Source organism: Silurus meridionalis, chromosome 23 (genome assembly GCF_014805685.1).
Source record: "Silurus meridionalis isolate SWU-2019-XX chromosome 23, ASM1480568v1, whole genome shotgun sequence".
Classification (NCBI taxonomy): domain Eukaryota; kingdom Metazoa; phylum Chordata; class Actinopteri; order Siluriformes; family Siluridae; genus Silurus; species Silurus meridionalis.
In genome coordinates, this window is record NC_060906.1 from 24,881,346 (window position 1) to 24,953,434 (window position 72,089).

The 72,089-nt window shown below is 40.9% G+C and overlaps 2 protein-coding genes, 1 long non-coding RNA gene and 3 gene segments (V, D, J or C); 1 reads left to right on the forward strand and 5 right to left on the reverse strand.

Moving 5' to 3' along the window:
* Nucleotides 1–6,238: 6,238 nt before the first annotated feature.
* On the reverse strand, nt 6,239–6,883 carry LOC124376652. Its single transcript, XR_006923867.1, has 3 exons — nt 6,790–6,883; nt 6,640–6,677; nt 6,239–6,467 (listed from the first exon to the last, which is right to left on the reverse strand). It is a non-coding gene; the product is annotated as an uncharacterized LOC124376652 (long non-coding RNA).
* A 165-nt stretch (nt 6,884–7,048) lies between these two features.
* LOC124376713 lies at nt 7,049–8,061 on the reverse strand (the record flags this gene model as incomplete). The annotated part of the segment is given in 3 exon segments: nt 7,049–7,131; nt 7,283–7,624; nt 7,724–8,061. Coding segments are annotated over 3 exon segments (477 nt in total), but the record flags the coding sequence as incomplete, so codon positions are not given.
* Nucleotides 8,062–22,189: 14,128 nt separating this feature from the next.
* LOC124376641 lies at nt 22,190–23,413 on the reverse strand. The segment is given in 4 exon segments: nt 22,190–22,457; nt 22,619–22,705; nt 22,857–23,198; nt 23,298–23,413. Coding segments are annotated over 4 exon segments (606 nt in total).
* Nucleotides 23,414–37,952: 14,539 nt separating this feature from the next.
* Nucleotides 37,953–39,482, reverse strand: LOC124376650. The segment is given in 5 exon segments: nt 37,953–38,118; nt 38,291–38,328; nt 38,675–38,767; nt 38,919–39,260; nt 39,360–39,482. Coding segments are annotated over 5 exon segments (645 nt in total).
* Nucleotides 39,483–45,254: 5,772 nt separating this feature from the next.
* On the forward strand, nt 45,255–47,117 carry LOC124376628. The gene is given in 5 exon segments (XM_046835832.1): nt 45,255–45,821; nt 45,931–46,051; nt 46,053–46,252; nt 46,383–46,724; nt 46,761–47,117. Coding segments are annotated over 5 exon segments (816 nt in total). The 5' UTR covers nt 45,255–45,781; the 3' UTR covers nt 46,874–47,117.
* A 6,968-nt stretch (nt 47,118–54,085) lies between these two features.
* LOC124376714 lies at nt 54,086–55,712 on the reverse strand. The gene is made up of 6 exons (XM_046835928.1): nt 55,559–55,712; nt 55,118–55,459; nt 54,868–54,966; nt 54,646–54,747; nt 54,522–54,559; nt 54,086–54,349 (listed from the first exon to the last, which is right to left on the reverse strand). Exons 1-6 carry the CDS (start codon nt 55,608–55,610, stop codon nt 54,230–54,232), a joined length of 753 nt encoding a protein of 250 aa, XP_046691884.1. The 5' UTR covers nt 55,611–55,712; the 3' UTR covers nt 54,086–54,229.
* Nucleotides 55,713–72,089: the final 16,377 nt, after the last annotated feature.

A 72,089-nucleotide genomic window follows, 5' to 3' on the forward strand; every position in this document is an offset into this window, starting at 1 on the left:
TAACGTAAATACATTTGGACTGTTGACGTGTCCACAATACAGTTTTTATTAAACTGAAACTTGAGAGAGAGAGAGAGAGAGCTGCTGCAGCCACTTACACTTCTACAAATGTGTTAAAAAAGAGTTTCACACTTGACCTGAACTCTCATGAGTGCACACTAATGACTGTTTCTAGGTTTGTTTGTGGGCCACTAAACCAAGACCACTAAAAGTGCACATTCCAAATTGGGTAAATGTTTAAACAGCCTGCAGAAAAGTGGTGTAGGTGTGTTTTGGTCAGTTGCTTTCTATGTTAAACTTCTTGCAGTGGCTTGAATGTTTCCTTGTCCTTTTAGGGCCCATGTGGGGCCACTGCAGACAACCCACTGTGGAAATGTGTAGCACATGGAACCCCACACAATGACACACTATTTTTCCACACTATTTTTATCAAAGCTAAACAACATGTCAGTAAGATCCCATTCCAACTCATCTACTGAAGGAAGTGTTATATACAGCTGGTGAGCCTCTTCTCAATATTATTAACTCTTCACTATCGTTAGGTCACATCCCTGAATCCCTCAAGTTAGCATTTATTAAGCCGCTCATTAAAAAACCTAATCTGGATCCAAACACGCTATCGAATTTCAGACCAATTTCAAATCTCCCATTTATGTCTAAGATTTTAGAAAAGATTGTCGCTGCACAGTTATGTTCCCACCTGCAAGAGAACAATATCCATGAAGAGTTTCAGTCAGGTTTTAGGCCCCATCATAGCACAGAAACTGCTCTAGTTAAAATTACTAATGACCTGTTTTTGGCTTCAGACCAAGGCTTCATTTCGCTGTTAGTTTTACTAGATCTTAGTGCTGCATTCAACACTATAGACCATGATCTCCTCCTCGGCATTCAGGGACAGGCATTAAGCTGGTTTAAATCCTACCTGTCTGATCGTTACCATTTCGTAGACTTAAATGGAGAGTTATCCAGGCTAATGCTAGTAAATTATGGCATGCCACAAGGTTCAGTTCTAGGACCCCTGCTCTTCACAATTTACATGCTTCCGTTAGGAAATATTATTAGAAGGCATGGAATTAGCTTCCATTGTTATGCTGATGATACCCAGCTATATATCTCAACAAAACCAGGCGATACAGCTCAATAAACTTTCTACTACTAAATTCTGATAAGACAGAGATTTTGCTCATCGGCCCAAAAACCAGTATACAGAAGCTCCAGCATCTCAACCTGCATTTAGACGGATGTTCTGTAACCACTAGTTCAACATTAAATGACCTGGGAGTTATTTTAGACAGCAACTTGTCTTTTAAAAATCTTATCAATCAAGATACAAAAACAGCCTTCTTTCACCTTAGAAATATTTCTAAGTTAAGAAACATGTTATCTATATCCGATGCAGAGAAGCTCGTCCATGCGTTCATGACCTCCAGCATAGACTACTGTAATGCATTACTAGGTGGATGTCCTGCGTCATTAATAAACAAGCTTCAGTTAGTTCAGAATGCGGCAGCAAGAGTTCTCACAAGGTCGAGAAAATATGATCATATAACCCCGATCTTATCGTCCCTACATTGGCTTCCTGTTAAGTTTCGCATAGACTTCAAACTACTACTTCTCACTTATAAAGCACTAAATGGTTTGGCTCCCATGTATCTCTCCAGCAGAATAAAAACATATCTTTTTAGCGAGTTCTACACATAACACACATCACATATCATAACCTCGTGCTCCAGAACATCTGATCACATCACATTATCAACTTGTGCTGTTAATATCATGTACAGCAGCTATGCTAATTCCTCTCCACTGCTTCTCTCTCTCTCCCCATCCCGAGGCATCCTAAAGGTTGACCAGCTCCAGTCACCTCCCACCTCGTGTAAATTATGGACCCTTGAAGAAGTAGATGCCGAACTCGCAAACATCCCGAACCATCTAGAGACGTACCAGTGCCAATTGGATCCCACTACATGTGTGGAGTTTTGACATTGGACCTCCTGGAGTGTTTAAAGGCTCTGGCTGTCAGCGAGCACAGGTGCAATGGTAGGTGCAGAGTGACTGGATGGAAGGACCCAAATGCAGGATGCACACAAGGTTATGGGAAAAAGCTGAATTTAATATATGAAGCTAAGGGGCAAAGGCAAAAACAGAATCCAAAAACAGTCCAGGGTCTATGCACAGGCAATACAGGGAAGCAAAACCAAAAACAGTCCAGGAATGAAAATACCAGCAAACAGAGCAATACAGGGCAGAACAAAACACAAACCAAAAACAGTCCAAGTCCAAACCAGGAAACTAGGGTGGCAGAGAAGAACAGGAATCAGGGGTCAGGATCAGGATACAGCGCAGGCAAAATGGCAAGACTGATCTCAGGGGCTAGGAAACCGGTAAGATAATCTGGCCCGGAACTAAAGTCTTGATTGTCCTTATATACACCGGGAGGCGTGGGAAAAAACGGCAAGATGGCCGCCGACCCGGAAGTGCGTGCCGCGGAACCGGAAGTGCGTGCCGCGGAACCGGAAGTGCATGCCGCGAAACCGTAAGTGCGTACAGTGTGCCCGGGAGATCCTGACACTGGCATGGAGAAGCTGATGCTGGATCTGTGATGATCACAAATGTTGAGCTCATAAAACTAGGAGCTACTATCCATTTAGACTGTATAAGACTGCAGAAAGAACATCACTTATAATCTTATACTCCAGTACTCATGTTAGTTCTCACTCTCCAGTGTTCTGTATTGTTGAAAGATTTATGATCAAACTCTTGATGTCACCCAAATGAGGATGGGTTCTCCTTTTGAGTCTGGTTCCTCTCAAGGTTTCTTCCTCATAACATCTAAGGGAGTTTTTCCTTGCCACAGTCGCCACGGCTGCTCATCAGGGATAAACACACACCATTCACCTTAACTGTTGATTTCTGTAAAGCTGCTTTGAGACAATGTCTGTTGTGAAAAGCGCTATAGAAATAAACTTGACTTGACTTGACTATGGGGCCCAAGTGGGTTCTCAGCCCACATTGTGTTCTAAGATTTGACTGTCCGCATTTAGTACAGTGTACCCTTATCAGGACCCCCAGGGGCCTCCCACATGTCCATGCACTACTCTGTGCTGTTTGCTCCTTTTAACAGCAAAGAGCATCACTACAACAGAAACAGCACTGTGGTGTCTGAGTTTCTGTGACTTAGTGTTTTAACCAGCAGCTCACAATGATTATTTTCATGTCTCTTAAACAGTTCAAAAGACTTTATGATGAAAATCTCAGGCATAAATAAACTGGATTTCAAGTCTTGATACAGTATTTGATATTTCTGATCTCTACCCAAGTCTAGTTTATCCTGTATGTTGGTCACATGATCTGGTCCCTGTTTTTCAACTTTAAGCCTGATTCTGCTTTCTAAGTAATTTTATCTCATCAGTAACTCCGTGTCCACTTGTCTTTTTGGCAGTGATGGTCAACAGTTAAGGCTCTGGGTTACTGATGAGCAGATGCAGGCCGTGCATTTGGTACCTGGGCCTGCAGTGGGGACGTACCCAACTTAATCCACCTCTTAATACCACCACTATACAGGTCACATTTATAGAAACCATTAATTCTATACAAAAACACAATATAACAACACGTGCATTACAGAGAGAGACATTTCACATATGGAGGTGAAAACCATTTTACTAAAGCAACAAACCCAGTTAAGACTCCAAAACTCTACACTACAACCACAACTGTGCACCTACAACATCTGGAGCAGTTCAGAATCAATATTTGTCTAATAACATGACAAAAACATAAAAATGTAAATAAAATCCAACCAGAGATACAGAGTCATAATGTGCAACACCCCTTTAGACGCTGTAATCCAGTACTACCGCTCGTATTCACTGGTCTGGAAGTGGAGAACAAGCTAGCTAGCTTCAGGGGATGGCCGACTTCCTCACGATGTCCAGGTTTTCTTGAAAAGTCTGCCTTTAAAATGGATTTTTAAGTATTTTCGAGACCAAATAAAATTTTCCTCCTCTGTAGGCGTAAAAAACTTAGATGTATTAATGTGTGCAGAGCTACACACGTGTTTTGCGAGTTGAACTTGGCTGCAACAGTTTACCTCTGACCAACCAATCAGAAGACGGACAAATGCTGACGCTATTCTGGGCCAGCGAGCTGCCGTGTGAGGACAATCTGAAATCTGATTGGTTAAAGGAACAGATCCATTGCTAATATTCTTTGAGGTAAAAAGGCCAGCAGTACAGACTTTGAAGGCCCTGGGCAGATTGGATTGACATGGCAGCACATAGAGGCTGAAATCTGATTGGACAAAACAATCTAACATCCACATACACGTACTGGAAGCAGTGCAGCCGAGAGAAACGCTACGACATGAAGAGAATAAACTGTTGGGAATAAATTATCATAATTTTATGGAACAAATATTAGAATTAAGGTTGTAAATGTAGGTCAGTGCTTCTGATATTGATCGTGGACTTCAGCACGAAGCAGGAGCGGTCATACCAACCGCTAAACATCTGCGGGACTCCAGTGGAAAGAGTGGACAGTTTCCGGTACCTGGGTGTTCACATCACACAGGACCTGTCTTGGTCCTGTCACATCAACACCCTGGTGAAGAAGGCCCAGCAGCGTCTGTACCATCTGAGACACTTAAGGGACTTTAAACTACCCTCTCAGGTGCTTAAGACTTTTTACACTTGCACTATTGAGAGTGTTCTGACGGGTAGCATCACTTCCTGGTTTAGGAACAGCACCATGCAGGACAGACGAGCAATTTTCCTGGCTCTGGTCCTGCACCGCGTGCTGTAGATGTCCTGCAGGACAGACGAGCCCTCCAGAGGATGGTGCGTTCAGCTGAACGTACCATCCACACCAGCTCCTGACCTGCAGGACATCTACAGCACGTGGTGCAGGACCAGAGCCAGGAAAATTGTGAAGGACCTCAGCCATCCCAACAATGGACTCTTTTCTCTGTTGCGTTGGGAAACGCTTCCGCTCCTGAAGGCGAACACAGAGAGAATGAGGAGGAGCTTCTTCCGCAGGCCATTCGGTGTTTAAACCAGGAAACACCCAGGATCTAAAAACTGGCCCACTCTCCATCATCACCCTTTTTCCCCTGCACAATCACACTTTTCGTGCTACGGCACATTATACACTGGACTTGCACAGCACAGTGCACTTTACTTTCATATTTTCATTTTCTTTTCATATTTATTTCATATTTCTTATATTCTGTTCTTATACCACACCATTCCACACAAGGACACTTTACACCACACCTTACTGCACACGGACACTTATGGACAATCAAAACATGCCTAACTTGTTTACTGTTTACTGTTGTTTACTGGTTAACTGCACACTGCCATAAACATTTTCTGTGTATGTGTATATATATATGTATATATGTATATGTATGTATATATACATATATATTTAGATATCTTTATATCTTTATTTATCTGCCTTCTTTTTCTTACTATATTTTTCTTTAAATTTTGTTATTATATTTATATTTTTATTCCCCTTTTTACCCTATTTTATTCCCTCATGCTGGACCGTCGTTAAAAGCATTTCACTGCATGTCGTACCCTGTATGTATGTGTATGTGACAAATAAAATTTGATTTGATTTGATTTGATTTGATTTGATTTGATAGTGTTTAGGTCAGCAGAGAAGGCTTTGCCCTGACGGCCCACCACTGGTGATCAGAAGGTCAGGGGTTCAAATATTTTCAACATGGTCCTTAACCCTCTCTGCTCCAGGGGGACATAAAGCATGACTGCCCCTGTGCTCTGACCCTCACAAGCTGGGAAATGTGGAAAAACTATTTCACTCTGCTGTAATGTTCATGTGACCAACAAAAGCTTTTTCTCTAAATTTAGTCCTGAAGCACTTAAAGGCCCTTAGTATTTCTGAAGAAGTAGAAAATAGATGATGTTTACAGATGTGCAGGAGTCAATAATGTGCAACTAATTTAGAGTCTTTGCAGAATTCATGACATTTAGCATCTTTATCAAACTCCTAAACAAAATACATTCCAAAATAAAAGTTTAAGAAGGATTTTACAAAAAACATAAATTTTCATGATCTAGAAATCATGTGCACTATTTTAAGAGAAATGTTCAGAAAATACCTAAATATCAATCTAAAGCTTTTAGAAAGGAAATAAAATTCAGCAGGTTGTTTTACATAAAAGAAATCATGTAAAGGGAAATTTTTACATTAAACAATGGTGATAAATTACAGCAATAAAAATTTTGATTTCTGATTAAAATATGACACGTTTGTCTACAAACTGGGGAATAATTCAATTTCTATTGATTTTCAAGTCTGAACTCATTTCTTTGGATCTATTTGATTTGAACTTGTGCATAAACGTCTTCATGTCTCTGGTCTCTGGATGTTCTGGAGGATGAAGGTTTCTTAGCAAAACTCACAGCTGCATAGTTCAAGACATCTTCATCATCAGCCTGATAAAGAACAAGAGGTGTTTATACACCAGAGTGGATTAAAGACTAAAAAGAATGAGTCCATTGATATTTAGTAAATGGTTTAGTAAAATTCTCTGTACATTGTGGATTGTAGGTCAGATGTGGATTTCTTTATCAGAATAGAATCACAGTGAATAGAAGACTGGATTACCTGATTGCTGCTGATTTCAGGCTTTCGTGATGAAGCACCTGAACAATAATATAAAGAACAGAATTTTAAATATAGAAAGGATTCTTTCTTTTTTTTTTATACAGTAACTCAATAGATACTACTACTGATAAAGATGAAAAGTAAACAAACCTTTTCTATGATTTTTAAATAAAACTGCAACCAGAACCATGATTACAATAACAGATATTATACTGAAGGTCGTTAAGGCATAAAGAATCCAAGAATCATCTCCTGAAACTATAAAAATATAAAATTTGTATTAATATTAGATAATTTATCTTTTTTTATATTTAATCTAATTTATATTTACATCATCAATAATAAAAATGTTGCTATTTAAAATGAAAATAACATTTGATTCAAAACCTTGGATTGGTTGAACAAATGTCGTGTTGTTTGAACCCTGGTGTGTAACAGAACCTGTGACCTTGATTTCTGGTCCAGGTGAAGGACAGAGTTTCATCTCTTTATCTTTATAAATCAATTAGAAAAGCAGCAGATGAACAGAAATGATAGTAAATATGAATAAAGTGAAATCCTCAACATTTACTGCATATGTACACATAATACTGGTTAAAGTGTTGATCTGGAATTAGCAGCTTATCAGAGTCAAACTGTTTACCTTCAAATTGCAGACGTGCTCCAGATGTGAACTTCATTGTAGTTCCCTCCAAATCTCCACAGAAATATTCTCCTCCATCATCTTCTCTCAGGTTCGTAATGTTGAGATCAAACTGATGCTCATTTACAGTAAAACTGAAGCGATTATCATTAAATCCATCAGTAAATGTGTAGTTATTTGTCCCGTAATATTTTGCAAAAAACTGAGGCACTTTTCCAAAACTCTGTCTGTACCAGGCTGCTTTACTTTTGTCTGTGATCAGACTGATGTTACACGCTATAGTTACATCTTCTCCACTCTTTACTGTTCTCACGTGAAGCTCCTTGATGTCAGATGTTTTTACTGTAAAAAGTGTGTGATATTTAATGGTTAATGATGTCAGTAAATGAGGTAAATATGTAATATTACTATTTGAAATGAAAGATTTGAAAATGTTCTCACCAGCTGTGCAGAGACAAAGCAGAGAGTAAAGCGCCACAAAGAGTGAGATCATCGTTCCTGTTCAGACACAGTGATAGTGAGGAAATCAACTCGTGTGTTCAGTAGAAAAGCAGCTTTTACTCACACCTGATTGGATGATTTGAAGCTGTGGACTGATCTGATTGGTTCATTAGCTATAATGGGAAGCTCACATTGAATTCTTGTCTCTTCTACTGCTCTGATGAGTCACATGACTTTACAGATGTGATCTACTGGAGTCTATCAATCATCTGAGCCTGTATACACAGTTTTATAGTAACCATCAGACACTTTGGAGAAAATGCCAACAGTATTATTTAAAAACGAGACACTAGAAACGTTTACAGTAGACTGATTGTCTCCGGAACACGCATACTACAGACCAAATAGTTACAAGTTCACACACAGCCAGTTTTAGAAACCGTATCTATCCCTCGTGTAGTAAAACCAAGAATTAAATACACAAGATCCAGAAATAATCTCATTGCAGTTAAAACTGAAAAATGCCAGATAAACAAACACCAAAAAGTTCTAAAGTTTGGTCTTTTAAACATTAGATCACTTGCACCCAAAGCACTGATTGTAAATGAGATGATCACAGAGAATAATCTCTCAACACTCTGTCTCACTGAGACCTGGATTAAACGAGGTGATTATATGGGTCTAAACGAGTCGACACCGTCAGGATATGTTTATAAGCATGAGCCCCGTCAGTCTGGTCGTGGGGGAGGTGTAGCTACCATTTATAGTGCCTCTCTTAATGTTATTAAGAGATTAGGATTCAGCTTTAAATCATTTGAAGTGCTCGTTCTTAAAATTATACTTTCAGACATACATAGAAAACTCACTCTGGTCACCGTGTACAGACCCCCAGGACCCTACGCTGATTTTCTTCAAGAGTTTGCTTGTTTTCTATCAGACCTCTTGATCAATTTTGATAAAGTGCTGCTTGTAGGAGATTTTAATATTCATGTAGATGATGTAAACGATGCTCTAGGATTATCATTTGTTGACTTATTAAACTCTTTTGGGGTTAAAGAAAACGTCACCAGACCAACTCATTGCTTTAACCACACACTAGACTTAATAATATCCCACGGAGCAGACGTCACTGATATAGATATTTTACCTCAGAGTGATGACATCACAGACCATTATCTTATACTGTACACACTACTGGTAGAGCAGATTAGCCGTTTTGCACCACACTATCGACCTGGTAGGACTATTGTTCCAACCACTAAGGACAGATTCATAAATAACCTGCCTGATTTATCTCAATTTCACACTAAACCCATAACTACTAATAATCTTGATGAAATAACTAAGAACATAGACCTTATCCTCACTAGCACATTAGACACCGTTGCCCCGATCCGGTTAAAAAAGGTATAATAGTCATATTATAGTTGGTATAATAGTCATACGCATGAACTCAAGAGAACAGCCCGTAATCTGGAGAGAAAATGGAGGAAAACTAAATTGGAGGTATTTAGAATTGCGTATAAAGACAGTATGCTCAGCTACAGACAGGCGCTAAAAGCTGCTAGAGCTGAACACCTGAGCAAACTTATAGAAAACAACAAAAACAATCCCAGGTTCCTTTTCAGTACAGTAGCTAAACTAACTACAAATCAGGGCTCTGAAAATTGTGTTCCATCACAGTTTAGTAGTGAGGACTTTATGAATTTCTTCACTGAAAAAATAGATAACATTAGAAAAACAATTGTGGCAGTTCAACCTCTGACAGCATCTCCTGAGACAGTGTTACTTTCAACTCCACAACTCCACTGTTTTACATGTATAGGACAGGAAGAGCTGTATAATGTTATTGCCAAAGCTAAATCGACAACATGTCAGTTAGATCCCATTCCTACTAAATTACTGAAGGAAGTGTTATATACAACTGGTGAACCTCTTCTGAATATTATTAACTCTTCACTATCGTTAGGACATGTCCCTAAATCCCTCAAGTTAGCAGTTATTAAGCCCCTCATTAAAAAACCTAATCTGGATCCAAACACGTTATCAAATTACAGACCAATTTCAAATCTCCCATTTATGTCTAAGATTTTAGAAAAGATTGTCGCTGCACAGTTATGTTCCTACCTGCAAGAGAACAATATCTTTGAAGAGTTTCAGTCAGGTTTTAGGCCCCATCATAGCACAGAAACTGCTCTAGTTAAAATCACTAATGACCTGTTTTTTAGCTTCAGACCAAGGCTTCATTTCGCTGTTGGTTTTACTAGATCTTAGTGCTGCATTCGACACTATAGACCATGATCTCCTCCTAGATCGCTTACAAAATTACATCGGCATTCAGGGACAGGCATTAAGCAGGTTTAAATCCTACCTGTCCGATCGTTACCATTTCGTAGATTTTAATGGAGAGCTATCCAGGCTAATGCAAGTAAATTATGGCGTGCCGCAAGGTTCAGTTCTAGGGCCCATGCTCTTCACAATATACATGCTTCCGTTAGGAAATATTATTAGAAGGCATGGAATTAGCTTCCATTGTTATGCTGATGATACTCAGCTATATATCTCATCTAAACCAGGCGATACAGCTCAATTAGCTCGCATAACTGAGTGTGTTAAGGAAATAAGAGATTGGATGACCCATAACTTTCTACTTTTAAATTCTGATAAGACTGAGATTTTGCTCATCGGCCCAAAAACTAGTATACAGACGCTCCAGCATCTCAACCTGCATTTAGACGGATGTTCTGTATTACTAGGTGGATGTCCTGCGTCATTAATAAACAAGCTTCAGTTAGTCCAGAATGCAGCAGCCAGAGTTCTTACGAGGTCAAGAAAATATGATCATGTAACCGCAGTCCTATTGTCCCTACATTGGCTTCCTGTTAAGTTTCGAATAGACTACAAACTATTACTTCTCACTTATAAAGCACTAAATGGTTTGGCTCCCATGTATCTATCCAGTCTTTTAACACGCTACAATCCGCCACGCTCCCTGAGATCTCAAAACTCTGGGCTTCTAGTTGTTCGTAGAATAGCAAAGTCCACTAAAGGTGGTAGAGCATTTTCACATTTAGTTCCCAAACTCTCGAATAGTCTTCCTGACGGTGTTCGGGGCTCAGACACACTCACCCAGTTTAAGTGTAGATTAAAAACATATCTTTTTAGCAAAGCCTACACATAACACACATCACATCATAACCTTGTGCTCCAGAACATCTGATCACATGCACATTATCAACTTGTGCTGTTAATATCATGAACAGCAGCTACGCTAATTCCTCTCCACTGCTTCTCTTTCTCTCCCCATCCCGAGACACCCTGAGGTTTGGCCAGCTCCAGTCACCTCCCACCTCTTGATGATTACGGACCTTTGAAGAAGTAGATGCCGAACTCGCAAACATCCCGAACCATCTAGAGACGTACCAGTGCCAACTGGATCCCACTACATGTGTGGAGTTTTGACATTGGACCTCCTGGAGTGTTTAAAGGCTCTGGCATGGAGAAGCTGATGCTGGATCTGTGGTGATCACAAATGCTGAGCTCATAAAACTCGGAGCTACTAACCATATAGACTGTATAAGACTGCAGAAAGAACATCACTTATAATCTTATACTCCAGTAATCATGTTAGTTCTCACTCTCCAGTGTTCTGTATTGTTGAAAGATTTATGATCAAACTCTTGATGTCACCCAGATGAGGATGGGTTCCCCTTTTGAGTCTGGTTCCTCTCAAGGTTTCTTCCTCATAACATCTAAGGGAGTTTTTCCTTGCCACAGTCGCCATGGCTTGCTCATTAGGGACAAATTCACACCATTCACCTTAACTGTTGATTTGTGTAAAGCTGCTTTGAGACAATGTCTGTTGTGAAAAGCGCTATACAAATAAACTTGACTTCACTTGACTTGATTGTGCACCCAACAGCAGGTCAAAGGTCACTTCTCATATGTCTGTTCATTAGCAAAATGGACCAAATACAGTGGTCCCCCGGTTAGCGAACTTAATTCATCCCTTAAAACCGTTCGAAATCCGAAATGTTCGAAAACCGGACCTAATTATCCCATAAGAAATAATGGAAAACCAATTAATCCGTTCCTGAACTCCACCAATACCCAATAATTAAATTTTTTTTCCTGTTTTTAGCCGTATTAATACTGTCAGGAATCCCCCTGCCACGTCCCCTTCGGGGGCTGTCATACCTCGGTGCTTAAGGGAATGCCCTGTTCCCCCGCCCACATTGAGCTCATCGCAATCGGGTTTCCTCCGTAAAGCACCGTGGATATTATTTATGGACTGCCTTTTGCCGGATTATCCCGATCTCTGCGGGTATTTAGTGTTGGCTCGGTAAAAGTATAAATTAACAACTTTACAAGAGTAAGAAACAAAATGATTACTGTTCTTACCGCTAAATATCACTAATATTGTTCACAAACAGAAGTTGCGATAGATGCTTACTCAGCGATGGTTAAAGCGAAAGCAGTTTCTTTCCCTCGCGCTGGGTTGGGCAGCGTGGGTGGCGTTCGATAACTGGAACTTTGTTCGTTCACCGGACCCAAATTTCGTTCGGAAAACTGCTCGCTAACCGAAATGTTCGATATCCGAGCCGTTCGATAACCGGGGGACCACTGTACTTACATTGTTAGTGATGGAAAGAAATGGAATAGTTCATGGATCATTAATTTTTCACATGGATCTGAAGCTTTGCTGCTAAAGGAGCAGACTAAATGTCCATCCACACTCCCAGGAGGTAATGGAGCACTGGGAGAACCTGTGTTAAGGGTTGAATGTAAAAGATCTGGACACACTACAATTTGAAACATTGGATGAATTTGCTTTCAGATGTCCCCGGGGAGTCTGAAGTTTATATGCTCTTTGACCAGCTTTTTAAAGCTCTTCATCATGATGGATGTGAGTGCTACAGGGCAGTAGCATTGATGTGCTGGATGCCTCGTCTCAAGCTCCTGGGGTCTTGGTCAGTTTTGGTCAGTGAAGCGAATCTGTATTTTCTGTTCATAGGCAGATTTATGTGGTTTATGTGATCATTTACGCTTATGATGGTCCAGTTCTTACACAAGCATATCTAGAGTAGAAGTTCTGGGTGGTGTACAGGGTCAACATTGGCTCTCTGACTGCTATGCAGCTGCTATGCAGCTGTGCAGCTATATGTGTATATGTTGCTCCAGCTCCAGTCACGTCCCACCTCATGAAGATTGAGGACCTTTAAAGAAGTAGATGCCCACAAACAACCTGAACCATCTAGAGATGTACCAGTGCCATGTGGATCCCACTTCATGTGGAGTTTGGACACTGGACCTCCTTGGGAGTTTAAAAGTTCTGGCGAGGAGAGGCTGGTGTTGGATCTGATGATCGCAAATGTTGAGCTATTTTATGAGTTGCTCAGTAGCTCCTAGTTTTATAAACACAAATGACTGTAAAAGACTGTAGAACGATCATCACTCATAATCACACACTCCAGTGATCATGTTAGTTCTCACTCTCCAGTGTTCTGTAGTGTTTAAAGACTATAATCACACTCTTGATGTCACCCAAATGAGGATGGGTTCCTCTTTTAAGTCTGGTTCCTCTCAAGGTTTCTTCCTCATAACATCTAAGGGAGTTTTTCTTCAGCACAGTCACCATGGCTGCTCATCAGGGATAAATACACATCATTCACCTTCACTGTTGATTTCTGTAAAGCTGCTTTAAGACAAAGTCTGTTGTGAAAAGCGCTATACAAATAAACTTGACTTGACAAATTACAATAAATAATTTAGCAAAACAGTGCAATTTACACTTTTGTAATGAATCTACTTTACAGTATTTATGTATGTGTCAGTGACACCTGAAGAGTGGCAGCTCACGAGTGGAGGGCGGAGTGCACTGTGCGCTGTTTCAGTGTATATATATATATATATATATATATATATATATATATATATATATATATATATATATATATACAGTGTTGTTCAAAATTATTCAACCCCCAATGCTGTAAATGGTTTTAGGGAATTTAGTGTACATTTGTATTAGTATTCAGAATGAAATCCTACAAGGACTTCTTAAAGAACCATATGCAACTAAAATGACATCAATTAGTTTTGTAATACAGTAGTAAATGTTTCTTTTGTGAATTCTTCATTGACATAATTATTCAACCCCTTAAAGACTACCACTCTGAAGAACAGAGGTTCAATGAAGTGTGTTCAATCAGGTATTGAAAACACCTGTGGATATCAGGGAGCAGCAATAAAGCCTAATAAGCACCAATTAGGCAGCTTTAAAATGACTGTAATACTCAGCTCCTTCTAGACATTTACTGGTGTGGTTACAAACATGGTGAGGTCAAGAGAATGGTCCAGGAAGACAAGAGAACAGGTGATTACTCTTCACAGGAAGGGCAATGGCTATAAGAAGATTGCAAAGATGTTAAACATACCAAGAGACACCATAGGAAGCATCATTCGCAAATTCAAGGCAAAGGGCACTGTTGAAACGCTACCTGGTCGTGGCAGAAAGAAGATGCTGACTTGACTGCTGTGCGCTACCTGAAGCGTAGAGTGGAGAAAAGTCCCCGTGTGACTGCTGAGGAACTGAGAAAAGATTTGTCAGATGTGGGTACTGAAGTTTCTGCTCAGACAATACGGCGCACCTTGCGTAATGAAGGCCTCCATGCCAGAACTCCCAGGCGCACCTTGCTGTCCCCAAAGAATAAGAAGAGTCGACTGCAGTATGCCAAAAGTCATGTGGACAAACCACAGAAGTTTTGGGATAGTGTTCTGTGGACTGATGAAACAAAATTAGAACTGTTTGGGCCCATGGATCAACGCTATGTTTGGAGGAGGAAGAACAAGGCCTATGAAGAAAAGAACACCTTGCCTACTGTGAAGCATGGCGGGGGGTCAATCATGCTTTGGGGCTGTTTTGCTTCTGCAGGTACTGGGAAGCTTCAGCGTGTGCAAGGTACCATGAATTCTCTTCAGTACCAGGAGATATTGGATGACAATGTGATGCAGTCCGTCACAAACCTGAGGCTTGGAAGGCGTTGGACCTTTCAACAGGACAATGATCCCAAGCATACCTCCAAGTCCACTAGAGCATGGTTGCAGATTAAAGGCTGGAACATTTTGAAGTGGCCATCGCAGTCACCAGACTTAAATCCGATTGAGAACCTCTGGTGGGACTTAAAGAAAGCAGTTGCAGTGCGCAAGCCTAAGAATGTGACTGAACTGGAGGCTTTTGCCCATGATGAATGGGCGAAGATACCCGTAGATCGCTGCAAGACACTTGTGTCAAGCTATGCTTCACGTTTAAAAGCTGTTATAACTGTAAAAGGATGTTGTACTAAGTACTAAGATTGAATGTCACTTGGGGGTTGAATAAAACTGATAATGATGTGAGCTCAGAAAAGACATTTGTGGTTATTTCATTATAAATGTTATGTTATATTTGTCTGACCTACACGTGCCTCTTTGATTTAATTGTAAGCAGGATGACTGAATGATCATAATCAATGTCAAACCGACCAAAACAATCAATTTCAGTGGGGGTTGAATAATTTTGAACACAACTGTATAATGATACGCAGAAGACCAACAAATTAAACTGCGGTTCTTTTATTCCAATTAAAAATATTATATATATATCCTGCTTGTTAATTTTTTATGTGGAAGAAGATAAATGAGGAGTTAAATAAACAAAATTACAGGACAAATATTTTTAAACACAAAAAAAATGTCATAAAAATAAAATAAAGTACTACCTGATATACAGAATCAGTTTTTTTATGGTGTGCAATATAAAAAAACAATAAACCAATATTTATCCAGTAAACAAAATACGGCAGTGGCAATTTTTCCAAACTTAGCCTTCAGTACTACTCATGCTCCGATAGGTCGAACACACCAAGGGAACTCGTACGGCTTGCACGTGCTGTTGTGTTAGCTCACACTATGCTAACCGTCACACCTCGAAATGTGTGCATCCGCAAAATTACTGCAGACATACATCACCCTAATAAACAGTTCAAGTAAGGCCTATATCCCTCCCTGATTTCCACTCTTAGGTGCACCGCACCACATGCGATGATCTCTTAAAGAACCCCTGTGTTCATTCTCACCAGGCAGGCATAATCTGTAGCATAAAGAAATGAACACACCTTAAACTACCACCCGGTTACATATATATATATATATATATATATATATATATATATATATATATATATATATATATATATATATATATATATTACACACATACATACATACATACATACATACATACACACGTGTCCTAACATATTGTACTGGATATAATATTGTACTATTATAATTTGATGAAAAATCATAAATTAATCCATCGTAACTCTTGGATGACCTGCATTCTTCCATTGATGACATTATGCTTGAATGCTGCACTAATAAAAAAAAAAAGAAACATCTATTAAAACATAAACCTCCATTTTATGTGAGAAAGTAAACCTATGATTTTAAGCTCCGCCCCCAAACCAGTCTACAAGCAGTCATGAGTTTGGACTCGAGAGTTGAGGCCGAGTGTGAAAATGTTCTTAAGACATTAATAGAAGTGTTAGTGGCTGCAGCAGTGTCTCTCATATGCAGGTGTTTCAGTTTAATAAAAACAGCATTGTGGTTTCTGAGTTTCTGAGACGGAGTGTTTCAGCACCTCACACTGACCTGCTTCATGCAAACTTCATTAGTGACTATAATGAGAAGAATTTCAACTGCAGAATCCAGAATGAATACAGTTCATCACCTCCACACAATGAGTGTTAGCATTGGAATTTTCATTTCCTGTAACGAGTGTGTTGTAGTGACCTGCACATTCACACCAGTAGCAGAGATCTTTATCATACAATGGAAAATTTCATACACATGCACATAAACATGACCACAAACAACCCCCCACTCACATGTATGCTCACATACGCTCACATACACACACACACACACACACACACAACACATTTTTCACACTTTATATCTCTATAATTAGACATCATGAAGAACAAGCTAATATTATACCCACGTGACTGTTCCTTTAAGAGTTCATGCTCCGCAAACATCAACTCTCTAACCAATCAAGTTGAGTTAAATATGAGTTATGTAAAGCTGCTCAAACCAGAACACACACTTCCACTGAACATGGATCCAGAGGCAATGCAGTTTTGAAAACAGAAATATTTCTACCAGGTTGTGATAAATTGAGAGTTAAAGCACAGATGATCTCATGCACAAGTGCAGCTCAGCGTGCAGCAGCTTCTCTAACCAAGAGCTGAGATGTTGTGAGTGACAGATTGTGAATGATTTGAAAACCAGTAAACCAGTATAGCAGATACCAGAAACTATCTACATCCGCTACTTTCTTGAAGTGGCTGCTCCGGCTGCTAACACATAATACATTACCACTAAATTGAAACCCCCAAGCTAAAGGATTCATGTTTATTATAATATTTAAAAAATACCAGTTTTATGGGCGTATCTGTTATGCGTTGATATGGAGGCGGAAGCCGAAGTATAAGCAAACCGAGTTTATTGAAATACTAGGCAAAGCCAACAAAAATACCCGCTGTGAAGGTAATAATACAGTGGTGCGCTCCAGGAGCGCGGTCCATGAAGTCCCGAGCTGGCGAGAGGTAGTCCGTGTAGATAATCTACGAATGCACTTCGGGGAAGAGCAGAGCTGGGTAGCAAACGGAAGAACGTAGCATAAAGAAGCGTATGCATCTAAACAATAACGGACAAAGGGCAGGTGTGAGTGAGGGGTTTATATGGGTGCTTGTAACGAGAGTCAGGTGTGTGTAATCAGTATACCGGCGAGGAGCTCCGTGTGGGCGGGGCATGCACGGGAGAAGAAGCAGGGTGCTCCCTGACAGTATCATTTTATTTTGTTGTATTTATCCACCACACCTTAAAGGCCGGTCCGTGGCGCATGACCCTCAGTTCATTTAATCATTTTATTTTTGGTACCAGCACTCAAGCTGCACAACTTCGTGGATTTATACCTGCAAACATACATAATGCCATTCTCAAATATGATTTATATCTGTGTAGGCCAGCATGAGACATGCAGATTGTTTAATGTGATGGGGATTACAGTGATCTAGTCGTATGAAATTGCAGTTTCATATATCATGAATGATTTATGAAAACTCGGCTGTTCAGAACAACTCTTTCCAGACCATCATGAACAAGGAAACCGGAAGTAACATGTTGTGATGTCTGGATGCCCACAACCACACACACGCCCATGTTCACCACACCAAAAGATCTAGTGTGAGCACTACTCTGTTTCCATCTCCTTGTGTTCAGACTGATACAGCGACTGCATGGCCACACATGAACTCTTGGAGCCCCGAAAGCGAAGATTGATGATGTGAGTCGTTCTTACACATATCAAGAGCATCGTGACAGAGAAGAACTGGGCATAGAAGGAAAGGCCGCTTCAAAGAATTTGTTTGGGAACTGGTACCCCCCAAGGTATACCCTTTCCTTTACCCGTATCCAAATTTATATCTGATCTCTGCCAGCTGTTGTGGGTCACGGTGCAAACCCGGACATGTGGGTCGTGAAACCGGAACTGAGTGCCACAAGCCCAGAAGAACAGTTTTCATCTCCAGCCTGAGGTCAATAAGAAAGTCTCTCCAGCAGAGCTCACTCCAGATGCTGACATGGAGGCCTGCTCCTGCTGGAGGTGGTGCAGTAACCCACGCCTGTCTCTTGAATATAAAACACCTTACATGACAAATGGAATTATATAAATTGTTTATACATTGTATAGATAAAGAGTGAAATTATTCAGGTTCTATTCTTCTTTAAGGTTCTTCCTTTAGTGTTTATTTTTTCCTCAATGCCTCTTCCTCCTGTCAACTCAGAAAGATTCTCCTCACCACAGTCTCCTTTGGCTCATTCATAAGAGAAAAAAATATATATATTTTTCGAATATATCTGGATTTTATATTAAATATTTCTGTGAAACTTCTGGACTCCTAGACTGCAGCAGCACTTTGTCTAAATGTTCTGCATAAATAAGTTTGAATATATTTTATACAGGTGAGTCAATAAATGATTCATATCTACTAAAAGTTGTGATTCTACTGTAAATAAAACTAATTCTTTCTCTGTCATTATGTAGAGTGGAAACAGAACTCACACCGTTAGAACACAGTCTCTATCACAGTTCACATAAATACTGCTGTCAACATTCTACATAAAACTTTAAAGATATTTTTATTAATGAACTGCAGCTCTGTTTAATTTTAGACTGAGATTCTAACATAAAGACTTTTGGACTGTTGACGTGCCCTAAAATAATTTAGTGTGAGATGTTGCCTTTAACACGGAGTCTCAGAAACCACAGTGCTGTTTTTATTCAACTGAAACTTGTGTGTGAGAGAGAGAGAGAGAGAGAGAGAGAGAGAGAGAGAGAGCTGCTGCAGCCACTTACACTTCTACAAATGTGTTAAAGAGTTTCACACTTGACCTGAACTCTCATGAGTGCACACTAATGACTGTTTTTAGGTTTGTCACATACTACTTCCTGTTCTATGCTCGAAGCATTGAAGTGTAAACAATCATTGACACATACAGATCATCTCCACCGAACACACTGCAGTCCCAGAGTCCATACTAAACTCCACAGGAGATTATGACATCATTAAACCCCAGAGCCAATCATGGTCTTGTATGAAAATGAGGCCCACATAGCACTTGTGTGTCAGGGGAAAGGGGTGTGGCTTCTGTGATACTAGGGTGTGATTTTAGAGTTAGAGTTAAGCTCTTTTAACAGCAAAGAGCATCACTACAACAGAAACAGCACTGTGGTGTCTGAGTTTCTGTGACTTAGTGTTTTAACCAGCAGCTCACAATGATTATTTTCATGTCTCTTAAACAGTTCAAAAGACTTTATGATGAAAATCTCAGGCATAAATAAACTGGATTTCAAGTCTTGATACAGTATTTGATATTTCTGATCTCTACCCAAGTCTAGTTTATCCTGTATGTTGGTCACATGATTTTTCCCTATTTTTCAACTTTAAGCCTGATTCTGCTTTCTAAGTAATTTAATCTCATCAGTAACTCAGTGTCCACTTGTCTTTTTGGCAGTGATGGTCAACAGTTAAGGCTCTGGGGTACTGATCAGAAGGTCAGGGGTTCAAACCCCAGCACTGCTAAACTACATGTGACCAACAAATGCTTTTTCTCTAAATTTAGTCCTGAAGCACTTAAAGGCCCTTAGTTTTTCTGGAGAAGTAGAAAATGGATGATGTTTACAGATGTGCAGGAGTCAATAATGTGTAACTAATTTAAAGTCTTTACAATATTCATGATATTTAGTATTTTAAAAAAACTCACAAACAAAATACATTCCAAAACAAAAGTTTAAGAAGGATTTTACAAAAACATAATTTTTTTATGATCTAGAAATCATGTACAATGTTTCAAGAGAAAATGTTCAGGAAAACAACCGAATATAAATCTTTCATAAAGAAACAAAATAAAGCAGGTTGTTTTACCCAAATAAAAGAGAAATCATGCAAAATACATTATAACATTAAACAGGTTTGGAAATGGTGATAAATTTACAGCAATAAAAATGTTGTTTTCTGATTAAAATATGACACGTTTGTCTAAGTAGCGTGTGGAACTGGGCTCCTTATAAAGGGGAGAGTAGATTGGAAACAGGTGAAGGTGATTAGTAGGAGGGTGAGGCTGTGCGAGTGTGCTGAGTGTAGGAGGCAGGCGTGTCTGGTGGTTCCCTGACACCTTTACCCTAGTGTGTCTATACAGAGTAATACAATAAGAGGTAATGTAGATTTACACCCAAACTACCTGTCCATACAGCACATCTGGAAATGGTAAGGACAGCAGACATTGTCTCTCTTGGGGGAGTGTGACAGGATATTTGAACCTTTCATAAGTCATTCACTTATAAAGTAAAGTAAAAACACTGAGGCATCAAGTATAAATAGTCAGAGTTTATTGTTATTGTTAAATATTTATAAGAAATGATCTACTATTCTATGTTAAAGTAAACCTGTGATTATGAGCCCCACTCATAAACAAGTCTAGAAGCAACTCCAGGGTTCAGGCCCAGTATGAGAAGGTTCTTAACACGTTTGTAGAAGTGTTAGTGGCTGCAGCAGCGCTCTGTCACATGCAGGTGTTTCAGTCTAATAAAAATACACATTGTGGTTTTTGCTTTTCTGAGACTGAGTGTTTTAAAAATCAGATCCCACTAAATTATTGTCACTTCAACAGTCCAAGAATTGTTATTATTTAAAGTATAATCTCACACCTTTTGGTTGATATGATTCATTTAATGATGATCCTGTAGAAAACACGTCCAAACTTATTCATGCAGAACATTTAGACAAAGTGCTGCTGCAGTCTATGAGTCCAGCAGTTTCACACCTTTGATGTGGTAAAACCCTTAATGGCCTCACGCTGGTGTTTGGTTTGAGACGTGTATCTTCTAGTTTCCATCTCACACCAGTGTGTGTGTGTGTGTGTGTGTGTGTGTGTGTGTGTGTGTGTGTGTGTGTGTCACTGAAACATGACAGTTGTTACCTCTAGGTTGGATTATTGCTCGTACTGGTTGGATGTTCCAGTAGGTGAATGAACTAAACTCAGTTAGTATGCAGAATGCAGAAACTTGAGTGTTTAACAGAAAGAAAAGATATGAACACATCTCTCCATTCTTATTCACACTGGATTTTCTGCTAATTACAAATTGCATTGATTATAAAATATTACTTTTGACCTACAAACCCTGAATTGTCTCACACTGAGAACTTAAATGGACTTCTGATCTTTTATGATCTGTCATGCCTACTTTGATCAAGAAGTTGTAACACTGATGAGTCGGTTACTAAATGTTGTTTAGTGTGAAGTTCTCTTCACCATCATTATGCACTGGATCGGTCAGTGTATGGTAGAAACTGTGAAATTGGTCTACAGCATATTAGCAGGTTTTCATCATGTTCTTACGCTTCCTTTAATCACATCCTGGTTGATAAACTACAGTGTGCTGCTCAGGTGGAAGTACATTTAATTTACATTTTATTTCTATGTTGCACAAAAATGGTTTCTATATTAGTTATTGGTGTGAATTGATTGAGAAGGAGATTTGATTAATTGAGGTGGTTAATTAAGTCTGTACCAGGAATGATTCTGGGATTGTTTGGGGTTTGGGCTCGACTGGACTCGGGTTCAGGTGAAGCAAAACCCAGAGCAGTGATTACATTTATCCCAGTTATAGTCAGTAAATATGTGTGATATTATTAATACACCTCATTGGAGTCTCAAACTTGTGCATTATGTGATGTGGAAAATACAAAGTTACATTTTAAAGTATATACAATAAAATACAGAAATAAAGAGAAAAACTGCATTGTGCATTTACTTTATATTTAAATTGTATTTAATGCATATGTTATAATTTTTTTCTATTTACAGCTGTAAATATCTCCACATTGCAGTCAGACCAAAATCATTCCAGTAAATAACCAACATCATCAATTATCATGAACTGAATCCAACACATGGTTTTGTCCTTATTTCACTATTTCTTCTATTTCTATATTAAATTTCTAATTTGATCTGAATTTACAAACAATCAGGAGGATTGGAAAGATAATAATCATGAAGGCAAGAACTCCAACTCTAACAATAGAGAGCAAGAAGAGCACATGCATCTGATCAGTACAACTGGAATCTGGATGGAAAAATAACATTCTATTAAAACATTTCAGGAGCTGAAATATATAATGGAGTTCACTGAACACTAAACTTCTAAATATAAAAAAATCAATGTTAAACTCCAGAAGAAAATTGCTCTAGAAATCATAAAGAAAATAATTTGATTAAAACTCTTACCACTGGTGTTGCTTGAAAGCTGGTGTGGATCAGAACCTTTGATCTTGTTTTCTGGTCCAGGTGAAGGACAGAGTTTCATCTCTTTATCTTTATAAATCAATTAGAAAAGCAGCAGATGAACAGAAATGATAGTAAATATGAATAAAGTGAAATCCTCAACATTTACTGCATATGTACACATAATACTGGTTAAAGTGTTGATCTGGAATTAGCAGCTTATCAGAGTCAAACTGTTTACCTTCAAATTGCAGACGTGCTCCAGATGTGAACTTTATTGTAGTTCCCTCCATTTCTCCACAGAAATATTCTCCTCCATCATCTTCTCTCAGGTTCTTAATGTTGAGATCAAACTGATGCTCATTTACAGTAAAACTGAAGCGATTATCATTAAATCCATCAGTAAATGTGTAACTATTTGTCCCGTAACGTTTTGCAAAAAACTGAGGCACTTTTCCAAAACTCTGTCTGTACCAGACTACTTTACTTTTGTCTCTGATCAGACTGAGATCACACGCTATAGTTACATCTTCTCCACTCTTTACTGTTCTCACGTGAAGCTCCTTGATGTCAGATGTTTTTACTGTAAAAAGTGTGTGATATTTAATGGTTAATGATGTCAGTAAATGAGGTAAATATGTAATATTACTATTTGAAATGAAAGATTTGAAAATGTTCTCACCAGCTGTGCAGAGACAAAGCAGAGAGTAAAGCGCCACAAAGAGTGAGATCATCGTTCCTGTTCAGACACAGTGATAGTGAGGAAATCAACTCGTGTGTTCAGTAGAAAAGCAGCTCTCACTCACACCTGATTGGATGATTTGAAGCTGTGGACTGATCTGATTGGTCCATTCTAATGATATGTGAAACTCTCCTTGTGTTCTCGTCTCTTCTGTTGCTGTGACGAGTCACATGACTATGCGGATATGATCTACTACAGCTTTATCAATCGTTTGAGCACATATACAGGGTTTTAGGGTAAATATTAGACTTTTAGGGGGAAAAACGTCACCAGTATTATTTAAGATCGAAAAACTGAAAAGGTTTACAGTAGACTGATTGTGTACCCAAAGGCAGTTCAGAGGTCACTGATCTTGTCTCTGTTCATTAGCAAAATAAAAACTTAACCCTTAGTGATGGAAAGAAATTAAATGGGTCACAATTCGCTCATTTTCCAGATAGAATTAAAGCTTTTAAGATAAGATAAACCTTTATTCGTCCCACAGTGGGGAAATTTCTATGTTACAGCAGCAAGACAAAGAAATAAAAATAGATGCAAATATATATAAAAAAAGAAGAATATACAAAAAAATAAAAAAACAGAAATAAAAATAAATAATAACAATAATAATAATAATAATAACAAAGAAATAAAAATAAATGCAAATATCTAAAAAATAATATACATATACTACAATACCAGTATATATACAGTACAATGTAATAATACAAATAGGAAAAAAAAACAAAAGTACGCTTTTTAAGTCATGTTTTGAGGTAGTATTGCACGTAAATTGCTGGTAATATTGCACATAATATTGTACCTGATTTGTTTAATAATATTTCACACAGATAAAGTTATTGCACATCTTAAAAAGTAATAGCAGTGTTGTATGTTGGTGACTGGTTTTACTGGGAACAGCTTTGGTTGTATAGTCTAATAGCAGCAGGGAGAGAAGACCTTCTGTATCGCTCCTTCAGACACTTGGGATGTATCAGTCTGTTACTAAAAGAGCTGCTCAGCGATGTAACGGTTTCATACAGGGGGTGGGAGGCGTTCTCCAGCAATGATGATAGTTTTGTTACCATCCTCCTTTCTCCCACCTCCTGTACAGTGTCCAGGGGAATCCCCAGGACAGAGCTGGCCTTCCTGATCAGCTTGTCTAGTCTCTTCCTGTCTGCAGTAGATATGCTGCTGCCCCAGCAGACCACTTCATAGAATATGGCTGAGGCCACCACAGAACCAGAAAAAATGTAAAGTCACACTCTCAGGAGGTGAGGGAGCAGTGGGAGAACCTGGTTGATGAAACATAGAATAAAGTCTTAAAAACATTAATTATAAAATGTTGCAGGTGTTGAATGTAAAAATCTTTACACACTACAGTTTGAACAGTTGGATGAATTTGCATTAAAATGTTTTTGCCATCAACACTGATGTAGAGGAGGATGTTGTGTTCTGTATTATAAGTAGAGGGCGCTCTAAGGGATTGGATTCAGTTTTATAGTGCAATAACAGTGAGAAAGACACGGATGGAGAAGCAACATATGATGAGTTTGTGATTAATGATCATTAAAAGAAAAGTTATCAGTCTGCTCTATGCTGAGCTTCATGTCTACACTGTAGTCTTCCTCTACTACCACACATATTACAACTTTCAAGTTAATGGACACGGCCTGCGGCTTTCAGATCTCTTCAGATCCATGGCCCTCTTGAAAACTGTGGTCTGAGGTTTAGAAATAGTAAAGTAAAGCGCTGCACTTTAATGTTCAGTGATATTTTATGTTGTACTTCTGTATCTCCAAATATTTCCTTTGTATACACACAAATTAGCCATAACCTTAAATCCACACGCTAATATTGTGTAGTTTTTCCTTGTGCTGTCAAACAGTTCTGCCTCGTCAAAGCCTGGACTTGTTGGTTGTCCACACAATGGCCCAACGACGGAATCCTCTGGTGTGGGTGAAGGTTTGCTATGTGTTTTTCTCACGCTGCTGTAAAAGACACTAAAATCAATGCACTTTGTTACATGAATCCAATTTTAAACTCGAATCTGATTCGAATTTGTAATAAAGATTTATCTTGAATATTTCTAATTCAAGTTGAGCAACTTATTGGTTGTATTTCTTCTTTAATTAAAATAGATTATTTAAAGCATTCCATCTTTTCAATTAATCATTCATTATGGACTCTGAGTCACTTAGAGCCTTGTGATTGGCCAAATAAACCTGCTCACGGACACAAACTCACCAGTCTGAATCTTAGTCAGAGTATAAAACAGTAATATATAATTATAAAACTAATATTCTATAAAGGGGGAGTGGAGGCTCAGTGTTTAAGGCTCTGGGTTACTGACCCTAGTGTTGAAGCCATTTTTTTTGAAATGTAAAGAGTTCTAGTATAACAAAATTTGATTGGCTGTTAGATTTGGTATAAAAGAGATAGAACCCTGCAAAACAGTCAGAAGCCACTGGACTTTGGAGCAACAGTCTTTTGACCTACACAGAACTACACAGTTTATTTGTTTAGAAAGGTGAAGATCCTACTTTTTTTTATTTTTTTATTTGAAATTCATAATTAAACAGTAGAACAAACAACCTTGGATTCAAGACCTTTATTCACTGTCATTTTGTGCCGAGTACAAAGGAACTCTGAGGTCCTGGGCTAGTGAGTCAGTTTGTTGCACTCACATCCAAGTCAAAAGACTTGCTCGACATAGTCAAAAATCGTGTAAAGCCAAAAGACGAGTCGCGTGAGAAGATCGCTAAAGAAAAGACACTCGTGGTGACGGCGAGCTAACCGACATGGCGGCTCTGAGGGAAACCTGCTAGCGGCTGCTAACAAAGACAACAGACCAACACGGACGAAAACTGCGTTGCAGCAAAGGTACACATAAAGAAAGTCAGAAGAAGCCTACCTACAGAGAGAGAGAGTCTTCAGCTGAGTGAAATCTCCCCTGGAACAGTTATGACATTTTTTTTCATGACTCTATTAGCCTTCGTCTAAAAGTGACTAAGTGTTCACTGGCTATTTATTTTTTTATCCTGTAAGTCATAGAGCTTGACATAAATGAATCCTGCATGTCAGTGACTATAAACGAGTGTTTATAAGAAGATTAGAAGCTGTGTGGAAAATATTAAGAATTGTGACTTTTTTTTGTGAAGATTATAAAGTCACGTGACACGGCAGATGAAAGCGCAGCTGCGTGTCTTGACTAAAAGAGGATGCTAAAGCCCACAGAAAAGGCTGTAGAGGAGAAATTACACAGGCTGAAAGGAGAATGCAAGGGTAAGTTTGCACAAATAACCAAACAGAAGAATTATTTGTCCAAATTAATGGAAAACGAACACAATGCTAAGTTCATTAAAGATGAAGAATTGCTACGGTTCGAGAGATGCTTGGGACAGTATGAACGGATTAATAAGGAGTTGTTTGAGTTAATAGATGAAGATGATAAGAAATTGGATCAAGATGCTTATGAGAACAGATATTCTGAATCTCGGCGGTTTATAGGAGACACAAACAAATGGTTGGCAGATGTCCTAAAAGATGAGGAACATGATATTAGGCCACATGATAGTGTATCCAAAGCTAACTCCATGGTAAGCCACACTTCCAGTACTACTTCTGCAATGCTGAGAATTAAAGCTGAACGTGAAGCACTGTTGGCAAGAGCTGCAGCAATGAAAAAAGAGAGAAGCAATAGAGCAGGAAGAAATTCACTTAAGAACTAGAAAACAGCAATTAGAGTCCTGCCTTCTCCCGCAAACCTAAGCCAATGGTATGCTGAGGACCCCACGTGCCCTCTATGCCCAAGTCTAGCAACACTAAAGCACATCTTAGTGGGATGCAAGACCAGCCTCACCCAAGGGCGTTACACCTAGCGGCACAACCAGGTGCTGAAGTGTCTTGCTGCAGTGTTGGAAAATAGATGGACAAATGTGAATGCCCTTCCTTCCCCATCATCCCAGTGGCAGCCAACACCATTTGTTCGGGAGGGTGAGGGTCAAGCCAACCTCACCACCATAAGATCAGACTATGGTCAGCTGGGTAGAGCACGGGACTGGAGGCTGCTGGCAGACTTGAATAAGAAACTATGCTTCCCAGGTGAAATTGCAGCCACCAACCTGCGACCAGACCTTGTTCTGTGGTCAGCCTCGCTCAAACTTGTCTACATCATCGAGCTCACCGTTCCCTGGGAGGGTGCAGTGGAGGAAGCCTATGAACGGAAATGGCTGAGGTACGCTGAACTTGCAGCCGATGCACAACAACAAGGCTGGAATGTAAAGGTACGCCCAGTCGAAGTAGGTTGCAGAGGGTTCGTAGCCACCACAACATCCAGGCTACTCAGGGAGATGGGAGTACGAGTAAAGGCCCACCAGCAGGCGGTCAAAGACCTCTCTGCAGCTGTGGAAAAGGGAAGCCAGTGGCTGTGGGTAAAGAGAAAAGACTCTGACTGGGTCTTTAAGCAAGTTGATGGCATCTACTTGACAAACCAAAGGGTGCCATCAATCAGTGGACCTTTCCACAGAGTCTTAGTGGTGCCTCAGTAAAATGAGTTGAGAAGGAGCCACCTCAGGAGAAGAAAGGACTGAGGAGTAGTGTGGCAGAGGGTGCCACCACTGAATAGATCATCCCAGAGAGTCTCATCGGTGCCTCAAGTATGTATCAAGGGATATCAACATCAAGTCCTACACAACAGAACAGGCAAGCCTAAAGACAATCTGGCACTGTCTGGCGGATTCAGGCGTCCTTATAAGTGCCAGAAAATTAGATGCTGGTTGGGAGGGGGCGTTTCCTCGGTGATTGAGGCGGTAATGCCTGAAGTGCTCAAGCGGGCTGACAGTACCCCCCCTGTCTAGGGCGGCCCCGGACGCCCCAACAGGCTGCCCCGGGTGGGCCTGATAAAAGCCAGCTAACAGGTCAGGGTCCAGGATAAAGTGGGAGGGGACCCAGGAGTGTTCCTCAGGACCATAGCCCTCCCAATCCACAAGGTACTGAAGGCCCCTACCACGACGACGGGAGCAAAGCAAGCGGTGCACGGTGTAGGCAGGACCCCCATCAATGACCCGGGTGGGCGGAGGGGGCCTGGCGGAGGGCACAAGGGAGCAGGCCTGAACGGGTCGAACCCTAGACACATGAAATGTAGGGTGAACCCGGAGCGCCCTGGGGAGCCTGAGTCGGAGGGCCACAGGATTGATGACTTTGGAAATGGGGAAGGGGCCGATGAAGCGTGGGGCGAGCTTCCGACAGGTGGCCTTAAGGGGAATGTCCCGAATAGAGAGCCATACACTTTGCCCGGCACGGTAGTGGGGGGCTAGGCGCCACTTACGGTCGGCCCCCTGGCAAAGCCTTATGCCATTTTCGAGCAGGGCTGCTCGGGCCGTTCTCCAGCCTCGACGGGAGCGTCGGGAGAAAAGGGCGGCAGAAGGAACGGCGGACCGGGGTTCCTGGTTGGAGAAAGTTGCCGGCAAGAAACCGTGGACCACCTGGAAGGGCGCAAGTCCTGTGGCAGCAGTGGGAAGAGTGTTATGGGCATACTCAATCCACAAAAGTTTGTCCGACCAGGAGGAGGGTTCCCGACTGCAAAGGAGGCGGAGACCAGTTTCAAGATCCTGGTTGAGTCTCTTGGTCTGTCCGTTCGTCTGGGGGTGAAACCCAGATGAGAGGCTGGTTGAGATGCCCAGGAGGCGGCAGAACTCCCTTCAAAACTGCACGAGAATTGGGGTCCGCGGTCTGAGACGATATCTCTGGGAAAACCATGGAGGGGAAATATGTGCTGGAGGGCCAGCTTGGCGGTTTCCTTGGCAGATGGCAGCTTGGGTAGAGCGATGAAGTGGCCCATCTTAGAAAGCCGAATAATGACCGTCATGACGACAGTGTTGCCATTGGAAACGGGCAGCCCGGTAACAAAGTCCATGGCGATGTGCGACCACGGGCGTTTCGGGATAGCAAGGGGCCGAAGAAGACCTTGGGGTGGCTACAAGGGTTCTTGTGTTGGGCACAGTCTGGGCAGGCTGCGACAAAGTCCCGGGTGTCCTTTACCATGGAAGGCCACCAGAAGCGTGCCTTGACCAGAGACAAGGTGCGAGGCTGACCGGGATGACAGAAGAACAGGGAGTTGTGATACCACTGAAGAACTCCAGAGCGGAGACCCTTGGGGACAAACAGGAGACCAGTGGGGCAACCCTCGGGGAGAGGGCTCCTGTCTCGGGCATTCTTGTCCCGCTCCTTCAAGGCGAGACTAAGGGTGTGGACCAACACAGACTTGGCAAGTATAGTCTCTGGGCATGGCTCCTCCTCCTCCAGGGCATGAACTCTAGAAAGCACATCATGCTTGACATTTCGGCTCCCAGGCTGGTACGAAAGAGAGAACTGAAAGTGGCCAAAGAAAAGGCATTTAAAAGCGGTTATCCTCAGGGCAGACCTGGGAGAGCACCGCCCCTACTCCTACGCCAGAGGCGTCGACTTCAACAACGAACTGCCGAGCCGGGTCAGTAAAGATGAGGTTGGGCGCCTCCGTGAATCGCCGCTTAAGCTCCAGAAATGCCTCCTCAGCCTCGGGGCCCCAAAAGAACGAGTGGAGGGAAGACGTCAGGAGGTGGAGGGGTGCCGCCACCGAACTATAGCCCTTTACGAAGCGGCGATAAAAATCGGCGAAGCCCAGGAACCTTTGTAATTGGCAGCGGGAGGTGGGGGTCAGCCAGTCCCAGATTGCCTGGACCCTGGCAGGGTCCATCCGGATATTACCGGCTGAAAGCAGGTATCCCAGGAACGAGGTTTGAGAGGTGTGGAACTCACATTTCTCGGGTTTTACGTAGAGCCCATTCTTGAGAAGTCTCTCCAAGACCTGACGCACCTACCGGACGTGTTTGTCCATGGAATGGGAGAAGATCAGGATATCATCTAGGTAGACAAACACGAACATATTGAGCATGTCACGGAGGACCTTGTTGACTAGAGCCTGAAAGACGGCCGGGGCATTGGTTAGGCCGAACGGCATGACAAGGTACTCTTAATGACCGGTTGGGGTATTGAAGGCGGTCTTCCATTCATCCCCCTCCCTGATACGCACCAGGTGGTATGCGTTGCGTAGATCCAGCTTAGTGAAGATCGTGGCACCATGCAGGAGCTCGAACGCCGAGGCCATACGCGGCAAATGTTAACCGTTCCGGACAGTGATCACATTAAGACCCGGGTAGTCAATACATGGGCGTAGGGACTTATCTTGCTTTTCGACAAAGAAGAAACCTGCCCCAGCTAGGGAGGAGGATGGTCGGAGGGGGACTGGCTCCGGGAAGCAGTTCGATGGCACAGTCGAAGTGCCGGTGGGAAGGTAGGGAGGTAGCCAAGGCCTTACTGAACACGTACGCAAGGCCATGATAGATCTCAGGAACCGATGCTAAATCGGAGTGCTCGGGAGTGACAGCTGGCAGTGGTTTGGGTGGAGAGAGCAAGGCAGTGGCCGAAGCAATGCACACCCCAATCCAGAGTACGCCCTGTCATCCAATCAACACGTGGGTTGTGTTTCTGAAGCCAAGGGAACCCGAGCATAATGGGGGCTTGGGAAGAGGAGATGACCAGGAAGGAAAGCCACTCCTGATGTCGTTCCCCACTGACATGAGTAGGGGCTTAGTGCGGTGCGTGGCCCGGCCTAAAAGGCTGCCATCCAGGGCTCTGATCAGCAGAGCTTCAGGTAGGGGTTCCATGGGAACCAGCAGTTGCTGGGCAAGCTTGAGGTCGATGAATTCGGCATCAGCCCCAGAGTCGACAAAGGCAGCCAATTCCGTGCCTCCGGGGCCAACCTGAAGGTTGACCAAGATAGTGGGTTTGGAGGGAGCGGGGAAGGAGTGGCTCGTGGGCCCTCCCCCCTTTACCGACAAGCCTTGCCTTTTACTGGGCAGGATGCAGCCATGTGCCCTTTACCTCAGCAGTAGAGGCATAGACCTAGAGGCCGACGTTTCTCCTTCTCAGCGGGGTCAGGTGGTGGCGCCCTATCTCCATGGCCTGTGGCGGAGAGAAAGAACGGGTGCCAGAACCCGAAACACGAGGTGGGGAACTGCTCGCAGTTAAAGGACTGTGAGGATCTAGGCTTTGAGCGGGGTAACCACGCTCCCGGTGGCGTTGCTTTATGCACCGATCGATGCGTGTAGACAATGAGATCAGTGGATCACGAGCGCCAAGTTAGTCCTTAACGGCAGAGGAGAGACCCTGGAGGAAAGTATCGTAAAGTGCAATGCGATCCCATCCGCTGTCAGTGGCCTGAGTCCGGAACTCAGCCGCGAACTAGGGAGACCAGGGAGCCCAGGGAGCGGGCGGCATCTTGGCGTGGCGTAGATGTGCCGTAGACCTTCCGGAGTTCGGCAGAAAAGGCGGCGAACGATCTGCAGTTGGCTGATTGACTTTCCCACTCCGCAGTGGCCCACCTTAGGGCTCGGCCTGACAGGAGGGAAATGACGTAGGCCACCTTGGAGCGCTCTGTACCAAATTGGGAGGGCTGCATGCTAAAAATCAGGTCGCACTGCATAATAAACGAGCGGCAGGAGTCAGCGTAAGCCGAAAACCGGGCTGGCTGCGCGAGCTGAGGCTCACGCATAGCTGAAGGGGCGGTAGGTGGAGCAGGGCCCTGCCGGGCCGGGGCAGCAGGTGATGACGGCGGCAGAGCACCTGTGGTGAGTTGGTCACCAAAATGTGTGCGCAAAAATCCCATGATTTCCTGCACGCCTGTAGAGAGGTTTTGGATTTGTTGCTCCTGAGCCGCTTGACGGCGAGACAAGGCTGTAAAGTGGCGCTAGAGGCAGGTACATCCACGGGATCCATGTTGGCCAGATTGTTCTGTCAGAAAGTTCAGCTTATAGGATCCAAGGCAGATGCAAATAGAGCAGGGGAGAAAGGCTGTGCAGAGCTGAATCGGTAAACCGATTCAGGGAGCCGATTCAGGGAGCCGATGTGCGCGGAGGGTGAGGATGCCGAGCCGGAAGTCGGGGCGCGTTCAACGCGAGCCGTAAACCAAAACGCGCGTTCAGCGCGAGCATAGCAAAGCCGAACCGGAAACCGGAGCACGTTCAGCGCAAGCAGAGCAGAGCCAAGCCGAAAACCGGAGCGCGTTCAGTGCGAGCCGAGCCGGAAACCGGAGGACAGAATAATCAGGTCAGAAACAAAAGAACAAACAAAACAGGGAATACGCTGGAGAGTGATCAGGGCAAGCCTAAAGACAATTTGGCACTGTCTGGAAGATTCAGGCGTCCTTATAAGTGCCAGAAAATTAGACGCCATTTCCGTGCAGCTGGTTGGGAGGGGGTGTTTCCTTGGTGATTGAGGCGGTAATGCCTGAAGTGCTCAAGCGGGCTGACATTTCCTGCGAAAAGGAGTTGAGAAAGTGTTAAATGTAAGAGTATAAATGACTTTAATTTAAAATTAAGTTGATAATTGATATGTTAAGGCCTATTCAATTAGGGTCCGGGATATGTTAAAGCCATTTTTATGGAATGTAGAGTTCTAGTATAACGTAATTTGATTGGCTGTTGGATTTGGTATAAAAGAGATAGAACCTTGTAAAACAGTCAGAAGCCACTATACATACACGTAGTGGAAGCAGTGCAGCCGAGAGAAACGCTACAACATAAAGAGAAGAAACTGTTGGGAATAAATTAATATAATTTTATGGAACAAATATTAGAATTAAGGTTGTAAATGTAGGTCAGGGCTTCTGATAGTGTTCAGTCCAGCAGAGAAGGCTTTGCCCTGACGGCCCACCACTGGTGATCAGAAGGTCAGGGGTTCAAACCTTTTCAACATGGTCCTTAACCCTCTCTGCTCCAGGGGGACATAAAGCATGACTGACCCTGTGCTCTGACCATAACAAGCTGGGAAATGTGGAAAAACTATTTCACTCTTCTGTAATGTACATGTGACCAACAAAAGCTTTTTCTCTAAATTTAGTCCCAATATTTATCCAGTAAAAAAAAATACGGCAGTGGCACTTTTTCCAAACTTAGACTTCAGTACTACTTATGCTCCGATAGGTCAAACACACAGAACTCGTATAGCTTGCACGTGCTGTTGCGTTAGCTCACACTATGCTAACCGTCACACCTCGAAATTTTTGCATCCGCACAAATTACTGCATCACCCTAATAAACAGTACAAGTAAGGCCTATATCCCTCCCTGATTTCCACTCTCAGGTGCACCGCGCCACACGCATCTCTAAAAGAGCCCCTGTGTTCATTCTCACCAGGCAGGCATAATCTGTAGCATAAAGAAATGAATGCACCTTAAACTACCACCCGGTTACATATACATATATACATACATGTCCTAACGTATTGTACTGCATATAATATTGTACTATTATAATTTGATGAAAAATCATAAATTAATCCATCGTAACTCTTGGATGACCTGCATTCTTCCATTGATGACATGATGCTTGAATGCTGCACTAATAAAAAAACAAAGAAACATCTATTAAAACATAAACCTCCATTTTATGTGAGAAAGTAAACCTATGATTTTAAGCTCCGCCCCCAAACCAGTCTACAAGCAGTCATGAGTTTGGACTCGAGAGTTGAGGCCGAGTGTGAAAATGTTCTTAAGACATTAATAGAAGTGTTAGTGGCTGCAGCAGTGTCTCTCATATGCAGGTGTTTCAGTTTAATAAAAACAGCATTGTGGTTTCTGAGTTTCTGAGACGGAGTGTTTCAGCACCTCACACTGACCTGCTTCATGCAAACTTCATTAGTGACTATAATGAGAAGAATTTCAACTGCAGAATCCAGAATGAATACAGTTCATCACCTCGACACAATGAGTGTTAGCATTGGAATTTTCATTTCCTGTAACGAGTGTGTTGTAGTGACCTGCACATTCACACCAGTAGCAGAGAACTTTATAAAGCAATGGAAAATTTCATGCACAACATGACTACAAAGACACCCCCCCCCTCACAAGCATGCTCATACACACACCCACACACATATAGACACCACACATTTTTCACACTTTATATCTCTATAATTAGACATCAAGAAGAACAAGCTTATATTATACCCACGTTACTGTTCTTTTAAGAGTTCATGCTCCGCCCACATCAACTATCTAACCAATCAAGTTGAGTTAAATATGAATGATGTAAAGCTGCTCAAACCAGAACACACACTTCCACTGAACATGGATCCAGAGGCAATGCAGTTTTGAAAACAGAAATATTTCTACCAGGTTGTGATAAATTGAGAGTAAAAGCACAGATGATCTCATGCACAAGTGCAGCTCAGCGTGCAGCAGCTTCTCTAACCAAGAGCTGAGATGTTGTGAGTGACAGATTGTGAATGATTTGAAAACCAGTAAACCAGTATAGCAGATACCAGAAACTATCTACATCCGCTACTTTCTTGAAACCCCCAAGCTAAAGGATACATGTTTATTATTATATTTAAAAAATACCAGTTATTATGGGCGTATCTGTTATGCGTTGATATGGAAGCGGAAGCCGAAGTATAAGCAAACTGAGTTTATTGAAATACTAGGCAAAGCCAACAAAAATACCCGCTGTGAAGGGAATAATCCAGTGGTGCGCACCGGGAGCGCGGCCCATGAAGTCCCGAGAGGTAGTCCATGTAGATAATCCACGAACACACTTCGGGGAAGAGCAGAGCTGTGTATCAAACAGAAAGAACGTAGCATAAAGCAGCGTATGCATCGAAACAATAACGGACAAAGGGCAGGTGTGAGTGAAGGGTTTATATGGGTGCTTGTAACGAGAGTCAGGTGTGTGTAATCAGTATACTGGTGAGGAGTTCCTTGCGTGCCCCGCCCGCACGGGAGAAGAAGCAGGGTGCTCCCTGACAGTATCATTTTATTTTGTTGTATTTATCCACAACACCTTAAAGGCCGGTCCGTGGCGCATGACCCTCAGTTCATTTAATTATTTTATTTTTGGTACCAGCACTCAAGCTGCACAACTTCGTGGATTTATATTTATAAATGATTTCTGAAAACTCGGCTGCTTAGAACAACTCTTTCCAGACCATCATCAAAAAGGAAACCGGAAGTAACATGTTGTGATGTCTGGATGCCCACAACCACACACACGCCCATGTTCACCACATCAAAAGATCTAGTGTGAGCACTACTCTGTTTCCATCTCCTTGTGTTCAGACTGATACAGCGACTGCATTACCACACATGAACTTTTGGAGCCCCGAAAGCAAAGATAGATGATGTGGAGTCATTCTTACACATATCGAGAGCATCGTGACACAGAAGAACTGGGCATATAAAAAAAAAGGCCGCTCCAAAGAATTTGTTTGGGAACTGGTGCTCCTCTTTAGCTGAGGGGGATCCCGAAAGACTGACCAAAGTATACCCTTTGTATCCAAATTTATATCTGATCTCTGCTAGCTGTTGTGGGTCACGGTGCAAACCCGGACATGTGGGTCGTGAAACCGGAACTGAGTGCCACGAGCCCAGAAGAACAGTTTTCATCTCCAGCCTGAGGTCACTGAGAAAGTCTCCCCAGCAGAGCTCACTCCAGATGCTGACATGGAGGCCTGCTCCTGCTGGAGGTGGTGCAGTAACCCACGCCTGTCTCTTGAATATAAAACACCTTACATGACAAATGGAATTATATAAATTGTTTATACATTGTATAGATAAAGAGTGAAATTATTCAGGTTCTATTCTTCTTTAAGTTCCTTCCTTTAGTGTTTATTTTTTCCTCAATCCCTCTTCCTCCTGTCAACTCAGGAAGATTCTCCTCACCACAGTCTCCTTTGGCTCATTCATAAGAGAAAAAAATATATATATATTTTTAAATATATCTGGATTTTATATTGAATATTTCAGTAAAACTTCAGGACTCCTAGACTGCAGCAGCACTTTTTTTATGTTCTGCATGAATAAGTTTGAATATATTTTATACAGGTGAGTCATTAAATGATTCATATCTACTAAAAGTTGTGATTCTACTGTAAATAAAACGAATTCTTTCTCTGTCATTATGTAGAGTGGAAACAGAACTCACACCGTTAGAACACAGTCTCTATCACAGTTCACATAAATACTGCTGTCAACATTCTACATAAAACTTTAAAGATATTTTTATTAATGAACTTCTGCTCTGTTGAATTTTAGACGGAAATTCCAGCATAAAGACATTTGGACTGTTGACGTGTCCTAAAATAATTTAGTGTGAGTGTAATTTAGTGTGCCTTTAACACGGAGTCTCAGAAACTTGTGTGTGTGCGAGAAAGAGAGAGAGAGAGAGAGAGAGAGAGAGAGAGAGAGAGAGAGAGAGAGAGCTGCTGCAGCCACTTACACTTCTACAAATGTGTTAAAAAGAGTTTCACACTTGACCTGAACTCTCATGAGTGCACACTAATGACTGTTTCTAGGGTTGTTTGGGGGGCCACTAAACCAAGACCACTAAAAGTGCACATCCCAAATTGGGTAAATGTTTAAACAGCCTGCAGAAAAGTGGTGTAGGTGTGTTTTGGTCACTTGCTTTCTATATTAAAATTCTAGCCGTTTATTGCATGTTTCCTTGTCCTTTAAGGGTCCATGTGGGGCCACTGCAGACAACCCACTGTGGGCCTGTCAGGAAATGTGTAGCACATGTGAACCCCACACTATGGGGCCCAAGTGGGGTCTCAGAGGGGTCTCAGCCCACATTGTGTTCTAAAATTTGACTGTCCACATTAAGTGCAGTGGTATTAAGTACCTTATCGGGCCCCCCAGTAGCCTCCCACATGTCCATGCACTACTCTGTGCTGTTTGCTCCTTTTAACAGCAAAGAGCATCACTACAACAGAAACAGCACTGTGGTGTCTGAGTTTCTGTGACTTAGTGTTTTAACCAGCAGCTCACAATGATTATTTTCATGTCTCTTAAACAGTTCAAAAGACTTTATGATGAAAATCTCAGGCATAAATAAACTGGATTTCAAGTCTTGATACAGTATTTGATATTTCTGATCTCTACCCAACTCTAGTTTATCCTGTATGTTGGTCACATGATCTGGTCCCTGTTTTTCAACTTTAAGCCTGATTCTGCTTTCTAAGTAATTTAATCTCATCAGTAACTCAGTGTCCACTTGTCTTTTTAGCAGTGATGGTCAACAGTTAAGGCTCTGGGTTACTGATCAGAAGGTCAGGGGTTCAAACCCCAGCACTGCTAAACTACATGTGACCAACAAAAGCTTTTTCTCTATATTTAGTCCTGAAGCACTTAAAGGCCCTTAGTATTTCTGGAGAAGTAGAAAATGGATGATGCTTACAGATGTGCAGAATACAATAATGTGTAATTTAAAGTTTTTACAATATTCATGAGATTTAGTATTTTTAAAAAACTCCCGAACAAAATACATTCCAAAACAAAAGTTTAAGAAGGATTTTACAAAAACAATTTTTTAATAATCTAGAAATCATGTACATTGTTTCAAGAGAAAATGTTCAGGAAAACAACCGAATATAAATCTTTCATAAAGAAACAAAATAAAGCAGGTTGTTTTCCCCAAATAAAAGTAGAAATCATGTAAAAAAGGTTTGGAAATGGTGATAAATTACAGCAATAAAAATGTTTTCTGATTAAAATATGACACGTTTGTCTACAAACTGGGGAATAATTCAATTTCTATTGATTTTCAAGTCTGAACTCATTTCTTTGTATCTATTTAATTTGAACTTGTGCATAAACGTCTTCATGTCTCTGGTCTCTGGATGTTCTGGAGGATGAAGGTTTCTTAGCAAAACTCACAGCTGCATAGTTCAAGACATCTTCATCATCAGCCTGATAAAGAACAAGAGGTGTTTATACACCAGAGTGGATTAAAGACTAAAAAGAATGAGTCCATTGATATTTAGTAAATGGTTTAGTAAAATTCTCTGTACATTGTGGATTGTAGGTCAGATGTGGATTTCTTTATCAGAATAGAATCACAGTGAATAGAAGACTGGATTACCTGATTGCTGCTGATTTCAGGCTTTTGTGATGAAGCATCTAAACATTAATAATATGCATAAGGAAAGTTTAAATGTAGAAAGGACTCACAATTTAAAATCAATTGTATAGAGTAACTTTATGAATAATAATAATAATAATAATAATAATAATAATAATAATAAAAGTAAACAAACCTTTTCTTTGACTTATTAATACAACTCCAATTAGAACCAAGATAACAATAACAGATATTATATTAAAGGTCATTAAGGGAAAAATCATCCAATGCGTTTGAGCTGAAATAATAAACATGTAAAACTTGTATTAATATGGATAATTTAAACAGAAATAGAGAAACTTTATTATAGAACGTGAAAAAAAGATTATTGGATCAAATTTTTACAGTTTTTATCACTGCTGATTGAATCCTGGTGTGTAACAGAATCTGTGATCTTGTTTCCTGGTCCAGGTGAAGGACAGAGTTTCATCTCTTTATCTTTATAAATCAATTAGAAAAGCAGCAGATGAACAGAAATGATAGTAAATATGAATAAAGTGAAATCCTCAACATTTACTGCATATGTACACATAATACTGGTTAAAGTGTTGATCTGGAATTAGCAGCTTATCAGAGTCAAACTGTTTACCTTCAAATTGCAGACGTGCTCCAGATGTGAACTTTATTGTAGTTCCCTCCATTTCTCCACAGAAATATTCTCCTCCATCATCTTCTCTCAGGTTCTTAATAATGAGATCAAACTGATGCTCATTTACAGTAAAATTGAAGCGATTATCATTAAATCCATCAGTAAATGTGTAGTTATTTATCCTGTAATATTTTGCAAAAAACTGAGGCACTTTTCCAAAACTCTGTCTGTACCAGACTACTTTACTTTTGTCTCTGATCAGACTGAGATCACACGCTATAGTTACATCTTCTCCACTCTTTACTGTTCTCACGTGAAGCTCCTTGATGTCAGATGTTTTTACTGTAAAAAGTGTGTGATATTTAATGGTTAATGATGTCAGTAAATGAGGTAAATATGTAATATTACTATTTGAAATGAAAGATTTGAAAATGTTCTCACCAGCTGTGCAGAGACAAAGCAGAGAGTAAAGCGCCACAAAGAGTGAGATCATCGTTCCTGTTCAGACACAGTGATAGTGAGGAAATCAACTCGTGTGTTCAGTAGAAAAGCAGCTCTCACTCACACCTGATTGGATGATTTGAAGCTGTGGACTGATCTGATTGGTTCATTCGCTCTAATGATATGTGAATCTCTCCTTGTGTTCTCGTCTCTTCTGATGCTGTGACGAGTCACATGACTATGCAGATATGATCTACTACAGCTTTATTAATCGTGTAAGCACATATACAGGGTTTTAGGGTAAATATTAGACTTTTAGTGGGAAAATGTCACCAGTGTTATTTAAGGTAATTAGTATAGGTAATTATTTAAGATGAAGACACTAGAAAAGTTTACTGTAGACTGTTTGTGTACCCAAAGGCAGTTCAGAGGTCACTGATCTTGTGTCTGTTTATAAGCAAAATAAAAACTTAACCCTTAATGATGATAAATTAAATAGGTCACAATTCGCTCATTTTCCAGATAGAATTAAAGCTTTTCTGCTCTCAGGAGGTGAGGGAGCAGTGCGAGAAGCCGGTTGATGAAACAGAATAAAGTCTTGAAAACATTAATTATAAAATGTTGCAGGTGTTGAATATAAAAATCTTTACACTCTACAGTTTGAAGCAGTTTGATGAATTTGCATTAAAACATTTTTTTCCATCAACACTGATGTATGAGGAGGATGTTGTGTCCTGTATTATGGGTAGAGAACTTTGAACTTTAACTTTAAAATATTGTGTAGTTTCTTCTTGTGCTGCCAAACAGTTCTGCCCCGTCACAGTCTGGATTAAAATTAATTTTATATAAATGGTGAGTGGGAGCTCAGTGCTCAAGGCTCTGAGTTACTGACTGTATGGTCGAGGGTTCAAGCCTCAGTATCACCAAGCTGCCACTCTTGGGCCCTTGAGCAAGGCCCTTAACCCTTCGTGCTCCAGGTGTCGTATCATGGCTGAACCTGCACTCTGACACCAGCTTCTGAGCAAGCTGTGATGTGTGAGGAATGTATTTTACTGTGCTGTAATGTATATGTGATAAATACAGGCTCTTCTATTAAGTAGTCGCTCAATGCTGCTTATGTTTAAAGAATAGTTGATTTAGTCCAGACATGGGCAAACTACGGCCCGCAGGCCACACACGTCCCGTTGGGTTTATTAATCCGGCCCGCCAAGTGTGACCATCTTATGAGCCCTTCTGCAAAAATGAGCTCATCAAAGAAAAGAAAAGTGGATAGTGAGCGCCGAGTGTTTAATACGAAGTGGACAGCAAAATATTTTTCACTGAAGTCCGTTTAAAGGCTGTATGCCTAATATGCCAAGAAACTGTTGCAGCTTTCAAAGAGTACAATATCAGCTGTCACTTTGCTATGTAGCATGCCAACTACACTAGCAAGCAGTCAACACAGGAACTGGTGGCTGCGGCTCTGAGGTTTGCAGCCAATTTACAGATTTTTTTCTCTTGCAAACTGTGATTCAAGAGTCAAGTACCAAGGCAAGTTTTTTGCTGGCATTTAAATCAGCAAAGCTAGCAAGCCTTTCTCTGAAAGCGAGTTTTTAAAAGAATGCATGGTAGAGACGGCAGGTGTCTTGTGTCCGGAGAGCCAAGGCAAGTTTGAAAAAATCTGTTTGTCACGCAGAAATGTGACTCGCTGTTTGGAACTGATTGACAAAGATATAGCCAGCCAAATAAACAAATAAGCTGAGTCCTTCATTTATATTCACTAGCAACAAGTCGTTGATCTTTTGGCACTTGATGACACTGAATTTGTGTTTTTCTGCTGTTTGTGCAACTGTAATTTAATAAATTAATTATTGATTTAATTAATGCATTTGGAAAACAATTTGTACCATGAGCCTTGCATATTCATGCTTTCTAATGTAATATATATATATATATATATATATATATATATATATATATATATATATATATATATATATATATATCCTGGCCCGGCCCCTTTGTCAAATTTTAGAACCCATCGTGGCCCCTGAGTCAAAAGGTTTGCCCATCCCTGATTTAGTCTCTTTGTTATAACTTGTTAAGTCAGTGTTGGTCAGAAATGTGCTCTACTGTGCTCTATTTTAAATCACACTGAGACCTTGAAATGATACCAAACAGTAAAGGTAAAATTCATACACTCCTTCCTGAAATAATTACAGTATGCAGGTTGAACTTAATTTAAGTTTAGTAGATTAAACTTCAAAATCACCTTTCCATGACCCGGCCATATCCCCAGAATGGAAAGAGGGGCTTAAGGATGGATGAGAGGGCAGCTGAACAGATGGCTTTCTCTCCTCAGATTGAAGAGATCCTCTCCTCAGATTAGAACGTTTATAGTTTTGGTCTAGTGGTTAGGATGCAGCGCTCTCACCGCTGCGGCCTGGGTTCGATTCCCAGTCAGGGAACCCACCCCAGCCATTAGGGTTGCACAAGGCAGTGCACTCTGTGCTGGACCCAAGCCGGGATAAATGGGCAGGGTTGCATTAGGAAGGGCATTCATCGAAAAACATGTTCCAAATCGAACATGCTGATCACAATTACGGATGATCCGGTGTGGCGACCCCTAATGGGCGACGCCTAAAGAAAGTTATTGTTTTGTTGCATGGCAGTTCTCGGGATCTGACCTCATGGAGATATCTGACCATTATTACAGACTCCACAAGAACTCTGAAAGTGTGCTGTTGTATCTGACACCAAGATATGAGCTGCAGATGAAAGCTGTTACTTCCATGGATAAGGCTTTTTCTCCTGCATGTCCCAAAGCTGCTTGTGATTTGGGGAATTTAGAGGCTGATTCATCACCTTAAATATCTTTGTCATTGTCCCCAAACCGTCCCTGAGAAATGTGTTGAATTGTGAAAACTACAGTCAAAGTCTGTTAAGAACTCGTCTTTCATGTCGAGGATGACTACTGGTGACAAACCTTGTGTGTACGACTACGACCCTGAGATGAAGCAACAGTCATCAAAGTCTTCACACATCATCTCCACGACCAAAAAGGTGAGAGAGGTCTACAGCTTGACCAAGTGCATCTTCATCTTCTTTTTCCACATTCATGTATTGTGCATTTAGAATTCATCCCCAGGGACCAGACCATCAATAACAAGTTCTACTGCCAGATTTTCAGTTGTTTGATGGAGGACATTCTGCAATGCAACTGGATCTGTGGTGCACTGGTGTCAAAACTTTTGGATACCTCGTAGGTGGTACATGTGAAAGTAACATCCATATGAACAGCAGGACAAGTTTTCAAGCAGAATGTGAACCCACACACGTGACCATCCAAATTAAGCTTCTTAAGACCAGGCCACCTTCCTCCATTCCTCCATGGTCCAATTCTGACACTAACATGTCCATTGCAGGAGCTTTGTGTGGTGTTTGATGGTCAACATTGGGTCTCTGACCACTCAACTGTGTAGTCTGTGTGTTCTGGTCTCATTCTCTTAGACCCTGATACTTACAGCTGTATTCTGGAACACACCACAAAACCTGCTTTTTGGGAGATGATCTGACCCAGTTTTCAAGACATCACAAGCTGCCACCTGGTAAAGTTGCTCACATCCTTATGCTTATTCATCAACCTTTAAATTTGATGTAGGAATCTAAACACAGTAGAACATTTGGTCTCCTTATAATGGAATTCTTTAATGATGACATGACCCTTGAGTGCTGCACTAATAAAAATAAAGTAATACAAATCTATTAAAAGATAAACCTCCAGCATGTGAGATAGTAAACCTATGATTATAAGCTCCGCCCCCAAACCAGTCTACAAGCAGTCATGAGTTTGGACTCGAGAGTTGAGGCCGAGTGTGAAAATGTTCTTAAGACATTAATAGAAGTGTTAGTGGCTGCAGCAGTGTCTCTCATATGCAGGTGTTTCAGTTTAATAAAAACAGCATTGTGGTTTCTGAGTTTCTGAGACGGAGTGTTTCAGCACCTCACACTGACCTGCTTCATGCAAACTTCATTAGTGACTATAATGAGAAGAATTTCAACTGCAGAATCCAGAATGAATACAGTTCATCACCTCCACACAATGAGTGTTAGCATTGGAATTTTCATTTCCTGTAACGAGTGTGTTGTAGTGACCTGCACATTCACACCAGTAGCAGAGATCCTTATCATACAATGGAAAAGTTTATGCAGATGCACATAAACATGACCACAAACACCCCCCTCCCCACATGTATGCTCACATACACACACACACACACACACACACGCACACACACACACATATAGACACCACACATTTTTCACACTTTATATCTCTATAATTAGACATCAAGAAGAACAAGCTTATATTAACCCACGTTACTGTTCTTTAAGAGTTCATGCTCCGCCCACATCAACTATCTAACCAATCAAGTTGAGTTAAATTTGAGTGATGTAAAGCTGCTCAAACCAGAACACACACTTCCACTGAACATGGATCCAGAGGCAATGCAGTTTTGAAAACAGAAATATTTCTACCAGGTTGTGATCAATTGAGAGTTAAAGCACAGATGATCTCATGAAAATTGATTTCATTAATTATTTATGATTTTAATTTTGGTTATTATTAAGCAGCGTATCTTCATGGATTTATACCTGCAAACATGATGTCATTGTGATATGTGATTTATATCTGTGTAGGCCAGCATGAGACATGCATATTGTTTAATGTGATGGTGATTACAGTGATCCAGTCGTATGAAAGTGCAGTTTCATAAATCATGAAGGTTTTCTATAAACTCTGCTGGTCAGAACAACACTTTCCAGACCATCATAAAAATGGAAACTGGAAGTAACATGTGATGCCTGGATGGTGGCACACGCCCACTACAGGAAAAATGCTCTGAACACGACTGCAATGGTGCTGAATGGACAGCGGTGGTACATCACCAGTGTTGTAAAGAGACAAAAATCACATGTGAGAAGGGCGGGCTATGAAATGTGATTGGCGGCAGGCGGCTCAGCGAGGATGATGATGACTGCCAATCCCCAACATACCTTGGCCAAACTCCCTGAACCCACGACCGAGGATGCTGAACACACACATCTCTCACACACACACACTAAATGCACAACTACACACACGCCCAAGTTCACCACCAAAAAATCTTAATAAATACTGTTTCCATGTGCTTGTGTTCAGACTGATGCAGCAGCGAGGTGCTACACTGGTGGAGAATACGAGCATGAATACGGAACCCACCCTCAACCTCCCAAACCATGGACCCACTGTTGTAACACCTCCTAGAGACTAATCTCCAAGAAGATAACATGGAGTTGTTCTTACTCATAACGAGAGCATCAGGACATGGAAGAACTGGACAAAGAAAAAAAGGCCAATACAAAGAACACTGTTTGGGAACTGGTGCCACTCTTTAACTGAGGGGGATCCCGAAAGACAGACTAAGGTATAACCTTTGTATCCAAATGTATGTTTGGTCTCTCCAAGCTGTTGTGGTTTATGCTGCGAACCTGGAAATGATGGCCGTAAAACCAGAAGTGAGTGGAAGCTGGAGATGAAGATTGAGAGACAGCAAAAACTCCAGTTAAGCTCCAGCCTGAGCTCAGTAAAAAGTCCTGCTCCTAAACCAGCCTGAAATTGAGTTTTAAAATCACATACAATTGAATTAAATTGAGACATGTCACAGTCATAGAATGCACCGTTACCACAAATCAGTGTGAAATGTCTCTCTGTGAGATCTGCACTGGTCAGTTCTCAGGAATATTATTCTAAAATAGGAGCATCTCAGTGCTGATAACAGACCAGCATCCAGCTTCAAACCATTAACAACAGTGATTGTGTGTCACTGTGTGTGTGCAGACGTCTGTCCATGTGACTCCTGTGTGCTTCTTGAACATCACATCTCAGGTTCTGTCCGTGTTTCCTGTTATAATGAGCTCCACTCTTCAGGGAATGTTTCTATTAGATTTGGGGGTGTAGCTGTGGGGATTAATGTTCATTCAGCTACAGAAGCTTTAGTGAGGTCAGAATGTTGAGAGACTGCGGCGGCTCCAGATTCAGTTTATACCGAAGCTGTTCAGTGTGTTTGAGAAGTTCAGGGTTTTTGTGCAGGACAATTGAGTTTGTCCACTTCAACCTTCACACACTCTCTTCATGCAGCTGACTTTGTGCACACGGGTTTGTCATGCTGGAACAGTGTTTAAATCTTTTTGTTCTAGTGATAAAATAGTAAATCTGCAGCAAACAAACACTTTCTAATTCAAATTAAAATTTGATTGGTCACATACACATTCATACAGAGTACAACCAATCAAAATCAGACCCCAGTTTCAAAGCATCCAATCAGAGGTGAGTCTGAATCTGCTTTTACACTGCACACACGAGTTCACTCCCTCACTATCACTTCATCTGAACAGGAACAATGATCTCACTCTTTGTAGCTCTGTGTCTCTTTACATCAGGTCAGTTAGATTTTGTATATTTTTATATAAAATACATTAAAAATGATAAAATAATTTCAGTATATATTTGTGTTTATTACTGACATGCAGATGTTCGGTTTTGTTTCAGTGAAACCTTCTAACATCAAGGAGCTTCAGGTTCAGAAAGTAACGTGTGGAGAAAGTGTTACTATAAAATGTGACTTGTCCAGTGATAATGTTTCAGTTTGGTATAAACAGGATTTTGGAAGTTCCTCAGATGGTAGTGAGACGAGCTCATAGCCAAATCAGACCTGGTGAAGGATTTACAGATGGACGCTTCAGTATTAGTGATAATCAGTTTATTCTCACCATTAAAGACCTGAAAGAAGAGGATACAGGAACATATTTCTGTGCAGAAGTGCTGAAATCTTCACTAATCTTTGGATCTGGAACCCTTTTGATTGTTGAAGGTAAACAGTTTTACTCTGATAACCTGCTCCTGAACTCAAACTCATTCCAGATCAACACTTTATCTAGAATTCTCTCGAATTTCACACCACTGTTTATTTATAGTATTATTTTTACTAATTGATGTTAAAGCTGAGGAGATGAAACGACTTCCTCCGACTGTAACGCTGATGGAGAACGGAGACTCGCTCACACTCCAGTGTTCAGTACAAGAGTTTACTTCAAGCTGTGGAGACCAGAGTGTGTACTGGTTCAGACACGACTCAGAAGAATCTCCTCCAGGAATCGTTTACACTCATGGAGACGGCAGTGATGAGTGTAAGAAGAACTCTGAGGCTGGTTCTCCTCCACAGAGCTGTGTCTACACTCTCCCCAAGAGGAAGCTCCAGACCTCTGATAAGGGAACGTTCTACTGTGCTGTGGCTGCGTGTGGACAAATCCTCTTTGGGAATGGAACTGAAGTTAAAGAAGCAGGTGTGAATTTTAAAATGACTTTATTCTCCTGTGCAGGTTACAGAAGTACTGATCAGATGCATGTGTTCTTGCTGCTCTCCATTATTAGAGTTGGAGTTTTTACCTTCATGCTCATTATCTTTACAATAATCCTTATAGTTTTAAAATGAAGTTTAAAATAAACAATGTATTAATAGTAATTACAGTGGACATGATTTCTGTGTATGTGTGTGTGTGTGTGTGTGTGTGTGTGTGTGTGTGTGTGTGCTTATAGAGCACCTGCACGTTTAAAGTGACTGTTTTAAAAAGCTTTATGTTATTATGTTCTAAATAATATTGCACATGTACTTGTAATGCACAGATGGATCTGTTCTTCAAAAATTTTTGAGCCAAAAAGTTTCAGTTTTTAATGCATTTTATTTACCTGCTTTTTGCTTCATTAAAATGTGCTTTTATTTGCAAATTTTCACATGTAATATACTGTTTCACATGTAATATATAGTATGCTGTTTCATTAGAATATAATATAATATAATATAATATAATATAATATAATATAATATAATATAATATAATATAATAGGAATCTACACAGTTGCACGAACACAGTAGATGTATCTGGTCTGACCTTGGTGAACTCTTCTTGTAGAATTATGGACAAACACACTTGTCAGAGTTTCTACCATAATGCAGGCATGGATTCCTGATCACAGCACCCTGCACTATGATAATAACTGTTCAGATCCAGTCTCTTTCCCAGCTGAGTTGTTGCTCTTTAGCATAGTTTGATCTGGTATTCCAAAGGCTGGTCATACTGTGGCTGTCATTCCCCAGGAACTCCTTGACCACCACAGGAATACAAGTAGGAGTGATGCAGTACACATTCCCCCCTCACACCCCATAGTAATGTGGCCTGTTTGATACCACCTACAAATAAGCTGCTATAGAAATGTGGGTTTGTAAAGGTTTCCACTTCACCTAACAGGTTAGTTCTGAACACATTGAGGTCAAGGGTCACTTCCTGACTGTATGATTCTTAAGCCATGCTTATGCTAACTTAAGTGTAAGGCATTGTGCTTTCTAGCATATACAGAGCCGCTTGCATGTTTTATGTTCCACAACCCTACTTTTGTTATTAAAGACTTTAACTCGCTGTTTGCATCTTTCCTCTGGGTCCTTCTTGCCAGTCACTGACAAAATAATCTGGCCCAAACTGCTCCCCAGAGATGCTCAGGTATTGAAAGTCTATCTAAACACCTTGGCTCAGGTCTCAGGTTTCCAAAGGCACCAGTTCCAAGAGCTGTTGTCGGCATTCTGGGAGCTCAAACAATACCTGGTTTGATGCCACTAGACAGCCTAGACAGTCTGATCAACCTGGCCACCAGAATTGACCAGAGGATTTTGGAGCCCCTTGAAGAAAGGTGATCCTAACACCCAGAGCAGCCTGATCCTCAGACTATCACTGACAGAAAAGGAGAGGTGCCGATTTGAGGGGCTCTGCCTATATTGCAGGAATCAGGGCACATCACAGCCATTGTATATATATATATATATATATATATATATATATATATATATATATATATATATATATATATATATATATATTTTGTCCACGCTCTGAACCACGTGTGAAATCTGGCCAATAGGCAAGACGTGACGTCATAGGCAGGCGACGTCGCGTGAACCAGTAGGCTACAAGATGGCTGTGCGGTGGTAGCAACATTAGTTTCTGCAAAGAGAGAAGGTAAGTGCCGCAGGGATGCAGGAAATGTGTGGCATGGAGACACAGTCTCGTTCCCTCGGGGAAGTGGGGTTACATACGTAACCTACATTTACATTTACATTTGCGCCATTTAGCAGAGGCCCTTATCCAGAGTGACTTACAAAAGTGATTTGAGTCTCTAGTAATGAATAAATCTACACTGTTACGCAAGATTACAAACTTAATATAAATATAACTCTTGAATTCTACAAACTTGGAAAGTGCTAATTTAGGTGTTTCAGGACCTAAAGACGTTCCCCATTCGGGAACTTCGAGCTGCGTCGAAACGTTTTGGGAACGAGTGTCCAATCATGCCACACTGACCAGACACTGCCAAATGTGTGAGGGCCTCGGCACCTACACGCAGGACAGAGGAGCCCGGAGTGGCATAAACCCAACAAAGGTCAGCGGGGTGGACCAGCTACAACAGGTTGTGTGGGAGCCGTAGGCACCTTAGGTACGTACCCAGGTTTCATATACAGAAACACTCTGGCAATGCCAGGGGCAATTCCAGGCGGGACGGGCCATGAACAGTGCCCGCGGATCCCGATCCTCTTTAGGGAGGAAATCTCCATAAGAAAGGCGGTCTTGACCGACAGGAAACCAAGGGCCACTTCAGCCAATGGTTTAAAGGGGGGCTCGTGAAGTCTCACGGGTCACAAACAGATCCACCTGTGCTCTGTAGAACCTGCTCCACTACCTCGGGGTGGAGTTGCCATTCCCCAGGCCTCGGCCATTGTCTCGACAGGGCGTCTGCTCTGACATTCAACTGTCCCAGGATGTAAATGGCTCTCATTGAGTAGAGTTTGACCTGAGACCACAGGAGGACCACAGCCAATCATGACCGCTCCCCACCCCGTGAGGGAAGCGTCCGTCATAAGTGTTACGCGACGACAAGAAGTCCCTAAGATGGGGCCTCAGGACAGAAACATTGGGTCCTTCCACACATCCAGGGCTTGAAGGCCAGAAAAGTGGTTCTCTGTATTGGATAAAGTACACTCTTCCCGGCGTTCAGTCTGAACCCCAGTTCCGTCATGCAGGCGAGAATGACATCTTGATGCGGAACTGCCTGGTGTATTGAATGAGCCAATATCAAACAATCGTCAATATAATTCAAAATGCAGATGCACTGGAGCCGCAGTGGTGTCAGTGCTGTGTTCATGCACTTTGTGAAGGTACGGGGTGAGAGTGCTAGGCCGAACGGGAGGACCAATATTGGTAAGCTTTGCCACAAAAGCAACCTCAGGAACCTCCTGTGTGTGGGAAGGATAGCCACGTTGGAGCATGCGTCCTTTAGATCTAACATGACAAACCAGTCCTTGGACTTGATCTGAGACACGACCTCTTTGAGAGTGAGTATCCTGAACCCGAGCCTCACAAGTGAATGGTTCAAGGAGTAGAGATGTAGAATTGGATGCAACCCGCCATCCTTCTTCTCGGAACAACGAAGTACGGGCTGTAGTAGCCTGACTCTATAAACCGAGGAGGAGGGAACCACCTCGATGGCCCATTTTGTCAGGAGTGTACGCACCCCCTGTTCCAGGACCAGAGCCTGCTTGGGTCCCACCAGGGTGGAATCCCATTGAACCGGGGAAGAGAAGACCCGAACTGAATCGTGTACCCCTTCTCTACAGTACGCAGGACTCACCGAGAGACGTCTGGCAGCCCTCCCAGACTGACAGAAAGTTCCACAGGGGAACCAACCCCTTCGAGGCTAACCTCTGACCCACTCAGAGCGGCTGGAGTGGTGCTCTGCAGCTGATGACACCTCCTGAGCAGCGATTGTTTCGTCGGAATTACAGAGAGTGAACCGCTGGAGGAAAGGTGCGCCCTGAAACATGTCCTGTGGCAGGGCTAGCAGACCGTCCTCCTGAACCCGAATGGCTGAGGCAGCCTACTGTGGCCGTTGAACCCTCCTGAGAGGCGGTGGGTCTCCCCCATCCAGAACAAACTTTCGGGCGGAAATAGAGGGAGTTAACCACTGGAGGGAGGCTGCGTCCTGAAACAAATCCTGTGGCTGGGCCGACAGACCGATGTGAGCCTTCAGGACTTATACACCATGGCTTGTTTATTTAGAGGCAAGGACAATCCTCAGGTTGGCCTACTTGGGCTTAAAGCATCACCAGGGGCCCCTAGGACCTCCCCGAGCTGAGCAGCCCCACTGGAGTGGTGAGGAAGTACCATTGAAATGTCGCTGAGGTCTTCTGAACCCGCCAGCAATCGCCCTTACCTACAGCGTCACCAGATCAGGCCAGGAGGGGCCACCGTGGTGCTCAGAAGAAAGCCCTCACCATCTCTCATAGCAGACCAGCCTGGTATGCCAGCAACACACTCATCATGTGGAGGCAACCCGCAGCCTGACTTGCCATGTAGCCCTACCTACCAGCGCCAAAGTGGCTCTTTGTGGGCAAACTTTAATCAAAACAACTCTTGGGGAGAGATAGCTAGCTAGCGTCTTTTCCACAAGGCATCGTCCCGTAGACGCACTACTTAGCCCCAACTACATTCGCGCACAGCAAGAAACATTGGGAAAAGCACGTGCCGCACACGGGTCTCCCAAGACTTATACACCTCGGTGTGCAGGTTGGGGAAGGCACTGACGCTGTGACACGGGGTGCAGGAAGCGCTCATCCAGCTCACTGGATACGTGCTGCTTCTGCTTCATGACCGGCCAAGCTAGATCCAGCTTGGACACGGCCCGTGTCTTGACCTGGAGGAGCTCCTTGTACAGCACAGGCTGTGAGGAGTCCACAGGCTCGCTAACATCCATTATCGTATCCTCCTCTGAGAGAGAGACATGTAATGCCATGCCTCTCGCACTTGGAGAAGAAGCAGCTGCCAGCCAACTTGGAGGAAGAAATACGGAGCACCGCGTTACACGCACCGGGAGAAGGAACTGCAGATCGAGCACTCTCCCCAGGGAACGGAAGCTCGGCCAGCAGCCAGGAGCTCATAGCCACACGGCTAAAATGCTAATAGCCGATTCAAGAGCCGACTAAGCATGCTCCTAAGCTAAGCAAACAACATATTGGCTGAGTGTATCCCCCTGAAATGAAGCACGGCAAGCAGACAGAATTCTGCCTGCATGTAAGCTCATGACTGCACAGATAACATACACAAAGCGGCCAGATTTTACACGTGGTTCAGAGCGTGGACAACGCAGGGGCGTTCCCAAAGCATTTCGATGCAGCTCAAAGTTCCCGAATGGGGAAATGTGTATTCTATATTTTCAGAAGTATTGGGTCACCTGATCTTTCCTGCTATATGTGGTTCTATTCAGATCTCATCCCTACTAAATACCTTTGGGATGAATTTGAATGCTGACTGCACCCCAGGTCTCCTCACCTACATCAGTAAATTTCAGTCATTAAATGATTCATATTTACTAAACGGTTACTTTAAATGTCATTTCTTTCTCTGTTGTTTTGTACTTTAGGGTGAATTCAGACCTCACACAGTTAGAACACAGTCTCTAACACAGTTTGCAAAAATACTGCTATCAACATGCTACATAATATTTAAAAGATATTTTTATTAATGAACTGCAGCTCTGTTTAATTTTAGACTGAGATTTTAACATAAATACATTTGGACTGTTGACGTGTCCTAAAATAATTTAGTGCGAGATGTTGGCTAAAACATTCAGAAACCACAATGCTGTTTTTATTAACCTGAAACTTGAGTGAGAGAGAGAGAGAGAGAGAGAGAGAGAGAGAGCAGCTGCAGCCACTTACACTTCTACAAATGTGTTAAAAAGAGTTTCACACTTGACCTGAACTCTCATGAGTGCACACTAATGACTGTTTCTAGGTTTGTTTGGGGGGCCACTAAACCAAGACCACTAAAAGTGCACATCCCAAATTGGGTAAATGTTTAAACAGTGTTGTGCTCGTTACTAAAAAATAGTAACTAGTTACAGTTACTCGTTAGTTCATTCAAAAAGTAACTCAGTTACTTTGTTGATTACTTACACCTGAAAGTAATGCATTACTGTTAAAAGTAACTTTTTAGTTACTTTTTTAAAGAACCTTCTTTAATGTTCCCATTAATGCCCTTTTATGCGTTATGGTTTATACAAACACAAAACTTACTTAAACACACAGTAATTTTGAAACACTATTTTATTGAAGTCAGAGCAGCACAAACTGAATATATCACAAGGATTTCTGAAATAAATAACAAAACAAGCTGAATAATATATTCACAATCAAAAACTAAAGTGGCTTCTGCTGTTGTGTTGAGCTCTTAAACATGTTCCTTTTAAAAGAAAGAGAAGCAGTGGAGAGAAATTAGTTGATAATGATACAACCGCAACTGTGCACCTACAACATCTGGAGCAGTTCAGAATCAATATTTGTCTAATAACAGGACAAAAACATAAAAATGTAAATAAAATTCAACCTACTCACCAGAGATGCAGACTCATAATGTGCAGCGCCCCCAGAGGCTGTAATCCAGTACTACTGCTTGTATTCACTGTTCTGGAAGTGGAGAAGTGGTTTCCCGAGTTTAGGCAAGCTAGCTAGCTTTGGGGGTTGGCCGACTTCCTCACGATATCTAGCTCTTCTTGAAAAGCTAGATATTTCTCTTTCTCTGTAGGCATAAAAAAGTCCAACTCTGATGTATTAATGTGTGCAGAGCTACACACGTGTTTTACCAGTTGAACTTGGCTGCAACAGTTTCCCTCTGACCAACCAATCAGAGGACAGAAAAATGCTGACGCTATTCTGGGCCAGCGAGCTGCCGTGTGAGGAAAATATGAAATCTGATTGGTAAAAGGAACAGATCCATTGCTAATATTCTCTGAGGTAAAAAGGCCAGCAGTACTGATTCTGAAGGCTCTGGGCAGATTAGATTGACATGGCAACACATAGAGGCTGAAATCTGATTGGACAAAAAAATCGACCATCCACATACACGTACTGGAAGCAGTGCAGCCGAGAGAAACGCTACCACTTGAAGAGAATAAACTGTTGGAATAAATTAATACAATTTCATGGAACAAATATTAGAATTAAGGTTGTAAATGTAGGTCAGTGCTTCTGATAGTGTTCAGACCAGCAGAGAAGGGTTTGCCCTGACGGCCCACCACTGGTGATCAGAAGGTCGGGGGTTCAAACCTTTTCAACATGGTCCTTAACCCTCTCTGCTCCAGGGGGACATAAAGCATGACTGACCCTGTGCTCTGACCCTCACAAGCTGGGAAATGTGGAAAAACTATTTCACTCTGCTGTAATGTACATGTGACCAACAAAAGCTTTTTCTCTAAATTTCGTCCTGAAGCACTTAAAGGCCCTTAGTATTTCTGGAGAAGTAGAAAATGGATGATGTTTACAGATGTGCAGGAGTCAATAATGTGTAACTAATTTAAAGTCTTTACAGAATTCATGATATTTAGCATCTTTATCAAACTCCTAAACAAAAAACATTCCAAAATAAAAGTTTAAGAAGAATTTCACAAAAAAAAAAAATTATAATCTAAAAATCATGTGCACTATTTTAAGAGAAATGTTCATAAAAACATATAAATATCAATATAAACCTTTCATGAAAAAAAAATAAAGCAGGTTGTTTAACACAAATAAAATACATTATTCCACATCCATCATGTAAGATAAATTATTACACTAAACAGGTTTGGAAATAGTGATAAATTACAGCAATAAAAATGTTTTCTGATTAAAATATGACACGTTTGTCTACAAACTGGGGAATAATTCAATTTCTATTGATTTTCAAGTCTGAACTCATTTCTTTGGATCTATTTGATTCGAACTTGTGCATAAACGTCTTCATGTCTCTGGTCTCTGGATGTTCTGGAGGATGAAGGTTTCTTAGCAAAACTCACAGCTGCATAGTTCAAGACATCTTCATCATCAGCCTGATAAAGAACAAGAGGTGTTTATACACCAGAGTGGATTAAAGACTAAAAAGAATGAGTCCATTGATATTTAGTAAATGGTTTAGTAAAATTCTCTGTACATTGTGGATTGTAGGTCAGATGTGGATTTCTTTATCAGAATAGAATCACAGTGAATAGAAGACTGGATTACCTGATTGCTGCTGATTTCAGGCTTTCGTGATGAAGCACCTGAACAATAATATAGAAAAGGAAATTTTAAATGTAGAAAAAAATTCACATTTTGGTAAAAATTAAATAATAATAATTAAACAAACCTTTTCTATGATTTTTAAATAAAACTCCAACCAGAACCATGATTACAATAACAGATATTATACTGAAGGTCATTAAGGCATAAAGAATCCAATGCTTTTCAGCTGAAATGATAAAAAATGTAAAACTTAATAAATGATCTAATATTAATATTAACAGGGAAAATTCACTAATGAAAATTGTGTTATTGAAAATGAAAAGAAGATTATTCGAACAAAACGTACTCTTATGGTTTTCATCACTGCTGGTTGAATTCTGGTGTGTAACAGAACCTGTGATCTTGTTTTCTGGTCCAGGTGAAGGACAGAGTTTCATCTCTTTATCTTTATAAATCAATTAGAAAAGCAGCAGATGAACAGAAATGATAGTAAATATGAATAAAGTGAAATCCTCAACATTTACTGCATATGTACACATAATACTGGTTAAAGTGTTGATCTGGAATTAGCAGCTTATCAGAGTCAAACTGTTTACCTTCAAATTGCAGACGTGTTCCAGATGTGAACTTTATTGTAGTTAACTCCATTTCTCCACAGAAATATTCTCCTCCATCATCTTCTCTCAGGTTCGTAATGTTGAGATCAAACTGATGCTCATTTACAGTAAAACTGAAGCGATTATCATTAAATCCATCAGTAAATGTGTAGTTATTTGTCCCGTAACGTTTTGCAAAAAACTGAGGCACTTTTCCAAAACTCTGTCTGTACCAGACTACTTTACTTTTGTCTGTGATCAGACTGAGATCACACGCTATAGTTACATCTTCTCCACTCTTTACTGTTCTCACGTGAAGCTCCTTGATGTCAGATGTTTTTACTGTAAAAAGTGTGTGATATTTAATGGTTAATGATGTCAGTAAATGAGGTAAATATGTAATATTACTATTTGAAATAAAAGATTTGAAAATGTTCTCACCAGCTGTGCAGAGACAAAGCAGAGAGTAAAGCGCCACAAAGAGTGAGATCATCGTTCCTGTTCAGACACAGTGATAGTGAGGAAATCAACTTGTGTGTTCAGTAGAAAAGCAGCTCTCACTCACACCTGATTGGATGATTTGAAGCTGTGGACTGATCTGATTGGTTCATTCGCTCTAATGATATGTGAATCTCTCTTTGTGTTCTCGTCTCTTCTGATGCTGTGACGAGTCACATGACTATGCGGATATGATCTACTACAGCTTTATCAATCGTGTGAGCACATACAGGGTTTTAGGGTAAATATTAGACTTTTGGGGAAAATGTCACCAGTGTTATTGAAGATGGAGACACTAGAAAAGTTTACCGTAGACTGATTGTGTACCCAAAGGCAGTTCAGAGGTCACTGATCTTGTGTCTGTTCATAAAAAAAATACAAACTTAAACCTTAGTGATGGAAAGAAATTTTCCAGATAGAATTAAAGCTTTTCTGCTGGTGGAACCAGAATAAATGTAAAGTCACACTCTCAGGAGGTGAGGGAGCAGTGGGAGAAGCCGGTTGATAAACTAGAATAAAGTCTTTAAAACATTAATTATAAAATGTTACAGGTGTTGAATGTGATGAATTTGCATTAAAATGTTTTTGCCATCAACACTGATGTATGAGGAGGATGTTGTGTCCTGTATTATGGGTAGAGGGCGCTCTAAGGGATTGGATTCAGTATTATAGTGGAATAATAGTGAGAAAGACACGAATGGAGAAGGCAACATGTGATGAGTTTGTGGTTAATGATCATTAAAAGAAAAGTTATCAGTCTGCTCTATGCTGAGCTTCATGTCTACACTGTAGTCTTCCTCTACTACCACACATATTACAACTTTCAAGATAATGGACACGGCCTGTGGCTTTAAGATCTCTTCAGATCCATGGTCCTCTTGAAAACTGTGGTCTGAGGTTTAGAAATATATTTCCAAGTAAAGCGCTGCACTTTAATGTTCAGTGATATTTCATGTCGCACTTCTGTATCTCCAAATATTTTCTGGTTCATTTGTATACACACAAATTAGCCATAACTTTAAATCCACACTCTATTATTGTGTAGCTTTTCCTTGTGCTCAGCCAAATAAACCTGCTCACGGACACACACTCACCAGTCTGAATCTTAGTCAGAGGATAAAACTGTAAACTAATATTCTATAAAGGGGGAGTGGGAGCTCAGTGTTTAAAGCTCAGGGGTTCAAGCCTCGGTATCACCAAGCTGCCACTTTTGGGCCCTTGAGCAAGGCCCTCAACTCTCTGTGCTCCAGGGGTGTCGTATCATCTCTGACCCCAGCTTCTGAGCAAGCTGGGATATGTGAAAAAAGAATTTCACTGTGCTGTAATGTATATGTGATAAATAAAGGCTTTTCTATTAAGTAGCTGCTCAATGCTGCTCGTGTTTTAAGAATAGTTGATTTAGGCTCTTTGTTATAAGTCAGTGATTGTCAGAAATCAGAAGGTCCCAGATGTTGAGCTCTATGTTGTGCTCTATTTTAAATCACAGTGAGACCTTTAAAATTATACGAAACATGTAAAGGTAAAATTCATACATTCCTTCATGAAATAATTACAGTATGCAAGTATATTAGTTTGAATTCCGGGAACTTCTAAATAACCTTTCCATGACCCGGCCGTATCCCCAGGAGGGAAAGAGGGGGCTTAAGGATGGGTGAGAGAGCAGCTGAACAGATGAGATGAATTAAAATGTTTATTGTTTTGTTGCATGGCAGATCTCGGGGTCTGACCTCATTGAGAGATCTGACCTTCATTACAGATTCCACAAGAACTCTGAAAGTGTGCTGTTGTATCTGACACCAAGATACGAGCTACAGATGAAAGCTGTTGCTTCCATGTATAAGGCTTTTTCTCCTGCATGTCCCACAGCTGCTTGTGATTTGGGGAATTCGGAGGCTGATTCATCTCCTTAAATTTCTTTGTCATTGTCCTCAAACCATCCCTGAGAAATGTGTTGAATTGTGAACACTACAGTCAAAGTCTACCAAGAACTCGTCCTCCATGTTGAGGATGATTACCGGTGACAAAACTTGGGTGTACCAGTACGACCCTGAGATGAAGCAACAGTCTTCACACATCATCAAGGTAACATTGTCAAAGTAACATCCATATAACCAGAAGGACAGGTTTTCAAGCAGAATGTGATGCCACACACTTGACCATCCAAATGAAGATTCTTAAGACCAGGCCACCTTCCTCCATTCCTCCATGGTCCAATTCTGACACTAACATGTCCATTGCAGGAGCGTTGTGTGGTGTTTAAGGGTCAGCATGGGGTCTCTGACCACTCAGCTGTGTAGTCTGTGTTTTCTGATTACATTCTCTTAGACCCTGATACGTACCTCTGTATTCTGGAACACACCACAAAACTTGCTTTTTGGAAGATGCTCTGACCCAGTTTTCAAGACATTACAAGCTGCCACCTGGTAAAGTTGCTCACATCCTTATGCTTTTCATCAACCCTTAAATTTGATGTAGGAATCTAAACTTTCCTTACAGTAGAATATTTGGTCTCCTCATAATGGTATTCTTTAATGATGACATGACCCTTGAGCGATGCACTAATGAAAATAAAGTAATACAAATCCAGTGGGGCAAAAAAGTATTTAGTCAGCCACCAATTGTGCAAGTTCTCTACCATTTGAAAAAGACGAGAGAGGCCTGTAATTTTCATCATAGGTACACTTCAATTATGAGAGACAAAATGATAAAAAAAAATATCTAGAGTTAGTGTTACCTGTATTAATGGCACCTGTTTAAACTCGTTATCAGTATAAAAGACACCTGTCCACAATCTCAAACAGTCAGACCCCAAACTCCACTATGGCCAAGACCAAAGTGCTGTCAAAGAACACCAGAAAAAAAATTGTAGACCTGCACCAGGCTGGGAAGACTGAATCTGCAGTAGGTAAGCAGCTTGGTGTGAAGAAATCAACTGTGGAAGCAATTATTAGAAAATGGAAAACATATAAGACCACTGATAATCTCCCTAGATCTGGGGCTCCACGCAAGAACTCACCCCATGGGGTCAAAATTATCACAAGAACGATGAGCAAAAATCCCAGAACCACTCGGGGGGGGGGGACCTGGGATATGACCTGCAGAGAGCTGGGGCCAAAGTAACAAAGGCTACCATCAGTAACACACTACGCCGCCAGGGACTCAAATCCTGCAGTGCCAGATGTGTCCACCTGCTTAAGCCAGTACATGTCTGGGCTCGTCTGAAATTTGCTAGAGAGCATTTGGATGATCCAGAAGAGGATTGGGAGAATATCATATGGTCAAATTAAACCAAAGTAGAACTTTTTGGTAAAAACTCAACTTGTCATGTTTGGAGGAGAAAGAATGCTGAGTTGCATCCAAAGAACACCATACCTACTTTGAAGCATGGGGGTGGAAACATCATGCTTTGGGGCTGTTTTTGTGGCAAGGGACGCCTGATCCGTGTAAAGGAAAGAATGAATGGGGCCATGTATCATGAGATTTTGAGTGAAAACCTCCTTCCATCAGCAAGAGCATTGAAGATGAAACGTGGCTGGGTCTTTCAGCATGACAATGATCCCAAACACACCACCCGGGCAAAGAAGGAGTGGTTTCGTAAGAAGCATTTCAAGGTCCTGGAGTGGCCTAGCCAGTCTCCAGATCTAAACCCCATAGAAAATATTTGGAGGGAGTTGAAAATCTGTGCTCTAGAGGAGATCTGCATGGAGGAATGGGCCAAACTACAGTGTGTAAAAACCTTGTGGAGACTTACAAAAAAAAGTTTGATTTCTGTCATAGCCAACAAAGGGTATATAACAAAGTATTGAGATGAACTTTTGTTATTGACCAAATTCTTATTTTCCACCATAATTTGCAAATAAATTCTTAAAAAATCAGACAGTGTGATTTTCTGGATTTCTTTTTTCTTATTTTGTCTCATAGTTGAAGTGTACATATGATGAAAATTACAGGCCTCTCTCATCTTTAAGTGAAAGAACCTGCACAATCGGTTGACTAAATTCTTTTTTGCCCCACTGTCTATTAAAAGATAAACCTCCAGCAATGTAGCATGTGAGAAAGTAAACCTATGATTATAAGCTCCGCCCCCAAACCAGTCTACAAGCAGTCATGAGTTTGGACTCGAGAGTTGAGGCCGAGTGTGAAAATGTTCTTAAGACATTAATAGAAGTGTTAGTGGCTGCAGCAGTGTCTCTCATATGCAGGTGTTTCAGTTTAATAAAAACAGCATTGTGGTTTCTGAGTTTCTGAGACGGAGTGTTTCAGCACCTCACACTGACCTGCTTCATGCAAACTTCATTAGTGACTATAATGAGAAGAATTTCAACTGCAGAATCCAGAATGAATCCAGTTCATCACCTCCACACAATGAGTGTTAGCATTGGAATTTTCATTTCCTGTAACGAGTGTGTTGTAGTGACCTGCACATTCACACCAGTAGCAGAGATCTTTATCATACAATGGAAAATGTCATGCACATAAAGAGGACCACAAACACCCCCCACACACACACACACACACACACACTCACATGCATGCTCATATACACACACACACAGACACACGCTCATACACACATATAGACACACACCACACTTTTTTCACACTTTTTTTCAGAAGAACAAGCTAATGTTAAACCCACATGACTGTTCCTTTAAGAGTTCATGCTCCGCCCACATCAACACTCCAACCAATCAAGTTGAGTTAAATATAAGTGATGTAAAGCTGCTAAAACCAGAACACACACTTCCACTGAACATGGATCCAGAGGCAATGCAGTTTTGAAAACTGAAATATTTCTACCAGGTTGTGATCAATTGAGAGTTAAAGCACAGATGATCTCATGCAAATTTATTTCATTATTTATTTATGATTTTATTTTTGGTATCAGCACTCAAGCAGCGTATCTTCATGGATTTATACCTGCAAACGTGATGTCATTGTGATATGTGATTTATATCTGTGTAGGCCATCATGAAAAAAAAAAACGTAAGTAACATGTTGTGATGTCTGGAAGCCAACAATTTCACACACTCCCATGTTCACCACACCAAAAGATCTAGAGTGAGCACTACTCTGTTTCTATGTCCTGAGATGATGTAGATTGATGATGCGGAGTCGTTCTTACACATTTGGAGAGCATCGTGACACAGAAGAACTGGGCAGAGAAGGAAAGGCCGCTCCAAAGAATTTGTTTGGGAACTGGTGCTCCTCTTTAGCTGAGGGGGATCCCGAAACACTGACCAAGATTTACCCTTTGTATCCAAATTTATGTCTGATCTCTGCCAGCTGTTGTGGGTCACGCTGCAAACCCGGACATGCGGGTCGTGAAACCAGAAGTGAGTGCCACGAGCCCAGAAGAACAGTTTTCATCTCCAGCCTGAGGTCAATGAGAGCCTCCCCAGCAGAGCTCACTCCAGATGCTGACATGGAGGCCTGCTCCTGCTGGAGGTGGTGCAGTAACCCACACCTGCCTCTTGAATATCAAACATCTTACATGACAAATGGAATTATATAAATTGTTTATACATTGTATAGATAAAGAGAGAAATTATTCGGTTCTATTCTTCTTTAAGTTCCTTCCTTTTGAGTCTTTTTTCTCCTTAATGTCTCTTCATCCTTTCAGCTCAGGAAGATTCTCCTCACCACAGCCTCCTTTGGCTCATTCATAAAAGAAAATGTTTTTCATATTTTTCAAATATATCTGGAAAATCTTAAATATTTCTGTAAAACATCTGGACTCCTAGACTGCAGCAGCACTTTTTTATGTTCTGCATAATTAAGTTTGAATATATTTTATACAGGGGAGTCATTAAATGATTCATATCTACTAAAAGGTTTGATTCTACTGTAAATAAAACTAATTCTTTCTCTGTCATTATGTAGAGTGGAAACAGAACTCACACCGTTAGAACACAGTCTCTATCACAGTTCACATAAATACTGCTGTCAACATTCTACATAAAACTTTAAAGATATTTTTATTAATGAACTTCTGCTCTGTTGGATTTTAGACTGAGATTCCAGCATGAAGACATTTGGACTGTAATTACTGAAAATAATTCAGTGTGAGTTGTTTCCTAAAACACACACACAAACCACAATGCTGTTTTTATTAAACTGAAACAACTGTATGTGAGTGAGTGCTGCTGCATCCACTAACACTTCTACACATGTGTTCAAAATGTTTTCACACTCGACCTGAACCCTCATAAGTCCTGTCTTAAGACTGCTTCTAGGTGTGTTTGGGGGCGGGGCTTAAAATTACAGGTTTGCTTCACACAGAGAATCTGATTATTTACTATTAAAGTTTAGCTTTGAAATACTCTCTAATAATTATTTCTTAAATCTCAGGTACATGTTTTTAATCACATGGAACAGCTGATTAAAAGCTAAAATAGTAGAATTGCTAATGATTATTTCTTTCCTGGCAGCGACTCTTCAGTAGTTTCCTGACTTGGTCTTGTGATGAACCCACATTTACGTTTTGTTTTTCTATTTAATTATTTTATTTTGATTTGATTCTGTATTTTATTTTGTCATAAGGTCATCTATTTGTCTAATTAAGTACATGGCAATAACATAACGATAAGTAATATACAGTGATAAAGATATTATCAATGTTTAATCCTCTTATGCTTCGTTTGCATGGAGAGCAGAGAAAAGGAAGAAACATAGAAAAGAGTTCATGAGCAGGTCAAAGAGTTCGGATACGGTCAAATGGCTAGTGATCATCTCAGCATGCTTTGTGATTGGTTCATTCTTGATCACACGCGATAAAGCGTGAATTCGCGGAGAAGAACTTTCGGGAAGCGCGTTTTCGGTGGAATTACGGACAAGCTTGGGATGCACTTCATTGTCACGAGGGACATGGTTGGACTATATATCTTCTCACTTTTTGGATCCCTTTCGTTGCACAGATATCGTGGACTTTCTCGGGAGTGGATACCATATTTTCTTTTTTGGGATGTTTTCCAGGATTTTTCGCGCCATTACCATTTTGAAACAGTGACAGAGACACTACGTGCATGCATGTGCGGTAGGATAGTCGACATGGCCATGCCAAAAGGACAGTGAGATGTATCAACAGACTACTGGTAATGTTAATAAGTTTCAGGGGTGATTTGAATGTGAACCTTTTTGTTTTTGTTTTGTCTAAGATCTAAAAAAATGTAGTGAGTTGTAAACTTATCTCAAATGGGTTTCAGATAAATGGTTGAAACGGATTCATGACTCCATGCCTGTATTTGCTGCTTTCCTAGTACGTAACAAAAATTGGGGGCTTGTCCGGGAGCTTTACCATTTTTACGAGTCATTTGCATTAAGTTAGCATTTATTGAATACAAGTGATTGTTTTTTTTTCTTTCCTCTCGTAATTATGGCAGCAGCAGTAAAAGAGTTTTTGGAATTACCTACTGTTAAGGGTCTGCAGCAATTGAGAAAAACTGATTTATTGGAAGTTGCTAAGATGCTAAAATTAGCTGGTTTGAATGTAAGTTACGGAAAAGAAACGATTGTAAAAGTGATAGCACAACATTATCATGATGAGGGTGTTTTTACAAGTGAAGACTTGGCTCAATTTGGAGCATCTGATGTGGAGCCTCAACCTAAAAGTGGCTCAGACATAGAGTTAAAGATACGACTGATTCAGTTGGAGAGAAAAAGAGAAAAAGAACGGGCTGATGAGAGAGAGAAAGAAAGACAGTTTGAACTGGATAAATTGAAATTGGAAAGAGACAGAGAAGATAGAGAAAGAGAAAGACAGGAACGAATGGAAAAGGAAAGGATGCTGATTGAAAGAGAAAGAATAGAGCTGGAAAGAGAAAAAATAGAAAAACAGCTTGAGTTAGCAAAGCTAGGAAAAGCAGATCCATTAAATACAAACAAATTCAGTGCTAGCAGAGAAGTGAGGTTAGTTCCTCCTTTTGATGAGCTGGAGGTTGACAAATATTTCCAGCATTTTGAAAAAGTGGCCGAGAGTTTGAAGTGGCCCAATGAGTATTGGTCTTTGATGCTGCAAAGTGTTATAAAAGGAAAAGCTCAACAAGCTTATTCAGCTTTGTCTGTTGATGATGCTTCGAACTATGATGTGGTTAAGCAAGCCATTTTGTCAGCTTACGAGTTGGTTCCGGAAGCTTACAGACAGAAATTTAGGAGTCTCAGAAAGATTGATAGTCAGACATATGTTGAATTTGCTCATGATAAGGAGGTGTACTTTGAGCGTTGGTGTACATCTAGAGCAATCAATGGTGATTTCAAGAAATTAAAAGACTTGATGTTGGTTGAAGAATTTAAGCGGTGTGTTAAGGATGATATTAAGTCTTACCTGGATGAGAAAGATGCGTCCACACTACATGAAGCTGCTAAGTTGGCAGATGAGTATTCACTCACTCATAAGTCTAAGTTTGGATCTCATGATAAGCCATATCCACCTAAGAAGAGTGGTGGTAAACTTAATTCAGCCCAGACCACAGAGGTTAAAGACAGAAGTGCTGATGTTAAGAAAAAGTTTGGTGATACCAAGAAGGAGACGCCTACGGGTCCTACATGTCATTATTGCAAGAAACCGGGTCATATCTTGTCGGAGTGCCCAATTCTTCAAAGAAAGAGAGAAAAGGGGCCCTTGCCTAATGCTTTGGTGAAGTCTGTCACAGAAATGCCTATTGAGTTTGGTTCACGTGAATCATTTTGTCCTTATGATGCCAAAAAGGCTGAGTCGTCTGATCTTCTAAGGGAAGAGTTTCTTCCTTTCGTGTCAGAGGGATTTGTTTCTCCAAGTGAAAATTCTCCTTCTCAACCCATTCGAATTCTCCGTGATACTGGGGCTTCCCAATCACTTTTGTTAAAAGAGGCATTGCCCTCCTGTGGAAGTGAAGACAAGGCGATGGGGGACTTTATTCTTGTTCAGGGTATTGAGGGGAGAATTGTGACCGTACCTTTGCACTCCGTGTTTCTGAAGTCAGACTTAGTAACAGGACAAGTTAAAGTGGGGCTCATGTCCAGCCTCCCTGTCAAAGGTATTTCTCTTTTACTCGGCAATGACTTAGCTGGTGGAAAAGTCATTCCCTCTGTTCAGTTGACCTCTAAGCCAAGCATTAAAGATGAGTCTAAGTTAGACTTGGAATTTTTCCCTTCATGTGCAGTGACTCGAGCTATGGCCAACCAGGCCCGAGAAGAGGAGAACTCTGTACAATCTAGCACGTTGTTGAAGCATGACCTTGATCGTTCAGGTCATAGGTTAGATAGTGGCTCTAGTAAGAGTTCATGTTTTAATGAGTTGTCAGATACTTTTCTTGGAGCAGTCTTTGATCAAGATGTTATTAGTTTGCCACAAGAAGTTGGGAACGATTCGCATGTGTCTGATGGTTTATCTTTGTCAAGAAAGCAATTAATCACTGAGCAAAGCAGTGATCCTGAGATTGCTGAATTGAGAGAAAAAGCTCTCCCTGATGAGGAAATTGTCAAAGTGCCCGTTGGGTTTTACCTGAAAGACGGGGTTTTGATGCGGAAATGGCGTCCTCCTGATATTCCTGCCAATGAAGATTGGGCAGTTATTAACCAAGTTGTTGTACCTAAAGTTTATAGGAAGGACATACTTACCATGGCACATAGCTTACCTCTAGGTGGTCATCTTGGTGTTAACAAGACTGTTAACAAGATCATGAAGCAATTCTTCTGGCCAGGTTTGCGCAAAGATGTTGCAAACTTCTGTCGCACATGCCACACTTGTCAGGTGGTGGGTAAACACCAGTTTGACCCTCCTGTGGCACCATTGAAACCTATCCCAGCCTTTGGTGAGCCTTTCTCAAGGGTTCTCGTGGATTGTGTGGGGCCTTTACCCAGAACAAGAACTGGAAATGAGTACATGGTGACTATCATGTGTGCTTCAACAAGGTTCCCTGAAGCAATTCCACTCAGAAATATCAAAGCAGTCACTGTTTCTAGGGCCTTGATAAAATTTTTCACTTTGTTTGGGCTGCCAAAAGAAATTCAATCAGATCAGGGTAGTAATTTTACTTCCGGATTATTCCAGCAGGTTACTTACCAGTTGGGAATTAAGCAGATTACATCAAGTGCATATCATCCTGAGAGCCAAGGTGCTTTAGAAAGATTTCATTCCACCCTGAAAACCATGATTCGGACATACTGCTTTGAGAATGAGAAGGATTGGGATGAAGGTGTTCATTTGTTGTTGTTTGCGGCTAGAGAGTCAATCCAAGAGTCTCTGGGTTCCAGCCCTTTTGAGCTGGTTTTTGGACACCAGGTAAGAGGACCGTTAGCCCTGCTGGGTGAGCAGTGGTCCAACAACAACACTCATGTTAATTTGTTGGATTATGTCCTTAATTTCAAAGAGAGACTTAATAGAGCCTGTGCACTAGCCAAGGAAAATCTTAAGGCTACTCAAGGGAAGATGAAAACTTGGTATGACCGCAAGGCTAGGGCAAGAACATTTAAGCCAGGAGAGAGAGTGCTTGTTTTGTTCCCACTGCAGTCCAATCCCCTACAGGCTAGATTCCATGGACCTTATGAGATCCATTCCAAGGTTAATGACCTCAATTACATTGTGACCACTCCAGATAGGAGAAAGGCCAGACAGTTATGCCACATCAACATGTTGAAACCCTACCATGATAGGTCTGTGCAGATTGTCTCAGTTGTTAGCCAGGGTGAAAGTGCTGTAGATGATGATTGTCAGGAGGAGGCACCCTCCATCAAACCCGAAATCATTTCCTGTAAATTGTCCAATTCTGAGATTCTGCAGAACCTTGATGTGAAAATGTCACATTTAGAGCCTTGGCAGCAAGCTCAAATGATGGACTTGGTGCTTCAGCATCGAGATTTGTTTCCTGATGTTCCTAAAAGAACTCATGTAGCAGTTCATGATGTTGATGTAGGTAATGCTCAACCACTCAAACAACATCCGTACAGGATGAGTCCTGAGAAATGTAGGCTAGCTGAAGAGGAAGTGGCTTACATGTTAAAGAACAACATCATCACACTCCAATTGGAGCTCTCCGTGTGTGCTTGTACCCAAGCCTGATGGTAGTACAAGATTTTGTACAGACTATAGAAAAGTCAATGCTGTTAGCAAGACTGATGCTTTTCCAATCCCAAGGGTAGATGATTGTATTGACAAAGTGGGACAATCAAAGTTCCTCACTAAGATTGATTTGTTAAAAGGTTATTGGTGTGTTCCATTAACTAAACAAGGTAGAGAAATATCTGCTTTTGTAACGCCTTCTGGGCTGTACGAATATCAGGTCCTCCCATTTGGAATGAAAAATTCACCAGCCACGTTCCAAAGAATGATTCATGCAGTGATCAGAGATTTGCCCAACACTAGTGCTTACATAGATGATTTGGTGACTGGGAATGAAACTTGGGAAAGTCATCTCAGAGATGTTGGCAGACTGTTTGAAAAATTGTCAGAAGCCAACCTAACAGTTAACTTGGCTAAGAGTGAATTTGGATGTGCTCATGTAACATATCTGGGACATGTTATTGGTCAAGGTCAGGTAGTTCCAGTTGATGCTAAGATCCAGGCAGTATTGGCCTTTTCCTGTTCCCACCAATAAGAAAGCTTTGAGGAGATTCTTGGGAATGGTGGGATATTATCGCAAGTTTTGCATGAACTTTGCTGATGTCGCCTTACCCCTGACAAATTTGCTTAAGAAAACAGAGAAGTTTGTCTGGAGCGAATCCTGCCAAAAGGCATTTGACAAACTTAAGTCCATGTTATGTCATTACCCTGTGCTCCAGTCTCCTGATTTTAATAAACCATTTTCAGTGGCCGTAGATGCTAGCGATGATGCTGCTGGTGCAGTGTTGCTACAACAGGATGACAGCGACAAGGTGGAGCACCCTGTGGCATATTTCTCCAAAAAGTTCAACCGGCATCAAAGAAACTATTCAACCATCGAGAAAGAGCTATTAGCTTTGATTCTAGCACTACAACAGTTTGATGTTTACTTATGTACATGTCAGAAACCCCTCATTGTTTATACTGATCATAATCCATTAGTGTTTTTGAGTAAGATGAGGAACAAAAACAGAAGATTGTTAAACTGGAGTTTAATTTTACAAGAGTATGACCTTGTAATAAAGCATGTTAAGGGTAAAGATAATGTTATTGCTGATTGTCTATCTCGATGTTAAAAAAAAAAAAAAGTTATTGATAGACCTGTCTGAAAATTTTGATCTATGGGATCAAAATTTTCCCTTTTAAGGGGGAAGGTGTGATGAACCCACATTTACGTTTTGTTTTTCTATTTAATTATTTTATTTTGATTTGATTCTGTATTTTATTTTGTCATAAGGTCATCTATTTGTCTAATTAAGTACATGGCAATAACATAACGATAAGTAATATACAGTGATAAAGATATTATCAATGTTTAATCCTCTTATGCTTCGTTTGCATGGAGAGCAGAGAAAAGGAAGAAACATAGAAAAGAGTTCATGAGCAGGTCAAAGAGTTCGGATACGGTCAAATGGCTAGTGATCATCTCAGCATGCTTTGTGATTGGTTCATTCTTGATCACACGCGATAAAGCGTGAATTGGAGAAGAACTTTCGGAAGCGTTTTCGGTGGAATTACGGACAAGCTTGGGATGCACTTCATTGTCACGAGGGACATGGTTGGACTATATATCTTCTCACTTTTTGGATCCCTTTCGTTGCACAAATATCGTGGACTTTCTCGGGAGTGGATACCATATTTTCTTTTTTGGGATGTTTTCCAGGATTTTTCGCGCCATTACCATTTTGAAACAGTGACAGAGACACTACGTGCATGCATGTGCGGTAGGATAGTCGACATGGCCATGCCAAAAGGACAGTGAGATGTATCAACAGACTACTGGTAATGTTAATAAGTTTCGGGGGTGATTTGAATGTGAACCTTTTTGTTTTTGTTTTGTCTAAGATCTAAAAAAATGTAGTGAGTTGTAAACTTATCTCAAATGGGTTTCAGATAAATGGTTGAAACGGATTCATGACTCCATGCCTGTATTTGCTGCTTTCCTAGTATGTAACAGTCTTTAGTGTTTTACTTCACTGGTCTCGACTTTCTGTTACTTTTCTTTCACCAGGAAATGCTGATAAATTAATAAAAACAGCTGGTGGAGCCAGAACAAGAAGTATAATAATAATAATAATAATAATAATAATAATAATAATAATAGAAGTATAATAAGTAATTGTAGTAAGTGAACAGTTTAGATCAGTTCTTTTCCACAGATGATGATGGGTGTTGGGGAAAAGAGTGAAATAAATGTTGTACATGTGATAAAGGCTTTTTCTCTATATTTACTCCTGTAGCACTTAACAGCCTTTAGTATTTCTAGAAAAGTGGAAAATGGATGATGTTTACAGATAATGTGTAATAATGAGGAACTAATTTAAAATCATTACAGAACTCATGAGATTTAACATCTTTATAAAACTTCCATACAAAACAAATCCAAAACTTTAAACATCATTCACAATGATCCATTTCCTGATTTAATCTCCAGCATCAAACAAAAATATCCATTTTACATTCTAGAAATCATGTGCACTTTTTCCAAGAGAGAATGTCTAAAATAAAACATCCCGAATATACACAAATAAAAGCAGACATTATTCCACATCTGTCATGTAAAATAAATGATTACACTAAACAGATTTGGAAATGGTGATAAATTACAGCAATAAAAATGTTTTCTGATTAAAATATGACACGTTTGTCTACAAACTGGGGAATAATTCAATTTCTATTGATTTTCAAGTCTGAACTCATTTCTTTGGATCTATTTGATTCGAACTTGTGCATAAACGTCTTCATGTCTCTGGTCTCTGGATGTTCTGGAGGATGAAGGTTTCTTAGCAAAACTCACAGCTGCATAGTTCAAGACATCTTCATCATCAGCCTGATAAAGAACAAGAGGTGTTTATACACCAGAGTGGATTAAAGACTAAAAAGAATGAGTCCATTGATATTTAGTAAATGGTTTAGTAAAATTCTCTGTACATTGTGGATTGTAGGTCAGATGTGGATTTCTTTATCAGAATAGAATCACAGTGAATAGAAGACTGGATTACCTGATTGCTGCTGATTTCAGGCTTTCGTGATGAAGCACCTGAACAATAAAACACAAAAGTTTACATGTAAATAGGATTCTTGTTTCCATTTTATACAGTAACTCAATAAATACTACTACTACTAATAATAATATAAAACAAATTTGTCTATTTGTCCCATAATATTTTGCAAAAAATTGAGGCACTTTTCCAAAACTCTGTCTGTACCAGACTACTTTACTTTTGTCTGTGATCAGACTGAGATCACACGCTATAGTTACATCTTCTCCACTCTTTACTGTTCTCACATGAAGCTCCTTGATGTCAGATGTTTTTACTGTAAAAAGTGTGTGATATTTAATGGTTAATGATGTCAGTAAATGAGGTAAATATGTAATATTACTATTTGAAATGAAAGATTTGAAAATGTTCTCACCAGCTGTGCAGAGACAAAGCAGAGAGTAAAGCGCCACAAAGAGTGAGATCATCGTTCCTGTTCAGACACAGTGATAGTGAGGAAATCAACTTGTGTGTTCAGTAGAAAAGCAGCTCTCGCTCACACCTGATTGGATGATTTGAAGCTGTGGACTGATCTGATTGGTTGTAATGAGATGTGAAGCTCACTGTAAATTCTTGTCTGTTCTGAAGCGGTGATGAGTCACATGACTGTACAGATGTGATCTACTGGAGCTCTATCAGTCCTGTGTGCTGGAACGTCTCTGATAGAAGAAGTGTATTGAAGAGCTTTTAGGTGGGCAGATCCAACAACCCCAGAGAGGAACAGTGTGTAATCCAGCTGTGGACGCAGTACAGTTTCAATATGGTCCTTTCACAAATCATTAGTCTGAGGTAGAAACTGCAGTGAGTGTATATACAGGGTTTTACCATAACCATCAGACACTTGGGGAAAAGAACATCTGTATTATTTAAGATGGAGACATTAGAAAAGTGTTCAGTAGACTGGGCGTGTACACAAAGGCAGGTGAAAAGTCATTGATCTTGTGTGTGTTCATAAATAAAATAGACTCAGCACTTACATCCTTAATGATGGAAAGAAATGGAACGGGTCACGGCTCAGTCATTTTCCAGATGCAGCTGAACTTTTCTGCTGTTGGCGATAAACCTAATGTAATTCACACTCCCAGGAGGTATGGTGTTTAATGTGAAAGATCTGGAAACACTTCAGCTTTAACATGATATAAATGTGCTTTCAGATGTCTTTATTATTCAGTTTGGTTAATTACACTGAGTTTTATATATATGGCAGTGTTTGATTTCATCTCACAGGTACTGATCCTGAATGATTGTTGCTATAGTAACAAAAGCTCATATGTCCTTTAAATGATCTGTGTGAAGCAGTGTGATCAGATGAATCTTTACTTGATGTATTAGAGTTCTTTGTTCTATACAGTAGATTCTCACATCACTGATGTAGGAGAAGGAAGGTGTGTCCTGTAGTACGAGTAGATGTGGATCTAAGGAGCTTGATGCAGTATTATTGTGTAATAATTGTGAGAAAGACCACACTAGGATTGGGAATGCAACATGTGATGTGTATGAGGTTAGTGTTTATTAAAAGAAAAGGTTATCACACTGCTCTATGCTGAAATGTTCTGCCTACACCTTCACTACCCAGAATTTATCTATAAATTACAACAACCTTGTAGCTGTAAGATCTCTTCAGACCCATAGTTCGCTTGATATCTGTGGTCCCAATTTTCCACCAAATCCTGGTGGTCTGCATTGTGTGTAAAATCTATCTGATCCCTGTGGTAATATTTTTGTGATGATATTTCCTGTTCTGGGTTCAGCTGATTTTCTTTATTTATTGTGCAGAAAGCAGTAAAAAGGTAAAAAAAAGTAACCACTACAGCATGGGTCAGGATTTTACACTCATTACTACAGAAGCCTTTCACAGGTTATACTCTTTCAGTTCACCTTCAGATCACAAAGCACACGGAGCAGCCGTTGGTCGGTACATGGCAGCCCTGGTAGCCACAGAAAGGCATCTGTTTCTCACCCTGTCAGATCTCCCTGACAGGGATTGAGCTGTGCTGCTGAACATTCGATAGCTCCTCCTGTCTTGTTTGGCGACACTGTAATTGTAATCTTCGTCAAGTTTTAGGAGTCTAAAAAGCAGTCTGTGATGTTCCAGCGGTACCTCCCTCACCGTTCCTATAAGGCTGCTCGGCAGCCTCAACCGGGTCCGTCCAGGCGCTTCTAATAAAATGGCCGTGGTGCGTAAGTCCTGACAGCTTACATCTTGGAAGGTGGTGTACACCTCATGCTTCCAGCACCACTGGAAGGCCAGGCCGCTAGCTCTGCCACAAGATGTGCTTTGGAGCACGGCACCCCCTTGAGTCTCCCTGCAACTCCGCACGAAAGATTGCTGCGGATAGATGCGCTACTCAAGAAG

Bases quoted from the DNA above. Each gene is read 5' to 3' on its own strand.
- LOC124376714 (XM_046835928.1), bottom strand. From the start codon at position 55,610: ATGATCTCACTCTTTGTGGCGCTTTACTCTCTGCTTTGTCTCTGCACA. The intron at 54,748-54,867 runs GTACGTTTTGTT...TTATCATTTCAG, and splicing joins CAGTGATGAAAACCATAAGA to CTGAAAAGCATTGGATTCTT. The intron at 54,560-54,645 runs GTTTGTTTAATT...ATTATTGTTCAG, and splicing joins ATTTAAAAATCATAGAAAAG to GTGCTTCATCACGAAAGCCT.